The sequence below is a fragment of the Pteronotus mesoamericanus genome, unplaced genomic scaffold (assembly GCF_021234165.1).
Source record: "Pteronotus mesoamericanus isolate MK-2021 breed Mesoamerican mustached bat unplaced genomic scaffold, CSHL_Meso_final scaffold_167, whole genome shotgun sequence".
Lineage (NCBI taxonomy): Eukaryota > Metazoa > Chordata > Mammalia > Chiroptera > Mormoopidae > Pteronotus > Pteronotus mesoamericanus.
In genome coordinates, this window is record NW_026555308.1 from 4,504,366 (window position 1) to 4,576,454 (window position 72,089).

Genomic DNA, 72,089 nt, shown 5'->3' on the forward strand with positions numbered 1-72,089 from the left:
AGAGAATATGTTGTTTTCTTTAATAAATTCTTAAGGTTAAAATGAGCAATGATTATAATGACAACTTATTCACACTTTTTTTTAACTTTAAGAATATTAACTATTCTAATAGAAGAAAAAAAATGCACTGACTCAAAATTGAGAGGATTTATCTTTAATACCAGGCCCCTGAATATCAAAATCATTTGCAGGGCTCCCTTCCATTTTCACCACTTACTGAGCCATTGGACCCTCATAATGACAGTTGTATGCTTTGTGGGAGGTACTTTGCATTATGGATCACTTTACCCCCCCCCCCAAGAGAGTGATTCCCCCAAATCGAAGATGAACAGGCATTTTACAAAGGGTTCAGAAAAGTTTGGTAACTCAGCTCTTTGAGTTACTTGTAATGTGAGAATTTTCTCAGGAGGCTATGGAGGAAAAAAGTTGGGTTTCATAAAACTACTGAGCAATTTAGACAAATGTGGATATAGAACTTCACTCTTCTTTTTTGGATTTGTATAACCTTGAGATAGATATATATATTTTTTCAAAGTAGAAACAGAAGTACATTGAGAGGAAAGGCAAACTTGCACAGATCATTGTCCAAAAAAGAGTGCAAGTCTGTGTTTGTGTGCGCACACTTAGCTTTAATAATGGCCCTCCTTTGGTATACTTCAGTTCTCATAATGTGCTTATAAAAATTCTAGAAATAAAAAATTTTGTGCTATTATATAGAACATTTAAGAGAAAAAAATCTGTTAGTGTAATTTGTCCAGAAATTCTATACTTTGCATGCTAATTATTATTTTACTGTTTATTCTCAATACTTTTTAATATAATTGTATAGAATTTTGAAAGCATATTTCACCTGACAGTTACGACTCTATTGCCATATGGCAGAGTGAATCTTCCAATATGTACAATGGTGTTGCTTCTACAGGATCTATCCTCCAATGGTGTGCTGGAACCAGCTCATACTAGCTGCCAAGAGCCAATTGTGAAATTTTAAGGCAATCTTCCAGTTGGTTGATGTCATATTGGCAGCTGAAATTGGCCATAGTGGGAGTATTTACACCATGGAAACTAGAAAATGCTTCCTCCAGAGAGCTGGTTGTTAAGCATTTACTAGCACACCATTGCTATTCTCTACATAAGGTACCACTCCATTATGTCATTCCATCTCATTTAATTTTTATACCCATGGACAAACGCACAACTGTGTTGAGGTCATAGTCTTAATAGAAAATCCAAAGACCTGAACCCTGCAAGAAAGTAGGAGCAATACAGGATTCTGTACTTATTATTCATTAACCTCTAGGCAATTGATAATTATCTAACATCAACATATAGACTTTGTTTTTGTTCTTTTTTCTAATCTAGCTCAATGGTTCTCAAGGTTTAGTGAATATGGGTTAACACACAAGTATTTATAATGCAAAGCCCAGTGTATGCCACTTTATGGGAGCATTAGGGGAATTTGGGGAATGTGAGTATTTTGGCCATATGATTATTTTGCTGGTCTTTGCATAATACAATATGTTAAAAGCCACAACACCTGGTTTTGAATACAGTCTCTGCCACACACAAGCTACTTACCCTCTCTAAGCTTCAATTTCTTCATCAATAAAGTGAGGATAATAATGGTACCTTACCTCTAAAGTTCTTATTAAATGTGTTAATATACATAGCATGCTGAATATTATTCCTTGTACCTAGTTAGTGCTAGATGCATGTTACCTACTATTGTTATAATGTAGGAGGTGTTTAAATTGATGATTCTGGCAGCTGAGTGAGGCTTAAATTGGATGGGGCCAAACCTGGGGGAGTCTCACTCAGGAGCTCATTGCTTTAGTCCAGCCTGGTCCCATTGAATGGATAATCGATGTCATGTTGGGCATCGTGAAATTGGGCATTTCATAGGCTAAGCCAGTGGCTTTTTCTAAAACTTAACCTATAACCTAAAGGGCTTTGGTCGACTGTAAAAGAAGACCACTTTCCCCAGTTATTTATTTTATCAACTTCTATCCAGTTCATTTGAGAGCTGGAGGGCGTGAGGAAGAGGGAGAGTGGGAGGAGGTGAAGTTAGAGAACAGAAAAACTTTGGACTTTGAAAGCCTCGGAGGTCATGATGATAGTTTAGATTTTATATTAAATGTAATATAAAGCTATGAAAAAAGTTAGGCAGGGGATTCCACCGTGCTAGGTACTAGGAGAGATACAAAGATGTAGGCAGAAGGGTCCCCTTTATCAGTTGTTATTTAATCACTGAGAGCCGAGTTCTCACACCTTCCAGATGAGCCAAAAAATCCCCTCTTATCTCATGCAGTGGATAGACATGTGAAAGGCCATGGGATTGTGCTATGATATGATAGTTATAGGGAAAGAGCATACAAACTGTGGGACTTCCCTAGAAAAGCTGGAAGCCCTTTGCAGTTGCTCATAATGGCCTCATGGGAGACCATTCTTGCTGTGAAGTTTTCCGTGTCTCCCAAATGCCCTGGCTGGTCTCTTACCTCCTTCCACATCCAGGCCCTATCTCATGTCCTAGGGCCAATAATAAAGATAAATTTGAGGAGTAATGGGTAAAGACCAAGTCCTTGTAGAGCAATAAAATTTATCATGTCTTAACTAATCTGGCACCATTATGTCTGCCGCCTGCCTTCCCAACCATCGAATGACTAATTGATAACTAATTTCCTCAATTTGTACTTCATTACTTATTGCAACAGAAAAGCTTGCACCTAATTCTATGAATCAAATAGACTCCATGAAATCAACAGAGATGTTACTTGCCAGAGTTTGGCCAGCTTTGCAGGAAAAGTGGCCTCTTCTCAGTAATGCACCTAACAGGTACTGAGTGTTCATTGTATATCAGGAACTGGGCTAAGCATATTATATTTGTATAATGGGTTGTATAGATGGTGAAATAGATAAAGCCCTGTTAGTTATCTTAGCACAATAGACATTTATTTCTTCATTGCTAACAATTTAATTCAGGTGTTCCTGGTTGGAAAGGGATGGGAGTTTGTTCCATTTAGTCACAGGTTGATTGAAGCTCTGCCATCATCACTGAATAGTTTCCAATTTTCCCCTTGGTGTTAGCATTCAGCTGACAGAGGAGGGGACAGAACGTGGAGGAGGATAAGAGGGAGGTTTTTAATGGTTTAGCCTAAAACACATCATTTCAACTCATATTGGTTATAACTCAGTCACAGGGAGATGGAAATGCAATATACATGTGACTCAGGAGGAAATGGGTTTTGTTGGACAGATTGACACACATGTGATTTCATTTAATCCTTACAATGATGCTGAGGTTGACCATCCTTCCCACTTTACAGATGAGGAAACTGAGGTTTGGAGAGGTTAAATAATTTGTTTAAGGTCAAGAGCCAGTAAGTGGAAGAGCAGAGTCTTCAACTCAAGTCATCTGTATGATTTCCTAGTTCATGCTTTCCATCAAGTCTTAAGCTATGGGAAGTGCTGAAGACGAATCTTTCTCTCTTACTATCCTCTCCACTACTTTTGCTGAACCTGACCCGCCATGAAGTTCTCTGCTTCAGGGATACACTCTTACCCCTCCCTACATCCCCAAGTCTCCTAGTGAGAGCAGAACTAGGACATCTTGTGAACTTTTAGAAGCTCAGCAGTGGATGCCTGATGGTGCCCAAGTTCAGTGACACTGAATTCTGAGGCCACCCACATATGCTTTCTCTGTGGGAGGCACAGAGCAAGTGCTAAACTGAGCCAGGAAAGACTCCACTAATTAAAGCTTTTCTGAACTCTACTGTCCATTGGCTTTTTAACAAGTGATGCTATTAATCCTACATGTTCTCAGTTTTTCATTTGTTTGTGGGGGAAAATAAGTTGAAGGCGAGATTGTGGTATTTATCCTTGGAATAATGTTGCCATAGTTACCTCTCTACTTTATTATAACAGTGGTACAATAATTGAAGCAGGGAGACCTGGAGATGCTCTCCTAACTGTGAGCTTGGTCCCCAGGATGGGCATGAAAAGCATCTCTTAGATGGGGGGAGAAAAAGGGGAGCTTGGCCTCAGCAATTAACCCCCCAAGAGCAGAACAGTTGTTCTATGTACTTGATGAGAGTGTTGCTTGGTGATGTCCAGAGTGAGTCATTTCTCTGAAGTTGCTTTGTTTTCACATTGTTTTACAGTGACACTCTTAGAATTCAAGAATGTAGTGTCTCCATGGAAACTGGAAATGTACAAAATTAAGACCCAGAATAGGAAAGCTTCTATAAGCACAGTTCTGCTGATCACTAATGAAGAAATGATGTGTTGGGAGCATTTGAAATCCTGCTCCCTGGCATATGTCATCAGTTTGGCTCAGATAAATGCTTATAAATTTTTCTTTTTTTAAAAAAAGAAATGAGGTGTTGCAAGTACAAGGTGTTAGATGTCAGAAGAGACAGGAAATGATAAATTTGACATCCTAATCTAACCAATAACTTTCACTTTTTGGACATGGTGGAGAAAGGTTATGAACGCATATCTAGGTAATGTGTGGTCTGTAAGACAGAAGTAGGTTCATTAATACCCCATTGTGGGGAAAGAGCTGCAGACCCTGCATGGAAATTGAACTTTGACTTCACTTTCCTTTTGATCTCATTCAGAAAGAGTTAGTGGGACGTAAAAGAGGCAGGATGATATAATGGAAAGAACAGGGTTAAGTCTCAGCTCCTCCATTTACCGTCTCATACCTTTAAGCAAATTCTTTTAGCTTGCTGCACCTCCATTTCTACTTCTGTAAAATGGGGGTGCTAATAGTGTATACTCTCTGAAGTATTGTGAGGATTGTATGTATAAATACATATGCATCCACACAGTATGTGTGTGTATGTGTGTACATGTACACGTATATGTGTATGTTTCCTCTCTTCAGTTTGCTTCAGATATTTACTTTTAGCAGTATCAGTAGGGATTCTTTAACCTGACTCTCTTTGCATGAGGACAAGGTTGAGTTTAAAAAGTGTGACCCTGCACAATGGCATGCAATCTGTGTACCACTTAAAGAATAGTTGATGGAATCACGAAGACATCTCTGAGTACAAATGCTTTTTGTCCATGGTAGGAATTGGTGAAGTCCTTGGTCTGGTGCATCTCTGTTCTGATGTTCCCTCTTCTTCTCTGCCTTGCCATGTCTCTCATGATCCTGTGTAATAGCCTCCCTCCACCCACATTTTACACATTTTCCAAAATGTCATCCAATTCTGTCAGGACGTTCAAGTATATGAAAGTCTCAGGCGCTCCTACAATTACTGCAAGTTGAGAGTCTTGTCAGCAATTTCTGTAGCTCTTCCCATCTCTCTTTTCTTAAATTCTGTATTAAAAAAATTTAAAAACCACTTTACTGTGGTATGACTAACATAGAAAGGGCTGTACATATTTAATGTATACAACTTGATGAGTTTGGAGGTATACACCCATGAAACTCTCACTACAATCTATGCCATAAATGTATTCCTTGCCTCCAAAAGTTTCCCCCTTTTCTTTCTTAATAATAAAAAAGAAAATAATTATTTTTATGATGATGATGACAACACTTAACAAAAGTTTTACTTTTAGTGAAATTTTAAGTCTGTTGTAATACAGTATTGTTAACTATAGGTTCTATGCCATATGTAGCTCTCTAGGACTTAATCATCTGGTTTAACTGCAACTATGTATCCTTTAATTAATATCTCCCATTTCCCTCCCCACCCCTGGCCCCTGGCAACCACCATTCTACTCTATGTTTCTAGGAGTCTAAATATTTTAGATTCTTCATATAAGGGGAATCATGCATTTTTTTTGGCTTATTTCACTTAACATGATGTCCTCTAGGTTTATCTATATTGTCACATATGATAGGATTTCCTTTTTTCTGAGGCTGAATAATATCCCATTGAATGCACATACTACACTTTCTGTATTCATTCCTTCACCCATGGACATTCAGGTTGTTTCCATATCTTGGCTACTGTGAATAATGCTACATGAACATGGGAGTGCAGGTGTCTCTTTAAGATCCTCATTTCATTTCTTTGTCATGAACACCCAGAAATGGGACACCTGGGTCATATGGCAATTCTATTTTTCACTTCTTGAGGGATGTCCACACTGTTTTCCATAGTGGCTGCACCAATTCACGTTCCCACCAACAGTGCACAAATATTCCCTTTTCTCCACATCCTCACCAACAAACGCTGTCTTTCTTTTTTTAAATAACAACTATTCTAACAGGTGTGAGGTGGTATGTCATTGCTGTTCATAATTGCACAGACCTGAAGGAGGTTCCCTTTCCTTCCAACACCAAGCGTCGCCTGGATCTCTGTTTGGGTAGACCCAACCCCTCTACCAGCCTCCATTCCTGTCTGAATGCTCTGCACTGTTTTCTGTGGGTCTCTGCTTTTCTCTAAAAACAGCTGTTGCCACTCTCTGTGATGGGTGATGTTTTTCAGATCTGTCCAATATCCTTTAGTAAAAAGGAGCCATATCCCTCTCTGGTGTTTTGCATATAGAGCAGTTCTCTCTCACTAGCATGGGGAATGGAGCCTTTGATGCTGCTTGGACATCTTTATCAAACAGCCTTAATGCTGCCACCACCTGCAGATTCCCTGTCTAAACTTCCATGCGAATGCTTCAGTTGCATGGAAAGTATAGGTTTCTATAATCTTATAAGTTGCCATACATACCCCATTGTGTTAAAAATTGATTTGAATCTCAGTATGCTGAGAAATATGATTGAGAAAATGTGGAGCAAGTGGCAGGAATGTTTTATCTAACAAATATTAATTGAACAGCTGTTTCACGTCACCTAATGTACTTAACACTGGTAGATTGACCAACTGGTCCAGGGTTGCTAGGGTTTTCCTATTTTTATCACTGAGGCCCATATCCTGGGGAACCCCACAGTCCCAGTCAAATGAGACAGTTGGTTGCCTTAGGCACCAGGAATAAATTGGGGAACAGGATGAAACCTCTGTCCCCAAGGATCTGGCAGTTTAATAAGCCAGAAAATAAAAACATCCCAGCAATTTGCACTACTAGGTACTTAGCCTAAAGAAGTAAAAACAGGTACTCTAACAAATACATGTCCTCCTCTGTTTGTAGTAACATTATTTACAATAACCAAATGATTTAAACAATACAATCTTCAGCAACAGATGACTGGATATTCAAGTTGTGGTCTATCCATATAACAATATTATTTAGCTACAAAAAAGGTATGAAACACTGATACGTGCTACAACATGGGTGAATGTAGAAATCATGCACTAAGTGAAAGAAGGCAAACATAAAAGCCCACATATCATGATAAATTTATATGAAATATTCAGAGTAGATAAATCAATAGACAGAAACTGGATTGATGGTTGCTGGGGGCTGGCAGGAGAGACTTATGGGGCAGTGACTGCTATAGGGTACAGGATTTCCTTTTGGGATGATGAAAATATTTTGAAATTAGGTATAGGTTGTAGTTGTACATCACTGTATATGTACTAAGTGTCACTGAATTGATCACTTTGAAATGGTTCATTTTGTGTTAGAAGAATTTTACTTCAATGAAAGTAAACAGGCAAGCCATGGAGTGTGGTCATTGATGTGATGGCAGCTAGGAGAGGGTGCGGGGGCAGAAAAGAACTGGTGGGGCAGACAGTGAACAACCTGCAGGATTGGGGTCAGGGTAAAGATGGGGAGCAGTGTCTGAACCAAGAGGGAAAGGCTTATGTAGAAGGGGCAGTCAGGAACCACTTTATGCTGCTATTCATTTTGTGATACACCAATGCACGTATGAGCATATTAAGGCTATTTCTGAAGTGTGTCTAAGCATCTGAAAGCTGTGATTGCCAGCAGAATATGCCCCAACTTTTAAAATACACCCTTAGCCATTCAGCTGCTATGAGAAAGATCTGTCTGTACCATTTGGCCATTATTCTCTCCCAGTATTTCCTAGGGAACACATATTCATAGAGGCTCTTGGGCTAAAATGATTTCTTAAAGAAATCTGAGATGGCAGGTTCTCTGAGGAGGCCATTTATTGTTACAAAGTGACATGGGGCTGGGCAGGACCCCAAAGCAAGGTCAAAAGCATCTTAGTTATGGCCCCTACATAGCTTCCTCTAACTGACCGACCTAGATTCAAAGAAAATCTTTTTCTGGTTTAAACATCCTCCAGGACGCAGTCATGGGAACGAACTTGAACACAGAGTTTGGATTCTACTTTTACCCTTTGCCCTGCATCCTCAAGCAGGTGAACACTCCAAGCTGTACCTCATCACCCATAAAATGTGGAAAATAATAGACCTGTTGTAAGGATAAGTGTTTCTTCATGAAGCCAAGAGTATAGACTGTCTGACAAATAACAAGCACTCAATAATTATTAATTTTCTCCATTCTTTCCTCTTCACCCTAGATTTAATTAAGACTTATTGTCGAAGCTATGAATAAGCAATTTACGGGAAGAGAAATCCAAATGGCTGGGTAGCAACAAAAGGTTAAAAAGTGAAACAACAAAACATTATTTTTCTCCTATAAAATTGCACCCCACCCCACCCTACCCCACCCCCAAAAAAAGAAAAAGAAATGAAAGAAACAATGTGGGCGAAACGTTTGGGAGCCATACTCTCATACCAGGCTGGTAAGAGGACAGTTGGAACAGTGTTTGGCAGGGGGTTGATTTGGCGATAAGGCTAATATGCATGTTTTAAAGCCTTAAACACATGCCTGTGTCTTGACCTGGCAATTTCACTTGGAGAAATTTATCCTCAGGGAATAACTAAGGATGTGCTCTCAAACTTAGCCACAGAAGGCACTCTATAAATAGTTGTTAAATGAAAGCATGAGTGATGCTCATCATTGCATTGTTTATAATAATGAAAATTCCAACAACAGGAAAATATCCAATAAATTATGGTCTGGCTATGAAATGGAATTCACAGCAGCCATTAAAATGGTTTTGGTAAACCTATTTGGATAGCTCTTCATTTGCATATGCCCAGGAAGATATTTCTGATTTCTTGAGTAAAAAAAACTCTGTTAAATGACATCTCATATGGTTATAGTTTGTTTAAAAATACGTGTCCATAAATAAGACAGGAAAGAAAAACTCTCAAAGGATAGACAGCAAAACATGAAAAACAGTTCTTGCTGAGTAGTGTGCCACTGTGAATGATTTTTATTCCCTTCTTTTTGTTTTTCTGTATATTCTAAGCATGGACTATTTATACATTTTTTTAAAAAAAAACCTTAATGTTAAAATAGAGGGACTTGTGAGGCTGAGGATGGGTGGTTGGGAACCCAGATAAGAATGTAGAACACAAATGTGCTAGTCAGGAGAATGTGGGGCGTCTGGCTGGGTTAAAAGTGCAGCATGATTTGGGCAGCCTGCCCTCCCCTCCGTTTGTCATTTTAAGCTTTCTTGACTACAGATCAACACTCTGAGACCTCGGGAGGTTTGATTTGGCTGCACCCTCTGTAGGATGTGTCATGTCTGGGAAACACACAAACCCTCTCTTTTGTCTCTGCTGCTCATTGGCTGTACTTAGGGTGACTCACTCCCAGCTGGCGAGAGCTGGTGTGCACCCAGAAATCAGAAAGCGTGCCTGTCCCTGGGCCCACATCCTGGAGAGAGAGCAAGGTTCTGGCCTTGAGGAAAGCCCCCGGCCCAAGGAGGCGCTGGAGGTGAAGGGGATGTATTCACCTTTTTTGCTCCCCAGATTTTTGCTGAGTAAATTGCTGCAATGGAACATAATTGCTTTTCATTTTATTTTTAAAAATTGCTGTCAAGGCAGTCTGCTTGACTCCTGAAGTCAGCACAAATCTGAGAACACTTACTGCAAAGGAGTATTTTTATAACTTGTGTTTGAAATGTGATTTACCCCCAGTGATCAGCAAGTTGAGGTTCAACAGACCACAGTAACTTGGCTACACTTTAGACCCAGAGATTCAGTTTCTTGGCTTCCTTTCATTCAGGTGTCTGCTCAAATGCTTCCTCCCAAAAGAATACCCCTCTGATCTCGCTGACTCAAATAGCACCCCCTTCTGTTGGCTTTCTTGAATTTATTGGCTTTTTCTTCTTCAGGCACTTATCCAACCCTGACATTTGATAATTTCTTTATTCACTTGGTTACTATCTATCTTCCCTAGCAGAATGCATGTGCCTTGAGGGTATCTTATTCATTGCAGTGTCCTTTGTGCTTAGAACTGGGACAGGTACAGTGTATACGCTTAATAAATATTTGACTGAATGAAGACATGAGCAGGATGTGAAAGTCTTTTGCAAACTGGAAGATGAGGAGATGGCATTAAGATGTGGGGCAAGGTGGTTGCATTTGGGTCTCTACAACACTCCCGCTTACCAGCCATGACATCAGGCCCCATGTCAAAGGAGGCTTGACTGTCTCTGAGCCCTTAGAGCTCCCAGAATACCAGCAGCACCTACAATGGAGTTCAGCATCCATGTCAGGAGGTTCCATTGGCCTTGATTTGCCCTTAGTGGAAGGACAGGGCTCTAAGCTGTTGGCAACTCTGTTACTTGTGAACTGCCAAGCTGACTTCCACTATCCCATTGGGCGGAACTCTCTGGTGCTGCAAACCAACCTACATACCCTAGAAACAAGGATAGTAAGAAGTAACCTATAACTGGGAGACTTTGAAAATGGCAGGCACCCACTGAGGAGCAGGTGGGTCTGTTCCCTGGAAGGCTCACGTTCTCCCTTCCTTATTTTTCCCATTGGTGCCTGGAACTCTGGGAATGGGCAGACCTGACTTTCAGTGAAGCAAGAGCTGTGTGCACAGAGGCTGCGGAGTCAGACACCAGTTTGAGTGGCTTCACTGGCTGATTCTGAAAACACATGGCATTGCTCTTCCCCTGGGGCAAGCCCAATTCTGCCATTTTGGGTTCCATTGCAAAGTACCATGCTGCTCAGTGTTTTTGCAAAGTACTCACAGCAGCCACCTGCTAGAGAGCAATTCCTTTAGTGTATACTTATTAAGTACCTATAGTGTGCCAGGCACTGGGCATGTTGCCATGAACTAGACAAAATTCCTGCCCTCATGGAAGGTCTTCATGTATCTGATGGTAACTGTGGATGAATTTGGGAGAGAAGAAAAGCCAGAAGTCAATTTCATACCTATTAAGTATTATATGCTGACAGGAGTTTTTAATGTTTGGGTTTTTTTTTTTTTTCAAAGACAGGAGTATTGAAATTTAGTTCCTAGCCCCCTTCCCTGGAGAACAACTGGTGGGTTGGTTGAAGCCAGCTCTTGATAAAAATCACGTTCTATTGCTGATTTTTGGGGTGCTCTGATGCTGGGTACCCCATCCCTACCCTAGTTTGGTCTGCACTCTAGTGACCAGAGGTAAGAATGTTCTTGGGGAGTGGACATATGAGTACTTTGAGCCCATCTGCTTTGATTATGTTGAAAAGAGTCTCTCAGCTCCCACCTAAGGGATTTCCTATAATTAGAAGAGATGCTTGTAAACACTTACAGACAAGTTTGGAAAGATACCTGTAACATTTGCTGGTATTTCCTGATTTGCAAAATCAGATTTATCAAGAAACCTGTGAATCTTGCCTTGACACCTGCAGCTAAATGAACTCTGGCAAGTGACTTTACACTTCCTCATCTATCAAATGGGAAGCACGATACCTATTTCATAAGACTGTTGTGAAAACTGAATGAGATATCTTATGCAGAGTGCACACTTCTGACTGGCATCTAATAAATGTTCAATAAATTTAATGATAAAAGCATGATGGTGGTTATAATGAAAGGTAGGCAGGGCAGCTTGTATTCACCTTGCTTGAGGAATGGAGGCACTGGAACTCAGAGAGGCTTTTATTTGGCCAAACTCCAAGTGTACAGATATGACAATACTAAATCCAAGTCACTTCACCCCTAATGTGTGCCCTGTGTACTTCCTTTGGGCTTCCAAGCAGGTCCCAGGCTGTGGGCATCACCATGCAAAGGATAAACTCTTACCCTTGACCCCCCGCTAGGTCTCCCTGTCTCTTACATCTCTGGGAAATCAGAGAAGCTCAGATTCTGCCTCTCCTTCTGCCTTAGGGGCCCCCTACTTTCTGTCTCTTTCTACCAATTTCCAAGCTCATTTTCCCTAATCTCTCCTTAGGGAGCCACTATCTCCAAACTCATCTGGTCTTTAAACATCTACTAATAGTTCAGTCTCTACTACATCTTGCAGATAATGAGTCTTCTACATTTGGTGACCATCATCTTATTGTAGGGTTTTGTTTGTTTATTAGTTTGTTTGGTTCTGGTGGTTATTGTTTTTAAATGTCTCAGTCAGTTTAAGTCAGTTAAGTCAGTTAAGGCGGCTCTCAGCCTTAAGACAGGGCCTGTGTCTTACACACCTTGAATGTTCTCTCTAGAGTCACTGGCCTAGGGCTGGACATACAGTTCTGACCAGGTTAGAGGGCAAGGATGGGTTGGTAGAAAGACTGGATATAATGTGGAAACTGCAAGACAGCAGCTCATCTTGTATTCTTATGGCCTATGCTCTTTTCCTGACTTCAAGGTAGAGAGGTGGGGAGCTGCTTGTAGTGATAGGATTACTGGAATTGGGACTCAGGTAGGTCAAGACGGGATGCTGCCCAGAGGCCATTCTTGGAAACTCCACTGTGAGAGTGGAAGTTGGCAGCTGCATTTTTGAATTGCCTATCATCTGGGGAGGAGTGGGTGAGGACATGAAGATTCTATGGACAGAAACGAAGGGAACTGGGATTCAGGGGTTTGAGGGCCCCTTGCAGATATCACGCTGAGCTGAACTTGTCCCAGTGTCCAAGATCACACACACCTGAAGCTTCCTCTTCCCATCATCAGTCTTCCAAGGACACAACAGGGATTACTGGGGCACTCTCAACATCTTCCCTGTGATATTTATAGGGTAGCTTTTCTCTTGACTCTTAAAAAGGCATAAATAAGCTTTTTCTTTGAAACGGGAAGCCTGTTTACTGTAATTAGCCATTTAAAGACCCTCATTAGTCGTCTTTGCTGGACCTAATACTCAGCAGTATCAAAATGAGAGGCTTTCAGCTTTGTTGCCTCCCCCACCCCTTACATCACGCTTTGAGGCTTCCTATTTGTATTTCTCTTCAGTCCTTAAGCCTCATGACCATACTCTTGACCTAATGAAGTCCAATTAGTTTCTCTCTACAGAGGAAATATATATATATATATATATATATATATATATATATATATATATATATCTCCAGTTAGAAAAGGTTAAGAAACAGGCCACCCAGCAGAGTGAAGGCACAGCTCACCCAGCTATGCAATTATCCAAAAATAACCCATTTCCCTTTGCAAGAGTAGACTGCATTCAAATAAGCATTCTCTTCAAATAAACTTTCATTAAGTCAGATTTCTCTATAGTGTGCATGCTGAATGAGTGTGTGTGTGTGCCCACGTGTAGTATAGAGCATTTATGTACATACTTAGTTTTGGGAACATAAGAGAAGCTGAATTGTAATAAGATAAGTAAATGCATTTTGGCAGAGATACCATAGATTTAACAAAAGAAACACTAAAATGTGTATCAAATGGGAGTTACTAAGATATATAAGCCTCTGAAAAAATGGCTGTTAAATTTCATAGGCTACTCTGGCCTTTTGTTTTTTCCTTCACATCTTATTAGAGACCCTGAATCCAGCATGCCCTCTCTGTTCAGACCCCTTGAGAACACATTTTCCCACCTTCCTCAAGGCATGATGGGAAAGTGATGTGTGGCTGACAGGGAGACTGGCTACAGGTGCAACATGCAAAATACTATTTTTCTAGTGTTTTTAGCCCAAATGAAATATTGGCATGGATCCTGCTTGAAAGCTACCAGGTGGCAGCATTTATTTTGGCTGAAACTCTGCGTTGTCGCCAAAATCTGCTCGTCTGTGCATTACTCTTGTGCAGATTTAAGTCTGCCTGCTGTGGAGGAAGCAGATGATTCTGGGCTCAGCCCACATGGGTGCTGTTGAAATGACAGGGCAGGTCAGCCTCTCCTGCTTCCTGGGGTGCTTTATTAGAAAATGACTTTTGTTGTGTCCAAATGGAGCCCATCTCCATGGGACATAGGTATAAGATGCCCAGAGGGAGAGCTAGATCACACTGACCACCTCTATTCTTTGTTTCAACCTATTATACTCAAGCATTTTACATTTTGAAAGGAATGAAAAGTTACAAAAGCCATGGAGTGGGATAGAGATGGGACAAGGGGGGTATCTTAGGCCCCATGAAAGAGTCTCAAATAGTTATGTCAGCAGAAAGCCTGTTAGATAGAGCCTACAAATTATCATAAGGTCAAAAAAAAATTGAAGTCGATTAAATATTGATGTAACAAGAAGTAGAAGAGAGATGAGGGACTGAATTCTAAATCTGACCTCTGCAGTAAGAAACACCTTGTTGATGTGTTACAGTTTGAATTTTGTCCCTCAAAATTTTTATGTTGAAATCCTAACTAGAATATGACCTTATTTGGAGACAGGGTTTTAACAGAGGTAATCAAGTAAAAATGAAGTAATTAGGGTGGGCCCTAATCCAATATGACCAGTATCCTTATATGAAGGGGAAATTTGGAAACAGACATGAACAGTGGAAAGATTTTGTTGAAACATAGGAGAAGACAGTCATCTAGAAACCAAGGAGAGAGGAGTGGAACAGATTCTTCCTTACAGTCCTCAGAAGGAACCAACCCTGCCAGCACCTTGATCTTGGACTTGTCTAGAATAGTGGACAATGTTTAAACCACCCAGCTTGTAATACTTTGTTATGACAGAATGTAATACAGAATGTAAGCAACATGGTGTTTTGGAAGAAAATCAGGTTGTAAATATTGTAAGTCCTGGATATTTGTTCTCTGGCTAAGGGAGAGGTTATAGAGGCTTGAAGCAGAAAGAAGCTGACCTATAGGAGAGTTCACCATGGGGAAAGTATAGAAACTTGGAGGCTCTGGAAATTCTAAGAGGTAAGAACGAATAAGGTGTTAACCAAAGATTATTGTATGTGTATTTGTGTGTGTGTGTGCATGCATGTTTTGTGTGTGAGTTAATGTTTGGGATGATGACGTAAGCTTAAGTAAGAAGCTCTCATGTTGAACTGACTTGCTACACTGTTTAAACATTGGATATCCAATGAACTGGCAGGTGCACACAGCCTGGAACAGGGTAGCACACAGCTCCTAGAACTCTAGTCCATGCCTGTGACAGACATCATCAATTGATCACAGCACTCATTTTCTCTGAGTGGAGTCTTGCCTCCAGGTTTTTCTCAACTAGTAAACCAGGTCGGCACAGTCAATCATTCTGACATGGTATGTGAAATGAAACCTGTTTCCTGTCCTTGGCCAAGAGCCATTCCACTGAAGGTGAGGTCTGTGGACTAGCAGTGTCAGCATCGCTAAACAGCTTGGGGGAAATGAAGAATCTGGTGTCTCTCCCAGACCTACTGAATTGGAATCTCCTTTTTTTTTTAAGGATCTCTAGGTGATCATTAAATTTTGAAAAGTTCTGACCTGGAGGGATTTGCCTCCTGAGAAAAGAGTCAGGGTGAGTTCTGTGTATGCCTGAGCAGTAAAATCTACTTTGATTGAACTAATAGGTGGAAACTGTTGGATTTCTTAGAAAAAAAGGACTTCTTTTTGGGGTCAGGCAAGTGAAGATGTTCAATGTGAAATTTAATTCTTGTTCTATTCTAGCTCATGTTATATGTGTCATGGTGTCAATTCAATCAGTATGGTGCTTTTTAAAAAGTCTAATTTGTGGAATAAGAATAGCAAACTCATTGGACAGAAAATCATACTTACCTGGTGCCACAAAAAAGACTTCTGTGGTGCCCAATGGAAAACAGCTGGACTGACTGGAAGGTTCTGTAAATGTGGAGTCCAAGGACCACCTCCGACAGAGTCTCTGTGTGTGCTTCTCAAGAATCCAGATTCTGAGGCTCCATTCCCAACCCACTGAGTTAAGACCCAAGAATCTTCATGCTGAGCAAGATCCTAGGGTAATTCTTATGCACCCTGGAGTTTGAGAATCACTTCTCTTTGGGGCAGACATGAAGATGTACCCTGATTACATGACACTGAACCTTACCAGAGTAAATAATGAGTCATTTATACAATAATATGAATTAGTGTATCGATAAATATTTATTATCGATGCTATGGCAATTGAGTAGGAAGGATACTGGTTGCTGGTCTATTGTGGAAGAAATAGATGGCTAGTAAGGAGTTAAGTGGAAGGACAGTTTACACCAAGGAAGACTGACTGAAAAGGATGAGTTTGAATGATAAACTAGTACCCTCCTCTCATGGAGCTCACTTTATGATTGGGGAGGGGTGGCATGGTAGAAAGGAATGAGTTCTATAGGAAAAGCAGAATAAGGGGCTGTTAGTTACAATTTTAAGTAAGAGGATAAGAGGAGGCCATTAAGAGGAGGCAGGTAGTTTTATAGAGATCTGGAGGAAGTATTTTCCAGGCAGAGGGTGTAGTCTGTGGAAAGGTCTGAGGCTGGAACATTACCTGGTGTGTTCAAGGAAGCCATTTGGCTGGAGAGAAGTGTGCAAGAATAGAAGCAAGAGATTTGGTCAGAGAGAGAGAGGCAGGAAACACAGGCTTTTTGGGGAATGTGGCAAGGACTTTGGCTTTACCATGAGTGACATGTGAGCCATGGGAGATTTTTGAATGAAGGAAGGGTATGCTCTGGCTTAGGTTTCAGCAGCATGACTCCATCTTCTTTGGGGGTAAGAGCAGAAGCAGGAGATGAATTAAGAGTTATTCAATAATTAACTGGATAAATTTATGAAGCATATAAAGAAAGAAGTATTCTTTCTTATCCCATTACAGCTCACTCTCTTAGAGTTAAGTATTGCTTATATTTTCACAAGCATCCTTCCTGATTATGTCTCTAATCATGCACACACACACACACTTTTACATAAATGAGATCATACTAACCACATTACTCTACTATTTACTTTTTTATTCAGTATATCAGTCATCTTTGTTGTATCCTATCCTGTTCTAACAGCTGCATAATTTTCTATAATGTAGGTGTACCACCGTTGTTATATTAATTCCTTATTGACGGACATTTAGGATGTTTTCAGTTTATTTTTTCTCATTGTGAGCAATGCTGTGCTGAGCATCTGTGCAATGTCTATTTTTGTGCGCCTGAGCATCTATGTGTTGGAATTATTTCTTAGAAATAGAATTGCTAGGTTGAAGGGCATATGCATTTTAAATGTTAATAGATACTACGAAGTTGCCCTCCAAATGGGTTGTAGTAATTTACAATCCTACCAGGAGTGTGATGTCTGCTTTTAATGTAGTTTTATGGTTTACAAAACCCTTGATGATATGGTGGTGGGGGGTAGTATGTTTATCTCCATAAAATGAAGAGACTGGAGCACAGATGAGAGCTTGGGGATATGGGAAGAGAAAGGTTCCATTGGCAGAGAAATGGAGAGATGCATAGACAGCATCACTTTTATATCTCTGTGTTGAAAATACTTGAGTATATCATTTATTATACTATATGAGTTGATGTTTTAGTTTCATATAGATTTTTAAAAAATACTTTGTTGTTTTTAGAGGAGGTTTAGGTTCACAGAAAATTTGAGAGGAAGGTACACTCCCTGCCACTGCACATGCACAGCCTCCCCCATTATCAACATCCCCACCTGTTACATCTGTTACAGCTAATGAATCTACATACACACATCATTATCACCCTGAGTCTATAGTTAACTTTGGGATTCATTCTTGGTGTTGTACAGTCTATGGGTTTGGACAAATGTATACTGACATGTATCCACCATTATAGTGTCATACAGAGTATTTTCACTGCCCTAAAAATCCTCCATGCTCCACCTCTCCTCCCACTCCCCAAAAAACCTACCCGGCAATCACTGATATTTTTATGTCTCCATAGTTTTGCCTTTTCCAAAATGTCATATAATTGGAATTATACCATGTGTAACTTTTTCAGACCGGCCTCTTTCACTTAGAAATATGCATTTCAGGTTCCTCCCTGTCTTTTCATGGATTAATAGCTCATTTCTCTTTAGAGCTGATTAGTATTTCATTGTCTGGATACATCACAACAGTTTATTTGGCCATTCACCTACCAAAGAGTAGCTTGGTTGCTTCTAACTTTTGTATGAATAAAGCTGCTACAAACATCCATATGCAGGTTTTTGTGTGGACATCCATTTTCAACTACTTATACCAAACAGTGTGTGTGATATGGGATGGTGACTGTCTTCCAGAGTGGCTGCACCAATTTGCATTCCCACCAGCAATGAATGAGAGTTCCTGTTGCTCCATATTCCCACCAGCATTTGGTGTTGTCAGTGTTCTGGAGTTTGGCCATTCTAATAGCTATGTCATATAGATGTTTTTAGAAATTATTTTTACAGAGGAGGCATTATAAACACACACACATAATGTCTACAAATGTTCAGTAAATATTCAATAGTGTTCAACAAATGTCAGCTCCTCTCTGGCTCTTTTAAATCTCTTTCTACTGGAAGGAGTTTCTAACTTCCTCAGTGTAGGTTGTAGATATCAGTAACTAAGCAATTGACTTGTTTAATCATCCATTTAGTAGCCATCATTCCATACTCATTTACAAGAGTGCCTACTCTGGGGCAGAGCTTCAGAATACCAGCATAATTCACTTTCCCCTGTGCCAGAGGATTTATAACTTATTTTAAAAATAACAATTGCCCCCATGCCATTTTCCCCCAACCAAATCTCCCACTGGATTGGAAAATGTACAAAGTGCTTAAAAAGTTGTGGTGCATATGGCCTGATATCTGTGTGGTGATCTGGACAAAAGAGAGTCAACACCTTCAAGTCAGCTCAAAGTAACTCACATCCTCTTGCGGGTTTTTCTGAGTACCCCATAGGGAACACGTCACCCAACTCCATCCTCTCCTTTTACTTGTCATAGCTTGTCTTCAACAACCTCCCCCTCTCCAGCCTGTAATCCTCTCCCTTGTTTTCTCTTCTCCCAGTTCTCCAGGCCCAATATTATACCCATGTCTTTTCTGAAGAGATGAAGGCAGATAGGGCTGAGAGGGGTACTGCATCAGAGGGTCTGATGTAAGCTAGACCAAAATCATTCAGAAGCAGGGAAAAATAAGTAACAAAAATAAGCTGTAAACAGATGTGTTTGTAATGTTTTGTTCCATCAATTGTAAGCTATAAAAACAAAATTGCCTTGTATGGCCAGAGGTGAAGTTCTAACACCGTACCCACTGGGCTTGTCTAACACTCACAAGGCCTGTTTGTTGTCCAACAATCCATCCATATATCCCCTCTGGCAAGCCCCAGGACACGGCCTCAGTGTAGCCTTGGGGCTTGCCATTCTGCAGTCTTAAAATTGGCTGAAATACTGGAGATACATTATGCTGTAATGTACAGAAATTTGAGCACTTTAAAAAGAACAAGATTGGGGAATGAGGCCAGATGGCCCTTCTTCCTTTTTTGAAGTGACTGTTTTTGACATTGAGGTACTCCTGTTCTTGTCTGGGTTACTGTTTTTGGCTCCCCAATATGAGCTCTCCATCACCTGGCCCAGCCTTCAGGGCAAAGAACTCTTCAAGAGCTCAATGAATCTTAATAAAAAATGGAAATGGCTTTCCCCCTTCATTTTAATTAACATTATGTCTACATTTCTGGGATAATGGATAATTAAGTGAGTTCCCTTGGCATTACAATGTTCTTGGAAATAATTTATGGTTTAGTTTTACTCTGTGAAGGCTGTTGGAGTTGGTGCTGAAGTTTCATCATAAATATTTCTGAGGAGTATTTGCACGTCAGTGATTTGTATTCACATGTCTGTGACACCACATTCTGGAGAAGTGTCTTATGTAATATTTCCTCAAAGGAAATGCCTCCATTATTTGCTTGCTTTTTGGGCACAGAGTCATTTTCAGAATGTCGCAGCATTAGACAATGGCCACTGTTTTAACCTGCACTTACCTGTGTGAAATGGTTGGCCTGAGACAGAAACCAGTGGACTTTCTGACACTGGGCTAGATTAAGTTGTCCCATTTAAAAAGGAAACAGTAATAATAATCTGTTGATATAATGGGTTGATATTTATTAAATGCCCGCTTATATGTGCCAGGGATCATGCTAAAACATTTTGTCTGCATTGTCCATATTAAATCTTCATAATAAATGAATAGGCGAGGTGTTCTTGTTGTCATCCTCAGTTTACACCAAGCTAGGAAGTGGCAGAGCCGGGAATTTAAGGCAGGCATTCTGTGTCCATCACCCAGTGGTGCCAAATGAACACCTTATACCATCCTTACAGAAATATTTGCAGGTGTGGAGATGTGTGGACCTTCTCCCTCCAGGGCAATATTGTCCAGGAGACTTTTTGTAATAATGTAAATATTCTATATTAGTGATGTCTAATATAGAGATCACTGGTCATGGATCTCTATTGGGCACTTGGAATATGGCTGGTGTGACTGTGAAACTGAATCTAAAATTTAATTTAAATTTATCTTAACTTTGAATAGCCTCCTGTGGTTATTAGCCACCATATTGAAGAGTACAAATATTGGACAGAGCCAACGGCTTGCAATAATACTTAAGCAATAATACTCTGACTCCAACTATTGCTGCTATTACAAATTACCCAAACTTCATGGATGAAAAGACAAATTTATTACCTTACAATTGTGGAGATCAGAATTCCTCAAATCCAGGTGTTGGCAGGACTTCATTCCTTCTGGGAGGGAATCTCTTTCCTTGTCCTTTGTAGTTCCTTGAGCCCCTGCATTCCTTGGCTTGTGGTCCCTTCCTCCATTTTCAAAGTCAGCAGTAAAACATCTCTGATTTGGACCTTCCTGCCACCTTCTTAGGAGGACCCAGGATAATGTCCTTATCTCAAGATCTTTAACTTAATCCCATTTGCAAGCTCCTTTTTACTATATGTTACCTGTGTAGTATATCCATTGATTCTGAGGGTTAGACCTAGGGCAACTTTGGGGATGCATTATTAAGCCTCCTACATCACCCAAAAATCCTTGTAGGAGTATCATTTGGAGGTTAAGGTGAAGGTTCAAAGCTGAACTGACCTGGGTACAAATCTCCTCTGTCACTTATTCCCTGCAAAACTTGGCTATGAGCAGGTTACATAGCCTTTCTGTGTCTCAATGAACTTATCTTTGAAAGGGGAATAATTCTAATACCAACCTGATAGGGTTGTTATAAAAATTAAATCCAATAATGATGAAAAATGCTTAGCACAGAGGGAGACACATAATAAACACTCAAAATTGTTTAATGCTACATCTTTTATTTAGTTTTTATTATTATTTGGTGCAATGTTACACCCTTACTTTCTTCCTTAGTTCCTTTAAAAATTATTCATGGGATCAAAAAATATAGAGATGATGGGATTCATAATCACAAGTAGTAATCTCTCATTTCAATTACTTTTTTAACAGATTCACTTTTGTTTCATTTCATCTTTATAGCCACCATTTGGAGTAGGTGGTAGCACCCTCATTTTGCATAGAAGGAAACAAAGGCTTAGGAGGGTTAAGATACTTGTTCAGAACTATAGAGCTCCTGGAAAGCCAAGCTAGAACCCAAATTCTTACCTACTTGGTTCCAACATTGATGCTTATTTCACCTTTTCACACCTGCCATCCCTTCTATGGTGAAATAAAGAAGGAAGATGGTCTGTGGTTTTGTACATGGTGGTGAAGGATAAGCTGAAGAAGGTGGGGAGGAATGGCAATCATGCATTGATTGAGAATTACTGGTCCAGAGTCATCTGTGTATTGAAAGACCTGAATTTTCATGTGCTTCCTTGACATCTTTGAACCTCTCAAGTCCCATGAATTTAACCATGCATTCCCCTGCTCTTACTACATATGTCCTCTCATCTAGCAAGAAAGGGTCTAGTTCCTTCATTAGCTAAATCAGCTGTACCCCACCTGGTCCTCAGCCTAATGAGTTTCACCTCCCTGTCAGCCCACAGAATTATTCCAACCAACAAATCCTGTGGGAACAAGGGGCCATCTTGCCCTCTGTCACCACAAAGCTTGCCGCCCCCACTCCTATTGGGTCCTTCTGCTTTCAGTGCAAGCTCCGTGTGGCCCTGTGTGGTGTGTGGTGTCTTAGCTATCCAGGGCTGTGAATGTATGTGACTAATAAGCTATGTTGATCTCGTCTGTCCACTGTTGAATGTTGTGAGTTCCATCACCTCATACTATTTAGAGTGGGGATCCTCCCACAACAATGGGGTAAATAGGAGGTGATCAGAACAACCCTCCTGACTTTAAATTTCAACTCCATGCACTCAGTCATTGTGCAGCCCCAGCCCGCTCAGTGCCTCCATTTCTTCATCTCAAAAATGAGGCGATTGTTGGTGTCCATGCAGCATGATTCATGTGAAAGTTAAACAAAATACATGTTTATGTGTCTGGCATATAAAAATTCAACAACTTTTTAACTCATTCATTCATTCATCATTATTTACTCATTCAACAAATGTATTCAACTCACTAGTTTGTGGGGGATGAAACAAATTATTATCAGAAAAATCCAGACTCTCAATTATGAGTGTAGCTGACCTTGCTATCAATGACTACATGGACATAAACTCAAGATAATTTAATGACAAATTCCAGGTGAATTTGCAGAGAAGTCACATTTCTTTTAAAGAAATGACAGTATTTCAGCTTTCCCTCCTCCTCTCACCTTTTGCACAAGCCCCTCTTGATCTATTCCTTCTGCCAGTATCTCCCTCTCAAATTTAAATTGTGAAAAGTGAAGACATACATAGTTGTTAAACTTCTGAGCTTGAGCTTTCCTGCATTTCCAACCCAGCACAAAAGTGTTTTCATTAGATGATCACCCAAGCTGTAGCTGGTGTTCTACAATTTCACTCAGCACATAAAAATGTATTTCTTTCTGACTGCATTATATTACCCTACTTATTGAGCCATTTATCACATAGTGTGGGGCCCAGGCTCTGTTTTATTGAAACTACAGAATCAAATATTGTTGTATTCACACATTCCTACATCTCTGCAGGTCCTTTTCTGGAGAGAGTTTCTTCTTATGAATGTTGACAAGCTAAGCAGTCTTCCCACTCCATTCCCCTGGGCTCAGTGTGGAATCCGCTGGAAATATATCCATCCTATAAAAGGGCCCTCCACCCCCAAGTGGGATGATAAGATTGCATTGCCCCAGAATTTAGCATTGGCTACACAGCAGTGGATCCATTATGGGTTCTACAGCCTCCTGGCTGCCAGACCTGAGTTCAAATCCTACCTCTTCCACTTTCCCACACTGTCATGTTGGTCAGTTTTTAAAAACTGCCTGATCTTCGCTTTTCTCATTTGTAATATAAATGCAGATTCTAAGAGTACCAAATTCTGAGAGTCCTTAAAATGAGTAAATGAGATAAAATATGTATGTTTGCAAGAGTGTTAGCTATCTTACAAGTGTGTTTGCTATTATTTTTTTTGTTTTCTTTCATAACTTGCTATCATCTTCTTATTCCTTCAGGGCATAAGTAAGGGTAGAGAGGATGAGATGAATTTTAGTCATTTATCCATGTGTTCATTCACCTGACATGTATTATGTGCTATCCACAGCACTGGAGATGCGGAGATTAAGAAGAGTGAGGCATAGCCTCAGTGCTCAAAATGCTGAGTTTACTGTGGAGAGAGACATTTAAGCCTTTGCAAGCAAAATAGGCTAAATTCTGTCCTACTTCCCCACCCCATTCCATTAACTGACATGCTCTTGAAAGGTTGCTTGGCTTCTGGAATTCCACCGTTAAATTGCTTGAGTACATTAATAGGCAGCTCCTGAGAAAGGCCTCTAGACCAGAAGTCAGCAGTCCTGGTATAAGTTCAAGTTGCCCACTTAACCTTGAACTTTCTCACTTCTTCAAATTCTCCTGTTTATAACCAGGAATTGTGCTATCTAGTCTACCACATAGAACAAAGTCTGTTGTGCTGATTCTGGAAAGGACTTTGTCACTCCAAAATGACAGTTAAAATGTGAGAGGCAGAACACCCTCTCTAGGCCCCGCTGGGAGAGGTGGAGAATGTATGATAAAACTAGTTAGAACCCTGGTGGGTATTTCTGTCTCCTTCTGTTAAACTTGGGTTTGACAACTTTTAAAATTCTTCTCCTTGATTCTAAAGCGAGATCCTAAGGGAAACTGTGAGACAAGCTGTCAAACAATAACTGAAAAGTTAGATAAAGTTAAGGGAGCTAAGAGGTGGGTGCTTTTCCGATGCTACTTGCCTAAAGATAGAAAAAAGGGGGGAACCGCAGCTCTCTAAGTGGGAGAAATCGCATCGTGCTATCTTAATGTTCTCAGAAGCCTATGTCTTGTCTGCAGCTGCCTCTTCTAGGTTCTTAGCTTACTTGGAGAGTGAGTTTCTTAGTGGGGCTACTATTGCAGGGCTGGGCAGGGTGGTTCTTCACTATGTAGTGAAATCACAATGCCCAATAAATGCCAGTAGTGGCCCTGACTCAGTCACTGTGACAACCCAAACACACATGCACATTTCCAAGTGTCTTCTAGGGAAAGAATTGGCAAACTTCTCCTGTTACGATCCAGAGAGCAAATATTTTTGATTTTGTCAGCCACACAGCCTCTGATGCAATAACTATACTGTTCTGTTGTCTGAAAGCAGCTATGGACATGTCAACAAATGGATATGGCTGTGTTCCAATAGTTATACTCACAAAAACTGATGGAAGGCTGGAATTGGCCTGTGGTCTTCCTTTGAGGATCTCGTTCTAGGGGATTGTTTCACCCCATTCAAAGCCCCTGTTCACACAAAGAGAAAACAGAGCAGAGAAATGGGCTGGTTGTCTTGGGTGGCATGGGTAATCAGAAAATGATGGCTTCCTCAGACAGACAAAGAGAAGAAGGAAATACCAAAATGGGAGATTTTTTTTAAGTTAAAATTATTGGGGTGACATTAGTTAATAATAACCTTAAGAAAAATTTTGTTTTGACTGTTCCCTTGAATTAGGGTTTTCCAAAGAAACAGGCTAGATAGATGATAGATAGATGATAGATAGATAGATAAACTTAGTATAAAGAATTGGCTCACGTAATTATGGAGGCTGAGATGTCCCACTAACCGCTGTCTGCCACATGGAGATATACAGCCTGTGGTGTAATTCAGTACAAGTCTGAAGGTCTGAGAACCAGGGAAACCTATGGTATAAATCCCAGTCCTAGGGCAGGAGAACATGAAATTAGAAGTCTCAGTTCAAAATGTAAGGCAGAAAAGAAGGGGTGAACTCCTCCTTCCTCCTCCTTTTCTATTCAGGTCCCCAAAAGACTGATTGATGCCCACCCACATTAGGAAAGGCAACCTTCTGGGTCCACTGATTCAAATGCTAATCTCATCTGAAAGCATCCTCATAGACACATACATAGAAATAGAGTTTATCCAGATAGCTGGGTGTGCCCTGAGTCAGTCAAGTTAACACTTAAAATTAATGATCACACCGCCCCATACTTATATTTTTAAAATTGAGATAACATATACATAAAATAAACATACAATACAGACATATAAGTTATGTATAATAAAATACACAGGTCTCAAAAACACAGTTCAATGAGTAATGACAAAAGTGTACCTGTGTGACCATCATCTCAATTTATATATAGAATATTTTTCTCCCCCAGAAAATATCTCATGTCACTGGCCAACCCAGGAGGCCCCAGCTGGAGGCAGGCACTGTTCTGATTTCTATCCCTACAGATTATTTGTCTCTGCTTTTATATTTCATCTATTGGGAGTACACAGCTTATAAATTTTTGTGTCCTGTTTTGAAATTTTCATTAGATAAAAGGAGGCATCAAAAATAATATAGGAAAAATTGATTGTAAAAATCAACCTAATCTCATTACCTGAACAGCATTTCTGTTTTCATCACAGTAAATTTTCCTCCAGATCTGACCCATGTGTACACATATTTTAACATATTTTTTTCAGTCTTTACACACCATTTCCCCTGATGTTTTAATTTAATGATACACCAGACACATTTCCCTCGTTTCCATGGAATTACCTTAATGATGGTTTAGTGATTGTCTAAAATTTCAGCCTGCTGATGAGCTCCAAGTTACCCAGACCTCCCTCCTGCGGGGATGGGTAAGTGGCAGATGTCTGTTTATTGTGTGTCAGGGAGAGAAGTGGTATATCCAGGTACATTCTGAGGATGCTGACCCCAGTTGTGTCCTGGCTCTGTGCCTTGGTTGCTCATCTATGAAGTAGAAATCATAATGAAATTTACTTCATAGGGTTGTTGCTGGGATTAAATGAGTTCCACTGTATCAAGCACTCAGAACAATGTCTGGCACATAAAAAGCACTATGATTATTGAGTATCTAGATTGCTGTCATTTTTCTTTTCTTTTTTGGTAGATGATGTCATCACAGTTACTTAAGGACATACAGCTTTTACCCTTCACTGAATTCTTCCTAAGATATATTCCCAGGAGAATAGTTAGAGAGATGGGCTATCCAATGGCCCTTGCTGTGTGTCATCCACCCTATCCTGTTCCCTTCTCAACTAATGGCACCCCCATGACTCCTCATCTTTTATGAGCCTTCTCCATTACTTCTCACACCCTGTGAATTAACAGGTTCTCTCAATAATGTCTCCAATTTCTTGAATAAACCTGCCTCTCTTTTAATTTCCACTACCATTACTTTCATCCAAGTAACATCCCCTTGCTGCTGGATTACTGAATCTACCTCGAGATTTCACTCCCCACCTTCACTCTGGCCTCCTCCTGCCAGTTCTCCATTGGCTGACAGAGCTATTCTGCCAATAGGTTCATCTCACTCACCTATAATGTTCCTACCACTCTTAGTATGATCCAAAGTCCTTAATATGCTTTCCAGGGCCCTTGCTGGTTTGGAGCCTGCTCTTATTGCTTAACCCTCTGACCTCACATGACCTCCTCTCCATCCTTCTCTCTGTTCCTTCAATGAAACATAGTCTCTTTCACCTTCATGGATCTTTCTTTTCCTTCCTCTTAGGCAAACTGAAGCTCAGCCTAGAGATTTCAGCCTGGCTTCAAGCTCTGGAATAAACCCATTCCTGGCCTTCCAAGTCCAGGTTTGGGGTTCCTTTCAGTTGTCCTTTGATACCTCTGCATTTATCTTAGTCATTCCACACTTTTGGGACTACTTGTTTATTGTGAATCTCTACCACTAGAAGAACCTATCTTTTTACCCTCCTGAATTCCTCACACGTAGTCCAGTCCCTAGCATATAGTAGGCATTCAGTATATGTTAGTTAAGTGAATAAATGAAGGATTTGTTGGTGTAAAGTAAGCTGCACCAACTTACTTAACACAAGTGGTATACAGATATCACTTCACATGAGGGCTTGAAAGCTTCAGGTGTTGTTGCTTTAGAAAGGTTTTCATGAATTCGGTTAGTCCAAAATGATATCTTCATATTATTTTAATTTGCATTTATTTATTTATTTATTAATGAGATAATTTTTTTGGAAGAAGACAACCAAAAGTTAAGGAAGGAGAAGTCTGAGATAAGGCTTAGATTAACCCTCCTTACTTCACTCACTTGCTCATTTGTTCCTTCAACAAACCTACATGGTTCACGGTTCCAGGTTGTGTGCTAGGTTCTCAGGATTCAGGGTGAATGAGACAATCCCCTTCCCACAGGAAGTCACAGTCAAGAGAGGAAGTCAGGCATGTGTAAATATATAATAGTAAGAGATGGTAATGAGGAGCATGATTGAGAGGTTGGCAATGCATTGGTGCTTGTTTCAAGCTTGATAAGATGCTGGGCTACCCTTATATTGAGAGCAAAACTTGGTCCTCAGTGTTCTTTTATACATTCATGAGGATAAAATGGCCCCCATGGATTATTCTTTCATTGTTCTTCATGATCTTCCCAAATACCTTGCTCTTAGGATGAAATTCATTAGCAGGCCCATTGCCCAGCCTCCAAACATGGGCATCACCCTTGATGAAGCTTCTTTCCCTCCTGGCTAGATGACTCATTGCACCCCATTTCACACTTGCCCAGCTTCATAATGAAACAAGAAGAGCTAGCTATGTTCCGCTTTGTGAAGAAGACCTCCTAATGATGGTAAAGGGTCTTCCATTGGGGGAAAAAGAGGGAAATAAATACGCCAAGAACACAGCTCTCTGGGATCCTGTTCCTTGGGGACCTAGTTCTAATGAACATCAGAGGTGATCTCCAACACACAAAAAAAGTTTCTCATGCTGAGTTAGATGGAAGACCAAAGATATTTTCTGACAATGTTCTGAACAGGAGTTTATGCTCTAGGAGATCATTGTAATTCTCTCCATAAATTAGTCGGCAGAAAAGTAAGGTTATTGGAGTTTGCGGTAGGCTCGCCTTATGCTTATCCATGAGGAGTGGCTTTGTATAAACCTGACTACTATCTTCAAGGACTTTATGGTTTAGGTGGGAAGTTAGGATACACAATACAGAAAATATAAAATTAAAGTAATTGTGTGTGACTACTGAAGAAGAGGAAGACACACGAGAGCTTTGTAGAGGAGGTGACAAGGAATGGGATCTTGGGGGTAGGGTTTGGCAAAATGGAAGAGATGTGGAAGGCAGCTCAGAAGGGGGCTACACCACAGGCAAAGGGATGCAGGTAGAGTGAGCCTATGGTGTTGAAGGCTCAGAGGATTTATGATAGAGGGTGCACATTGACAAGAGCTTGTCAACAATGTTGGAAAGGATGAATATGCTGTGATTATAGTGTTCAACTAAGGATCTTAGGTGTTCAGTGGTAGGAAACTAGGTTTCATTAAGTGAATTGGGCAGAGACCAAAGAGAGGCAATGCTGGACTCAACACCAAGACTTCCTGTATCAGAGCTTCTGAGGAAGAGATTTTCTCCTTCCATGCCAGGAGGTCAGGGAAAGAAGCCACAGTGTCTTGGCCTGCAGTGTGGGCCTAATCTAATGCTTGACTTGCAGGGGTATTGGGAATATTGTCTGTGAACCCCTCTCCCAGGGTACTCAAAATATGATAAAAAGAGTTGTCTTTGACCACCCTTGAGGTTCCTTCTGGGGTTGCAACCCGGTCTCCCCTGTTTGCCAGTAACTTGTATTTGCCCTGATTGGAAAGAATAAATGACTAAGTCTGTCAACTCTTTGGTTCATCACTTGCCTTTTAATTTTCTTAACTGCTGTCCTCATCAGAGACACTTAGTGAAACAAAAGTATTTTTAAAAAAATAATTATCCTCCTCCAACAAAAGAAAACAAAAGCCTTATTTACCAAACTGCCAATTTCATCAGTGATTATGAGATACACACCCACCCCCTGCCTCCCAAGTATCCTGGGAGTGATGTTGTTAGTGAGAGTCAAATGATTTTTGTTCCACCACCCACCTCCCAAATTATAAGAAAAATATAAAGAAAAAGCATAAGAGGTCCCAGAAGCAGTTCTGATCTGTGGAGGTCCTCCACCCATCCCACTTCCTTATGTAGGTCTTTCCTGCATTCCAGGAAAATAGAAGCCTCTTTCAAGACATCTCCCCTGCCCAGCACACATGGCAGAGGGCTGGCAGGTAACACTGCTCTGCTTCCAGTTGATTCTCATGTGACAGACAAAGCAAAAAGTTTGAGAGTCCTGGAGTCCTTGTGCATAAATCCTTTCCCCTCTCCCTCCCACTCTCTCATGCAACACGAAGTAGGAAGACATATCTGTGTAAGGAGGATTCATCAAAATCTCTAATTAAATACATGGCAGCTGGTGAATTAAAGCATTTGTCTTAGCTCTGCCATCGTATAATACCTTATAATCCTGAGAGTCCAAAGTATGAATTAATTATAATTTCTAAGAACCCAGGGAGCCAGCAGCATTGAGGAGGGTGGGGTAGAGAAGAAGAGACTATGAATGGTGACAATCAATGCCTCTGAGAAAGGGACAGAGTCATTATTTTTATTTGGAATAAGAAGCCACTTTAGGAAGTTTGCAAGCCTGTGTATCTGTATATTTTATATGTGTGTGTGTGTGTGTGTGTGTATCTGTGTGTGTGTGTGTGTGTGTGTGTGTATGCACATGTGGATATATTCAAGGTCAAGTTTTAAGCTCTGATAATTGGGCTTTTAATAGTATCAGTTTAAACATTAGTAGTAGTAGTAGTAATGTTTTACTAGCTACTGAAAGCTTATTACATGCTTGCTATAAGCTAAGTATTGATATTTTCCCTACCATATCTTAAGATGCCTAACTGTGTTGTCTGCATAGTTAATGTTTCTCTTTCATCATTGAGAAGATGGAAACTTAGAGAGGTTAAATAATCATCCCAAAGTCTCCCACAGCTCACAGGTGTCAGAGCCACTACTCAAATCTAGGCTGACCTGATCCCAGAACCCCTTCTCCTAACCATCAGGCCCTCCTTCTTGAATTTATTATGTGCCAGCACTTTGCTGAGTGCCCAGATTATAGAATTTAATAAGAATGATTCTTACCCTTAAGGAAAAGATCCTGCTGTTGAATGGGGACGTACTAGCTAAGGCCAGCTAAGGTTTGTTGCTGTAATGAGTAAACCCCCACTTCTCAGGGACTTACTACAGAAAAAGTTTGTTTCTCCCTCCTGTGCTGTGTGACCATGCACTGGGAGTGATCACCCTGCCCCTTGCAGTTATTCACGACCCAGGCTCCCACTGCTCCATGGCTCTTCCACCTTTACCGTGGCTGTGAAGGGAAAAGAGAGTGAGAGTCTCATGGAGAATTTATATTGGTGACCTGGGAGGGGTGAGCAGCCCTTCCCTTCACACTGTATCCACCAGTATCGAGTCACATGGCCATGCCTAACTGCAAGGCAGCAGGGAAATGGAGCCTAGCTGTGTCCCCAAGAAGGAGACAAGCATGTGGTTCATGTGGGAAAGGCTCGTAAGACATCCCCACATTTTTCAATGTCAAATGTGCAGAAACTGTACACAGAAAGTGACACTACATAAATAGCTTTATATTTTATCTCCTTCCCCTTTAGATGTGGTAGGCCCTCTATTGAAAAAATGGTGAATATAAAATAAAATGATTCATAACACTCAAAGTTTTTAATACATGCAGTGAAAAGAACAATGTCCCTGGTGTTGTTGGGATTTAGAGTTCACATCCTGGTCCTACTACAAGGAAACCATTTCTTACCTTCCCTATGCCTCATCTCCCTCCTTGATAAAATGGAGGCAACTGCACCTGCTACCCAGAAACTGCTGTGAAGATGAAAGGAGACAGAAAAAGAGTGTGGAGTGCCTGGCACATGGTGCATGCCCAACGTCATCACCCTTCTGTCTGCAGCAGCATCAGGCTGTTCCCATGTCTCTCAGTAGCTTCTCCCAGGACCCTGTGCTACTTTTGGGGGAGAAGATGATGGATCTTTCTTTCAATTTCTCATACACCAAGTTACCTAGATCATCAAATAACCCATGCATAAGTGCTCCCCAAACTATATAACTATTTTCTTTTTAAAAAATCTATCGCTTTATAAATGTGTAGCTCAACCTGATTTTTATAAAAATGATCAGCAGAATGATGTTATGAGAAAATGGTGATATTAATAATTCTATTATTTTAACAGACATTATTTGTTGAGTGATAGCTCACTGGAGGCACTGTTCTTAGATCTTTATATGTAATATCTTTTTAATCCTCACAACAAACCTACGATCTGGGTCCTATTATAATCCTCACTCAGATATTAGCCCAGAGCACTGAGTTTTGATCTCTCTTGTTTACAGCTATATTCTCATCACCTAGGAGAGTGCCTGCACTCAAAATTTTGTGGAGAACTCTCCCATTTTCAGGAACAATGAGGCTTAGTTAAGTTAGTGCCTTGTCCAAAACCACATGTCCATAAGCATAAAAGCTGGATCCAAATCCAGGTCTGTCTGTCCCTATACTACATTCTGCAGGGCAGAAGAAGTTAGCCAAGTTGGGCCTTATGTTTTCAAAAGGAAGTGATCCTACAATACCATGACATATTTGATTGATCTCAATACTCTTTGCTTGATTTCCACTGAAAGGGACCTTTTCCTCTGGAAATGAAGAGGCAGAGAAAATGGTGATTGCCACTGTGGTCCAAATGGTTACTTTGAAAATAGCCAGCAAGATGACTGAGCCCACCCTCTGGATTTTACAGGGTTGCCTCTGGGGGTTAGAGGTTCCCAGCATGTCAGGAACTTTCAGGATGACCTTGGCAGGCCTCTGTCCTCTTAGAACTTGTTTCCTCTTCCATAAAACCAGCAACTTGGAAGGGATCATTTCTGAGTCCTTATAACTGGCTATCATGGACAAGCAATTTAAAATCTTGGGACCCCAGTCTTAGGGTCTGTGATATACACCATGGGCAAGACCATTTTTGAAGAAATGGAATGTGTGGACTCCTGGCACACTGCAGCTTCTCTGAGATGGTCAGTGCTGTTACTGTTGCTGCTTCACCTTCTGTAATCCTTTCCTAAGTTCTTCTGAGTATACTGGAGAGGCAGCAGAACAGCTGTATGTACTTCATATTTTCTAAACTGTAAGATATGTCCAGGTGTCTGTTGCAGAGTTTCATTTCCCCCACAATCCCTCTCTACTTATTGTGCCTCAGTTTTCTCTCACTTTACAGTTCACTCCTGGGAAATGCTTAGAAGGGCCAGGAGCCCAGCTCTGATGAGGCCTGAATGTCCCCTCTGGTTCCTTCCTGCCACGGACCAGAGACAGCCCTTGCTGCTCTCAGTTCTCGCTGGCTGGTCTCTGAAAGTCAGATTAACTGTATTTGTTTCTGTCTCTTCTTCTTTTGTCAACATGCCATTGAGAAGGAAATGCAAACCTGAGCCTTGATTAGACATCTCCCTTGGTGCGGTTCTCCTGATTTTCAATTCAGCACTTTGGTGTAGGTGCTGGGGCACAGGCTCCCTGCCGTTGGAAGGTCTTGGAAGCCAGTGTGGCCCTGGCCAGAGTGCTGAAAGAGAAGTGCAGGCACAGAGGTGTTGCCTTTCTGGGAAGGGGTGAGGCGACCCTCCTCCACCAGATATTTCCAGCTCCTGGGCTACTCAAGAGCCCAGTTCTATAGGCTGAAATGTAACCAGGAATGCTGCAAATTTCCAAGGTTTCTGGAGGCCATAGACCTTCTTAGCAGGAGGAGTTCTGGACTTGGAGGGAGCCAGGATCTGTATGTGTGTCTGTGTATATGTGTCTGTGTATACACATAAATTTCCCAGAGACAGGAATCCAGAAATCTGTCCCTGATGCTTACCTAAAGCTGTGTGACATTGGATGAATCATTTAGGCTTTATGAGTTTTATGTCCTTATATGTGAGTAAGATCATAAAACTTTCAGGTCTTTGAACAAACCTCTCAATTTCTCTAAAATACATTTGTGTGTGTGTGTGTGTGTGTGTGTGTGTGTGTTCATTTGTAGTTAAGGGAATGAGTATTTCAACTATCAACCTCAGCATCCAAGCACAGGTGTGGCTTTTGGCATATGATTTAATCTTTTGGGGCTTCTGTTTCTTTATCTGTGAAAGGAGAATGGTAATAATCCCTACCCTGTGGCATTATTGTGATGTTGCATGAAAATGTACAGAGTACACTTAAAAGGCTTTTCTTTCCCTTTCTTTTTCTTTCTCCTCTTCCTTCTTTTCCTTCTTCCCTTCCCTTCCATCTTTGCCTTCACCTCCTTCTTCCTCCTCCTTTACTTATTTCTCCTTATCTTCTACCATCATTATCATCATTGCCATCTTCTCATTATGAGATTAAATCCAATTATGTACCGAAAAGTACTGTGTCATTTTTAAAGCATTACAAATACTGAAATGACTCTGATATTACAGGTAGACTTGCCTTATGGGCAACTCAATGTCAGTGTGTGTGTGTGTGTGTGTGTTTAGCCTTTTATATTTGCTCAGTGGACGAGTATGGCTGTTGGGCAGGTCAGATACTGTGTGTCAAGGCATGTGGTGAGTGAAATGAGTTTGCCTGTGGATAAGGGATCCAGCTAGAGGAGTAGGGCAGCCTGGTGGAGCAGGGAGCCAAGCAGAACACCTCAATGATGGCTTAGGAAACTTACAAATAAAGCTGAGATTCCTAATGTTTAATTTCAAGTGACTGAACATTAACATTTAATTAACTCCTGACTGCTAAACCAATATTAAATCTCTACAGAAGCTGTTGGCATCTCTTACATATTAGTAGCCAAGAGGCTGCTATCCTATTATGGTGACATACAGTAAGATGGAAGGGTCCTGTCATGTGGGATCTCAGTCTACACACTCACTGTGCTTCCCTTTAGGAACATATCCATTCTCACCTGTCTGGTTGTTGGAGGAGAAGAGGAATCACATGCAAACCAAAACATGTTTCTTCAAACTCTACCTCTCCCTACTTTTATGAGTACTGGCCAAGCTACACAAATGGTCTGATCTTGGTTTCTCACCAGAGCATAAAAGGAGCAATTCCTATTTGTCATGTTGCATTAGTAGATCAGTGGCAATGTGTAAGAAGCATCTAACAAAAGATCTAACCCATTGTTATAGAATGCATGTTTGTTTCCCCTCCCCAAATTCATATGTTAAAACCCTAACCCCCAATGGGATGGTATTAGGAGGTATGGCCTTTAGGAGGGAACTAGGTTTAGATAAGGTCATGAAGGTAGACCCCAAAGATGGAATTAGTGTCCTTATAAGAACAGAAAGAGACTACCGTTTCCTCTCTCTCTTTTCTCTTTGCTTGTGAGGAAACTGCAAGAAGACAGTTATCTGCAAAGCAGGAAGCAGGTCCCCACTAGATGCCAGATCTGCTGGAACCTTGGTCTTGGATTTCCAAGCTTCCAGAACTGTGATAAGTAAATATTTGTTGCTGAAGACACCCAGTCTATGGCACTTCTGTTATAGAACCCCTGACTGATTGAGACATGCATAAATGGCAAGATATGTTTCTGCTCCAATTTCATTCCCCTCCTCTCTTCTTCTCACTAATACATCCAACTATATTGAGCTTCCTGGTTCTTATTAAGAACCAAGATCTATTCTATCTTATTGTTTTCAATATGTTGTTCTCTTGCCTTGGAATTCTTTTTCTTTTCAACCCCCTGACAATTTCTCTTGCAAGTCTCAGCCCAGATATCACTTTTTCAAAAAGCCTTTGCTGGCTTCTAGGTATTTCTGCTTCCCCCATTATATATGCCCATACCTTCCTCATCACATCTGACTTTAAGCCAGGAAGATACCTGATTCCATTCTTCCCTCATACTTATGTCTGCTTCCTTTTGTTGCAATCTATAGCCTCACAATCTCCCTCATATCCTCTAATGAGTTAGTTACTTTGTTTACTCTCCTGGTTGTAGGTCTGACAATACTGCTTGCATCAAAAATGACCTCTATTCAAAGACATTGGCACTATAGCTGGTTTTTCACATTTGCATAGGGCTAAGCAATTCATTCTAGATGGTCCTAGAAGAGTACTGCAGTTCAGCTTGCAGACCGTGAGGGGAAGAGTAATATCTCTTTATGAAGGTATGGTTGGGCTTTGGTGAGTTACTATGGAAGGTCATAATATGCTATTAGACTGATGTCAGAAATGGTGAACCCCAACATCAAGGAACCCACCACCATCTGGAGTTGGATTCTGAAGTGCAAAACTTTAGATCTGGAGGGAAATGGATGTAGCCCACATGGAGTAGATTCTGGATGTGAATGATACAGTCTTGTCAGGAGAAAGAAGAAGCCTTTGCCAAGCCAAGTATAAGGGATCATGGTTGCCTTGGTCAATCCACATTGATTGAGTGTCCATTTCCTTTCAGGTCCTGTGGCCGTAGAGGGGTGTGTGATGCCATCAGTGGCCTCAAAGAGCACCATATTGAGTCAGAGACAGGAAGAGGAGTGGTGCTGTCACAGATTAGGTTTCAAAGGGGAGCTGGAATGAGGCTAGACAAGTGGATCCCAGGACTGTATCAGATGCTGTCTTCACACCCTGACAATCATGATGATGAACGAGATGGTGATGATGATGATGGTGATGGTGACAATGACAGCAATAGCTGCTAATTTTTAACAAACACTATGTGTTTTACACATCAACACTTATTTGATTCTTTTACTCTATAAGGAGGTGGTAATGTTAACCCAATTTTACAGATGAATAAACTGAGGAACAGAGAGGTTAAACAATTTGTTAATGGTTATCCATCTAGCAAGAGGCAACACCAAGATTTAAATCCAGCTCTGTCAGACTCCATCTCTGTTACTTGTCTCCATATTAACTTCTGTATGGCCCTTTCATCATCCATCATTGTCCATTCATCAATTACTCACTCATTCACTGAATATTTATTGAGCATGTACTATGCACCAAGCAATGTGCAAGTTCTCTGCCCTCCTGGAGCTTATATTTCTGTGAAGAGGGACAAAACAGTTAAACATACATATAAAATAACTATAAAAGTTTACAGAGTCTAATAAGTGCCATAAAGAAAATTAGGCAGGGTTCTGCAATAAAGAACTGATGGAGGGGGACCGTGGGGCCACCTTTATGAGGAGAGCCCTGCAGTGGTGACATTTCCACTGAGACCTGAAGGGTATGAGGAGCCAGTCATGCAAGAAGCCTGTGAAAGGACATTCTCATTTTCCCTTCTCTCTTCATTTCCTTTTGGGTCTTTGGGGGCAAAAACCACGTGCCGGGTTTTTATCACTGGTGTAGACTTTCAGGACATCTTTGGAGTGGGCATTCTAAAACAGGTGGTTGGGTCCATATACTTAGTGGGATCTCCTCCTATAAGTGCTCCTCAGAGTTACTTCCTGCTGCTCCTTTTCTGCTCTTCCTATAATGCAGGATATATCACTTCTTGTTGCCTTGGTCATATTTGGCTTCCAAACCCTTATCTAGATGGCTCCCTAGGGTGGCTTGACTCTAGGTCACTGGGGACCAATTATGAAGCTGTCCTCTTCCCTTTTTCACTGCTGAGTGCAGCCATAAGCTGATGCAGAAAATCCTAAATCCAGTTAAGTGTTATTTGCTTGAAATATTTGAAAGAGCCAGCTTGGCCCATCTTCAAATATTTTGTTAGCTAATCAAAGCCAGATTGCGGTCAGAGGCCATATCTAAATTTATTAGGAAAATTAATAGACCGTTTAGATTTTATTGGAATTAAGCTAAAATACGATAAGCAGTCACACCAGCAGATAGTCATTAATTATTACACTGACCTGCATGATGAGCTCATAATGAAATATTGACTTCTAGGTAAGTCATGAGGGCTTCGGACAAGCAAGACAAGCTCTAGAAGGATGTCCTCACTCCATCTGCTTGAGGTTAATTAGGTGGGACACAGTAGGAGAGGTGTTCAGCAAATATGCACCTTTTATTTTCTTCAAACAGCATTTATTGTGCATCTACTGTGTTCTAGGACCTAGGAATCTATAGAGCAGACAGCCTGGGTTTGAATACTGCTTCCAGTACTTCATAGCTATGTGACTTTGGACATGTTACTTACCCTCTCTGAATCTCCATTTCATCATCTGAAAAGCTAGGGTGAATGTGACTGCTAGGGTTGTTGTGAATAAGTCATGGAAGTGATGTGTGTGACGTGCTTATCAAAGTCCCGGCACATAGATTTCACTATGATTATGAATGTTCTTTGTAATGTAAGTAACGTATTTTCCCCTCAGAGAGTTTCAACAACAAATTACAATACAGCAGCTCTCCAAGCAGAGTTGATTTCTCCCCACTGTGAGCCATGTATATGTTAGTAAGGGTCAGAGAAAGCTTTGATGAAAAGGAGATGTTTGAGCTCAGTTTCAAAGGACTGAAAGGATTTGTTTTCCAGGTGGACCAGAGAGGTGTGGGGCTTCCAGGTAGATGACACAGCATAAGCAAAGGCATGGAGGTTTGAACAAACTGGCAATTTATGGATTGGCATTACAGGACAGAGGCATCTCCATTAGATTATTATTGGGGCAACAAGAATTAGAATCTGGGTATTAAACTTCAGATTACTCACCTTTATGCTTTTCTCCATGAAATATATATGTATCAAATGTTACTTATGAAGATGACTGTTCTGATTTCCTTTTTTACTTTTGCTAGATGTTTTATTTTGCCCAATGGAGTCGGAAAGCAAACTTGAAAGTGTTGCCAGAGTCAAAAATCATGATTAGGGGTCTGAACTGTTCTGGTGTTCCAGACTCTGGCTAAATGCCTTCAGGGTCACTGTGAGGTACAGACAAGCATGGGTTCAAGTCCAGTTCTGCCCTTTGCTTCCTATGAGACCTCCATGAGCCACTCTGAGCCTGAGGTTCTTCATCTGCAAAAGGGAGGTTTCTAAGAGCCTCTCCACTGGGCTGCAGATAGGATCATTGAAAAAAATATCAATCAATCTATATATATCTCTTTTAGTGCATCTGCATATCCAACAAATGTTAGTTCCCAGAATATAGTGTGGTATGTTTAATTTTTTAAATTAATTTAAAAAATAAGTGGGGAAGTGTTGCTATATATGGGTGTTCTGTTTCATATGCTAAATATATCTGTCCTCAGAAAATGAATATGCATTTCTCCAAAGATGTATATGCATGTTTCATTTTTTCTATTGTGTATAATATGTCTGTTATATGTGTGTATATATGGTATATAAATATATAAATGTATATACACTGTGAGAAATAAATACAGAGAATAGATACAGGAAACTGTAGAATAACCCAGATTGTTCCAGAAATATTGGAAAATGTGCTGAGGGCAGGAGGCCCAGATTAACCCCATAATTATGTGGTCTAATGAGTCCAATACTGTGTTGCTTAATTTTGGTTCCACAGAGAGAGCTAGGGGAGAGTTGATCACAGAGTCCATCCCATTTTTCCTGATTAACAGTGGCCATTATAATGGGAAGTGAGAGCAAACTGGGGTGAGGCATTTTGTAACCAGGATTTGATGGACACGGGGTGGAGGGAGGGAGGGAGAGGCTGGGTCTTTGAAGATAGGCTGTCCCCAGCCTCCACAATACACTCTTGAGCTTTGGCTGTGTGCAGGTAGAGCAGGGTTCTTTGCTGTGCATTGGCAAGAGTAACAGGGAGTAAATAAAATGGCCATCTTCCCTGAGCAATGGCTTATGGAATCAGGAGAGACAATGGCTAAATGGGTGTGAATGCCTTACTACCTAGTTTCAGAGTGACTTTGGGGGAAAAAAATACCAATTCTACTACTATTACTACTGCATTATCATCATCATCACTACCATCATCATCATCATTATTCCAGAGGGGAGTGACCAGAATCTCTGTCCTCGGTGGAGGCCCCTGAGGAAGCCTACCCAGCCAATGCCAGGCCCAGCACGGAGAATTACTGTCACTGTTGTTTGCTGCCTGCTGCTGTTGCATCCCTGTTCTGTGACAAAAGTATAGACAGGCCTCTCTATGTGAATGGATGGAAGGGCAAAGGAGGGATATTTCAAGGAAAAATGAGTTATTGCTGGGATAACCAATGGGATCTGGCTTTTTAGATTTGCCACACACTCACTGGGAGCCTGTAAGAGGGAAGTATAAGCACGTGAGTGACAGACAGTGGGGATATTCCACACCACGAGCCATCTGATCACAGGATGGCCGGTTTTGATGAAGACACAAGTGAGTTAAAAACGATCCTGGTCTGGAGTGCAGACGGAAGCAGGTCTCCTGGTTCCCAGGCGCGTGTGTGACAGAAATGCAGTGGGGCATTTTAATTAGATCCTTTTACCAGAACTCCTGACCTTCTGTGTAACACATTAATGTATTTTACTAATTATAAATGCAATTAAAAAGTACTGAAATAAAATTAGGCTGATCTATCTAATTTACATTAAGCACTTTCAAATTATGCAGATTTTAAAGTCTCTCTCTCTCTCTCTTTTTTTCAATTTGGGTTTCAGGGTAAAATTGTCTGCATTAAAACAGCTGGAAAACAACCTTGTAGGAAAACAAATTTCTTTTCTGTGATTATTCTCAGTGTGCGAGTTAATTTTCCAGGCAGTAATATACTTCACTGGCATTGAGCAGTGACTCATAAAGCAGAAGACGTATGCGTCTGGATCCAGGCGCAGGAACAGGGTCCATGGGGGGACTGAGTGTGGTTTGGTTATTTTGGGGAATGAGGTTGAAAGGCTAACTAGGCAAAAAACACTGATGAGATGGTCGCTAAACAGTTGAGATTTACAAAGAGTAAAATGTAATGGCAGGCAAAATGTGCAGTTTATAGAGATAGACCATCTGGTTATTTTATCCAGCATCACAGGACTTCCCCCCTACCCGTACTGACAAGCAAAGAGAGTGATCCGGGTGATGAAATTGCTGCCTAGCATTATTAAGAATCAGGCTGTTCAATTTTGCTGGCTCTGGAATTTACGTATGCTGAGCAGCTATATATTAGGTGGGGAAATGGAGCATTAAGGAGAGTGGATGGCTACTCTGGACACCCTCTCCCCAACCGTGGGCCGTGTCTACTTTTCTGCAGAAGAGATAACCACCTTTCAGCCTGGGTCTGCTGGAGGCTGTGTTTGCCACAGAGGAGACCTTGACGGAGCCTCTTTACAGATTAAATCTGATCTGCAGGTTCCCCAGAAGCAGAGGTGTAATAAGCTGTTCTCTGGAGTTGCATCTAAGCTTCTTAAAACATTCCCAGGGTGGTGTAACTCCCCTTTGCTCAGCGCACTCAATTTTATTTGCAGCCCAAACTTTGCCCTTTAAGCTCCCCATCATAAGAAGGCCTACAATAATCCCCCAAATTGGAGCTGTTGAGCTTGAGCAAGGAGAAGATTTGGAAAGCCCTTTAACTTTTTTTTTTTTCCTTTTTCTTTTTGAGGCTAAAGGAATCTCTCCTTGCATTCAGGGAACCAATCTTGTCAACTCTGATGGGGAAGCTACCTGGGTACTGGTTTTCTTCTCACAAAGATGGTTATCTGTAGGGGGTGGGGCTCTTTCTGCTCAGAGATCTCGCTCACTAGGGTAAAGTGATGTTTTGTCCCTCCATCCGCCAAGCCTCCATCATCATAAATTCATGCAGGAAAACTAAGTGTTAATTCATGAAGAGAAAATGTTAAGACCTTTCTCTCCAGGGGGAGCATGTCTGGACCCACATGGATGACCAGATGCTAAATTGAAGTTAGACCCTGTGGGTTTCTTTTCTACAAGGACTCAGCCAATGGCAGGAATTAACTGGATGGGAATAAAGCCACAGATCCTTCCCAACCACCACTACCAAAACACAAAACATCTGTGCTTTCATTTCCATTTTGCAATACCCCTGGCCAGCTTAGTATCAAGAAAAGTTCCCATCGCCCTTTAATTCCAGGCTTGGTGCTTCTTTGACAAACTCAGCTCCAAGGGATTCCTCGTCTTATTTTATGGTCCTCTTTCTACTGACTTCTGGAGGGATGTTGGAAGAATGGCAGAGAAATAACAGGTGTTTGGGAAGCAAAAGCCCTGGACCCCACTCTCAGCTGCCCTCTCACTAGGTGGGGGGCCTTCAGCAAGTTACTTAACTTCCCCCAGTCTCAGTTTCCTCATCTGCCTTTGAGAACAGTACTACTTTATTTGTAAGTTTGCAGCCAGCTTTCCAATAACATCATGAACGTGAAGTACAGGCATGATTACTGACATTCATTCTCTCATTCAACAAATTGTTATGGAGGGTCTTCTCTGTGAAAGGTATTGCCCAGTCCGCTACCCTTGGGCATGTGTGGTAGGGATTCATTAAGCACTTGATGAAACAGCTGAGTTAATTAAATGACATAATTCTACAAATAGTTATTGAACTCGTACTGTGTTTAGGGCACCATATTAGGTACAGAGGGGATATGTTAAATTGAGTAGGATGTGTTATTTGCCCCCTTCTTCCCTCTCCAGGACCTCGTGTTCCACCATGATTATGCTGCTTCAGTTACCTGTTTTGAGACTTCAGAAAAGTGTCTTATTTCCTCTCCTGGTGTTCTGCCTCACCTCTTGCAATTCCCACCAGTAATCAAACTTCCATGCTTTTGCACTTGCTGCTTTCTCTTCCCTGAATGGTTTTGCTTATCCCAGCTCATGCAACCCATGCCCTTCCCTATGCGTTAAGTTCCTGCTCAGCCTTCAAAGCCCAGCTCTGAGATTTTCTCTGGAAGTCCTGTCCCCAGAATTGCAGGTGGTCTGCTGCTGTATTCACTCTTTCATATTACCAAAGTATATATCCATTTTTCTTTCTATACTGAGAGCTCCTTGAGGTCAAGAACCTGTGTCGAATTCATCATGACTACCATATTGTCTGGAATTGAGTAATTCTTCAATAAATGCCAGTTGGATGGATGGATGGAGAAAGTCAGAGATTAAGAGAGACAGAGGCACATTTGTACATGAATGCATGGATGGATGGAATCAATACACAAGTGGATGCATATACTTGTTTAATGGTGGTAGTGATGGAGTCCCCATCTGTAATCCAGAAGGGCTTTAGTTGCTGCAACAACACAGCAGAGCTATCCTGTTCACTGGTAAAATTTGAACCCCAAGGACAACTTTGTAAGGAGTCTCCAGGTATTTCATGAGCAAATAAATCTGAGGAAAAATGAACATGTCCCTGTGCTGTGGATGCTAAGTATGAATTACATTCTACCCAGACAAGGGGGAACCTGCCCCCGTGTGCTGTGTCTCTCCTCTCCACCAGGCCCCACGCTCCCTCCCCCCACCATGTGTACCATGACAGCCAAGTCCTGATTAACGAGGGTGGCCTTTCAGCAAGCTGGGCATGGACACCAGGGTTTTCTTTGCAGCTACGGCTGCTGCTGCCCTTGCTTCCTGCCAAGCTCACCTCCCAGACAAACATACTTAGCAGGTGTTTTCCCCACATTAATAATCAGAATTGACACATTCTAAATGAAGGCCTCCTTGTTGTGCAGGGCAGCTCTGATGGATACGTGGGGGCACTGACGGCCTCTGAGGGATGTTTTTGCCATCACCAGTGTTTCTGTGACAGGTTTTTAATAGTCCCACTAAAATGGCAGTATATTGGAAAATTTTGTAGATGAAGTGCAAAGGGCTGCTGTGACTCAGAGGCTCTGGGGTGGAAAAATACAGTTTGGGAAATACTGAGCTCCTCAAATAATGGTGCTCTTAGAAGAAGCTGATCTGTTGTTGGGTTGGGCTGAAAGCTGGGGAGGGATGAATTTGGCCAAGGATCCCTGAGGAGACCTGGGTTACAGGCAGCACTAAGTGATGATTCATGTGAATGAAGTACAATGGAAGCCCTGGAATAAAGCCTGGATTCTAACACCAGATTAGAGTCAGACAGAATGGGTTCATCTATCCATCCATCTATCCATCCATTTAGTAAGCTCTTATTTACTTACAAGTATAAATCAGACATCATAGGTCCAAAATTCTATGAACAATTTATGGCCTTGGGTTATTTATGCAAATTTGAAGCCTGAGCCTCAGTTTCCTCATCTCCACCATAAAGCTAATATGCCTATGCTTTAGAATTATATTTAAGGTTTAGATATCAAATAAGTTATATTCTATATAGGTCCCTCCCAGAAACAGATGACATATAGACATGAGAGATCTGAGAAGAGTTTAGCATAGGGATTCCTTATCAAAGAGTGGGCAGAGCTAAGGGAAACAGAAGAGAGAAGATGCAGCACTCTGGGGCTAGCCAGAGGGGGGAAGTCTTACCATCCCTGGGCCTCAAGGGGCAGGGAAAGGGGGAGCTGCCAGAACCCAAAGGCTGTAGGAAAGGTCACCTGACACACATCTGACCTTCACTGGAGGATCAAGTCATTGCCAGCCTGCATTCTAGTGGAGAGGGAGTCAGGAGAACAAACACTCTGATCTCCCAAGAGAGGAGAGTAGGCCCATGGGGACAAATGAGGGCTGTCCATCCAGCACATATACCAGCACAACTGGACTCTCAGTGAGCTGATAAATGGTCATAACTAAGATGCTAACACCCCCTTCGGTAAAGGGATGAATGGTATTATGACTTCCATTTGATGCTGAAGTCGAAGAAGATAGGATGGTCCCTAGTCTTTGCTAACAGATTTACTTCCCTCATTACCTCACATTCTCTTATTTCCTCTCATTCTTTATTGGCCACCAGAGGGAGGGAGGTCAACAACGGGCAAGTCTGTTTTGCTTTCCAAGGGTTAAAATCAGACCCTGAGAATTAAACCAGCTATCCAGAGTTCATTAGGAAATTGGGTTCTTGACAGGAATTCTAGTCAGTGGGAGAAGCTAGATCTGAAAGCAACACAAACCTGGTGAGGCCTTGAGATAAGCTTTCCTACTAGTGGAGATGGCTGCCAGATCATTGACACTCTCTGCCCAGCTCAGTCCTTCAGGAGCTGACACATCAGGGGCCCTTCTTACTTCTTGGCCCACTGATCCTCCCCAAGGCTCTTTCTAAGCCCTTCAGAGCTACTTTCTCAAGCAGTTAGCTTCTCCTGGAGGAAGGAAAGGACCCCCCAGGAAGAGATGGAAGAGGCTGATAGAAAATGTCTTTGCAAGATCTTGGGGGGAAGCTAATGTTGCGCCCAACACTTCCAAAAGTGGAGCCTGGCCCAGTTGTCAAAGTTAGGTGCCCAGTCATTGGTGTAAGACATCTGGGTTCAAGTCATGGCTCCTCCATTTATTCTCTGGGTGCTGAGGCCCTGATTACATAACTTCTCTGAGCCTCATTTTCTTCTGGTGAAATATGGAGAGTGAGGGACCAACCTCCATCAGTGTTGTGGATGTTGGGACAGTAGTTGCCACTCCAACAATGTTGTGGATGTTGGGGCAATAGTTGCCCTTCACTGGGCCTGTGGACCTCAGTTGTGTATCCTTTGGTCCTCACTTTTGAGTTCCAACCACCCAAGTGCCTTTCCTAGCATTTTCTTCACCATTTTGCAGTATTCTGGGAAGACCACAGGAACAGAACCCCTTGCAAGCTGACTCCCTCCTGGGTCATCTCTGAGCTACCTGGCTGACAAAGGTGGAGTTCAGTTTCCTAGCTAATTTCAGTTACTATTAAAATGGGTCATTACTGAGCACATTTGCACAACCAGCAAATCAACTGGCTGCAAACCTATTTGCAAATAGGACTCCTTAGAGCCTCTATGTCACTTAATTGCATGGGTAACCACACTAGTGTACAAACAGGGGTGGAACAAAGTGGGCTGTCTGAACAGGGATCCATCTGAACAGGGATGGATTCCAGAAATCCTGGCTTGCAATGGGAGGGAGGTTGGAAGAAGTTTGGAGTCTAGACCAGAGCTTCTCAAACTGGAATGGGCCCAGGAAGCACCTGGGGATCTTTTTACTGTGTAGGTTGATTTAGTGGGTCTGTAGGGCTGGAGACACTGCATTTCTAACAAGCTCCAAGGTGATACTAATGTTGCTGGTCTGGACCACACTTTGAGGAGGTGGAGCACTCTGCATTTCCAGGAGCACAGCTGCCCAAGATAGCACATCATGAACCTTATCTATGAATGCTCTATCTGGGATTTCCCTATCCTTTTCTTTCATCATCCTCTTTCCTCTTTGCTGTGGCTCCTGCATACCTATCAGGCTTGCTGGTTCTACATCTGTGCCCTCACAGGGTGTTATGGGCTGAGTTGTGTCCCCCCAAAATTCATATATTGAAATCCTAGCCCCCAATACTTCAGAATGTGATGATATTTGGAAATAGCATCTTTTAAGAGGTAATTATGTTGAATGCACTCATTGGGGTGAATTCTAATCCAATCCTAGAACTCTCAAGTTATGCGACTCTCCCTTCTACATAATTGGACCTCAAGAGCAGGGTCTCCATGAAATAAACCCAGGCTTCCATCCCCCTTAGGACTGAGGCCTCCTAGTTAACTCTATTTAGTATTGAGCCACTTCTGAGATCTCCCCTCTGAGTCATGGGTGTGTGCGCAAAATGCAATGGCCACAACTCATCAAGTTGCCCTCAACTGAGAACCTTGCCCCCTTAAAAAGAAAAAAAAACCCCAAAATTTAAAGGTATAATTGACACTCAGAAAACAGCATGTTTCAAAAGTAAAATTTGGTGAATGTTTATATTTGCTTATACCTGTAAAACCCAATCACAAGACCATGAAAATATTTATTACTTCCTCAGGCTTTCTTGCTCCTTTATAATCTCTCACCCTACCACTCTGCTCCCACCCTCTTTGGGCAACCATGGTCTGTTTTCTGAATCTACAGATTGGTTTGCATTTTCTAGAATTTTATATAAATAGAATCACATGGCATATACTGCTTTAAAGCATTATTGAGATATAATTGACATACTGTAATATTCATTTATTGTTCATGTAGAATACAAAGACTTTTATAAATCTGTACAGTTGTACAGCCATCACCCCAAACCAGTTTTCAAACTTCTCTTTCTTCGACAAAACATTTTATCTGCAGTCAATCCTCATCCCCCCAATCTCCAACTCCAGACAACTCCTGAAGTTCTAGGAGACTACTGATCTGATTTCTCTCTATGAATTGGCCTTCTCTGGGCATTTTATAGAAATAGAATACAAAAGATGTTGTCTTTTGTGCCTTTTCTCAATTACTGTAATGGTTTTCAGGTTCACCTATGTTGTTGCAAGTAGAAGTATTTTCTTAATTTTTGTTGCTGAGTAATATTTGACTGTCCTACATTTGTTTATACATTTACCAACTGATAGACACTTGGTTTGTTTCCCAATAAAGATGAACATTTGTGGACAAGTTTTTGTGTGGACATATGATTTCATCTCTCTTGGGTAAATACCCGGAAGTGAAATGGCTGGATCACTTGTAGGTGAATGCTTAACTTTTTAAGAAACTGCCAAACTGTTATCCAAAACTGGTTATACTATTTACTTGTACATTTTCACCAGTCATGCATGGGAATTCCAGTTCCTCACATCCTCACTGACACTTGGTATAACTAGTCTTTTTAATTTTAGACATTCTAATAGGTGTGTGATGGTATTTCACTGTGGAGGTTTTTATTGTTTGTTTCCCTGATGGCTAATGATATTGAGTATCTTCTACTGGCTTGCCATCTGTATATTTTTATTTTATTTTATTTTTTTAATTAATTAATTTATTTTTTCAAATACATTTGTCTCTGCCTACCCCCCACCACTTTCCCTTGCCCCCTCCCTCCCTCCCTCCATCAACTCTTCCCTTTTGGTTTTGTCCATGAGTCCTTGCTATATGTTCCTTGACTTTCCCCTTCCCTTCCTTTCCTCCACCCCCCTTCCCTCCTTCCCTTTTGTCTCTGTTGGTTTCTTTTCCTTTCAGTGTTGCTGGTCTTATTTTCCTTGCATCTTTGTATTGTTGGTTAGGTTCCACTTATAGGTGAGATCATATGGTATTTGTCTTTCGCCCCCTGGTTTATTTCGCTTAGCATAATGCTCTCGAGTTCTATCCATGCTGTCGTGAAGTTTAGTAGTTCTTTTTTTCTTTCTGCTGCGTAGTATTCCATTGTGTAAATGTACCATAATTTTTTGATCCAATCATCTACTGATGGGCATTTAGGTTGCTTCCAACACTTGGCTATTGTAAATTGTGCTGCTATGAACATTGGGGTGCATAGGTTCTTTCAAATTGGCGTTTTGGAATTCTTAGGGTATAGTCCCAGCAGGGGAATCACTGGATTAAAAGGCAGTTCCATTTTCAGCTTTTTTAAGAAATTCCACACTGCTTTCCACAATGGCTGCACCAGTCTGCATTCCCACCAACAGTGTACTAGTGTTCCCTTTTCTCCACAGCCTCGCCAGCACCAGTTGTTTGTTGATCTGTTTATGATGGCCATTCTGACCGGTGTGAAGTGGTACCTCATGGGAAAATATATTCGCTAATGATACATCAGACAGAGGTTTGATCTCCAAGATATATAAAAAACTCACTCGACTCCACTCCAAGAAGACAAACGATCCAATCAAAAAATGGGCAAAGGACCTGGGCAGATGCTTTTCAAGGAGGAGACACAGAGGGCCCGGAGACATTTGTATATTGCCTTTGGTGAAGTTTCTGTTCAAATCTTGGCCCATGTTTTACTTGGGTTCTTTATTTTCTTATTATTAAGATAATTTACAGTGGTAAAATATGCATAATATAAGCTACCATTTTAAAGGATACAATTCAGTGGTATTAAGTACATCACAATGTTGTGCAGCCATTGTTACTGTGGTTCCAGAACTTTTTCCATACTCCAAACAGAAACTCTGTATCCATTAAGCAGTCACTCCCTATTTACTCCTTGCCCCTGCCAGAGGCATTAATCTGCTTTCTGTCTCTATGTGGTCTATTCATACAGTGGAATCTTAGGCATTTAAAGGAATGAAATACTGACAGATACTACCATGTAACAAATGAACCTTAAACACACTATGCTAAGTGAAAGAAGCCAGACACAAAAGGCCACATATTAAAGGATTCCACTTATATTAAATGTAAGAATAGGCAAATCTTATTATTGAATTTTCAGTGTTCTTTATATAAAATCAATCCTTTATCAACTATACAATTTGCAAATAGTGGCTCCATGTTGCAGTTACAAAGTTATTTTGAGGATTAAATGATCTAATTTATCAAGTACTTAGTATAGTGTCTAGCATAGACCAAGTGCTTAATATATGTTATTTATTACTGATATTTCATTATTTACATTCAGTCTCACTGGGAATTTTATTCTGACCCTGAACTTAGTACAACGCCTTTTGTGTATAATCAAAGGCACCCATTGCTGGGTTGCATCCCTGGAATTATGTTAGATGGAATTCCAGGATGGACACATGATAGATTCTCAGATAATTTTTTTTTAATTTTTTCTTTCTTTCTTTTTTTTTTTTTTACAAATTTTTCAAATACATTTGTCTCCCTCTACCCACCACCACTTCCCTCTGCCTCTCAGCTAATTTTTTGAATAAAGTGGCATGATGATAATAATAATAATAATAATGATTATGATGATAATAACACATTTCCATCGCTGACCTGTCTCCAAGTTAAATAACCTGCCATTGTATTTGCCTGAGGGCACATTTCTGGGTTTATATCCTCCAGAAAGAATCTCCAAAGCTCCTCCCCAGTTGCTGGAACCTGTCTCTCAGGCCCTCATCTCTCTGGACCACCTCTCAGGACTCTTCTTGCGCAGCTTTGACTGAGTTCTTTCTGGCAAATTGTACACCCATTTCCTTGCATGCTATTCCTAAGAGAGCAGAGAAAAAGGGATTTTATTCCCTAAAAAGCCCTTAATTTACGCAGAGATTACTCCTCCCCACCCTGAATCTTAGCCCACGAGCCTTTTCTTCCTCTCTTCTCAATGCCGTCAACAGCAGCAATGATAACAACAATCCTAGGTCCTGTGCTGAGCATGTCACTTGTTTCAGTTAAAAAATTGTATCAATGCCCATTTCAAAGATGAGGAAATTCAGGCCCAGGGGTCATATAATTTGCTCAAAGTCACTCAGGCAGTGAATGGCAGGATGCATGTGATGCCAAGCCCGCTGTCTCATCCATGAATAATGCTTAGTCCTTTTGACTTTTATTCCTGACCAACCTTCTGATGTCTTAATCACATGTGGTCTCCCTTAAATCCCTTTCTGCTACTCCAGCCACCAGTTGGAGGACCCAGTGGTCAGCACCTGGCCTGAGCCTCCAGCATCCCAGGGTCTGGCCCCTCATCTGCTCTGAACCACCAGACCAGGAGCAGCTTTTCTGATCAGAAACCATGGCCAGCATGGCTAAGAAAAGAGCCTGAAAAATGGGCATTCAGTCACTAATGGACCAAGAAGGGGCCCAGATTCCGTTTGGACCCCACTCAGAAAGTCCATCTTCCTCTCTTGGGAGGAGGCTGAGAAGAACAAAGTGGACCCTGTTCCAGGAAAGAAACCACAGCAGTTTCCACAGAGGCAAAGAGAATCATTTTTCTTAGGTGTGTGAAGGTCCTCAAAGAGTGAGGTAATAGGTTTCTTTATTAAAAATTAATCTTCTTGTAAAACCATTGCAATACAATGCACTTTAATAAATCACCCCACGCTTCCGAACACATTTATTATCCCTTCTCGGGAACCATGGAGCCTGGAGAAATTGGTGCTGCTGAGAGCACTGACGCTGAGCTCGGTAATGAACTCAGGTGGGGGCAGGGAAGGGGGTTTTGGTTGGAAATCCGCCCGTGGCATGGATGTTGCATGGGTATAATTGGTTAATATCTATTAGGGTGAGTCAGATCTCGCAGATCCTAGGTGTGTGGTGGTTGGTAGCTCTGGGTTGCAAAGGGCCCAGCAGGTGGGACTGCAGCTCTTGCCACAGCGTTTTGGGGAACAGCCATATTTCTATACTTTCTAGAAATTTCCATGTTTCTACATACCCCACCATTTACTACCTGGGTTGTGTGAGCCTCCAGTTCTTGATGTGGGTGCTCTAGGAAGATGAGCAGTTTTCTGATTTGCAGATCAGCACACACCATTGGTACCCTGTAGCTGCTTAACGATGCTCTTCATCATGTATCTTTATGCTGTTTCCCTTGTTGCATCCTTAGGCTTTGATGAATGGGGATGTCAGAATCAGGTGGGATCCTCTGGGACACCTTGATCCTGTGCTAACTGTTCCTCTGAGCTCTATTCCTATCTCATCTAAGAAGACCCCAACCCCTGACTTCCATCCAGGAAGACCCCCACCCTTGAGTTATAAAACTCTCCAGATACCTTTGAACCTCACTGGCTGAAGCAATATAGTGTTCTCTGCAGAAGAAACCAGACCAGCTTCTCTCCTTCACAAGGTGGGTCAGCTAGGTCCCCAAGCCATGCCACCTGGGCTCCCCAACTCTATGGTCTCTCACAAATCAGCTCCTTTGTCTCCTGTCTGAAGCTCTTTTCTCTATTATTTTTTTATCCCAAGATCCAGGCTAAGAAAGATGCCATTTCATTCTCTCTGTGTTGTTTTCTTTCCTGGGAATCCAAAAAAAAATTTTTTTCTTCCAGTCTCTCTTCCTTCCATACAAATAAACACCCTGTGCTGGAGATCCACCCACCTATCTGTAAATCCAACCAAAAAAAAAAAAAGAAAGGCTGAAAATTCCATTTAGGGTTCAGCTGAGGACTCTCCTTTCCTGTACTTCCTCCCTACTTTATAAACTGATTTGAGTCCTTTGCTAGGACGTGTGCATGTGCGCGCGCGCGCATGTGTGTGTGTGTGTGTGTGTGTGTGTGTGTGTTGGAGGTAGGTGCTTCTATAAGCAGCCATATTTCTATTACTATAATTAAACAGGAGTAGAGAGCAGCTTGGGTCTTTGGGATCTGTGTCATTCTTTCCTATCTCACATTTCTTTTTAAATTGAGCTTGCTGACAAGGATATATGGATGGATAATGAACTGTTAACTGATATCCCATTCATGGCTAGAACATCAGGCACTTTGGTTTTGACAGTGCCTGGCACAGAGTAGGTAATGGATAAATAACTTTTGAATGAGTAAGAGAGTGAGAAATTAATGAGAGAACAAGTGAGTGAGCCAAAACTCTCGCAGCTCAGGGTCCAAGAGAAGGTCCTGCTGATGGTTGGCAGGAAGGCAAGTCACTAATCCTTTTAATGAGAGAAGCCAGACCATGGAGGAGGGAGCTGGGGAGAAGAAGGGGGAGAGAGAGAAAGAAGGAGGAGGAGGAGGAGAAGAGGAAGAAGAAGAAAAAGAGGAAAAGAAGAAGAAAAAAAAGGAGGAGGAGGGGGAGGAGAAGGAGGAGAAAAAAAGAAAAGAAAGATGGTAGATCAAGATGAGGCTGGAGATGCAAGCAGGAGTCACACCTTAGTGGGTGCTATGGGCCAAATCAGGTTATCTCTGTTTTTATCACGAGAGCAGTGGGATCGTCAAAAGGTTTTAAGCAGGGGAGTAATGGATGAAGATATTAACTAATATTCATCATCATCCAGATCAATAATCACAGAAAATCACAAGAATTGTCCCCACTATTAGCATTATTGCTTGCTGAGCCAGGCTTTGTGCTATGTGGTTTCCATATCTGACTCAGTGATGCTTTCAAGCAACCCATTTTGTCATCATTATGCATGTGGGGAAACTGAGGCTCAGAGAAGCAAAGTGATGTGCTCAAGTAGGAGAGCTTGGGTTTCCTTGTAAGTTGTACCCTATAAGTGCTTGCATTACATGGCTCTGAAATTCCACATGTAAGGGGACACCAGTGGACATTCGTTTCTGTTCTTAGTGGATCTATAAACAACACAGGAGCTCTGCCTTCCTTCACTCAGTCGACAGATTCCTTGAGCTCCAATTACATGTCAGGCACTATGCTAGACACATCTGAAACCTTCTGGATTGGAGAGAGTCAAAGTTTATTTTTAGAACAATATTGCCCTCTGCTATCTTTGGGGAGGGAGCAGAAGAATAAGATAGGACTTTGTTTTCAAAGAGCTGTTCATGTGGTGGGAGGAAGATGGAGAGTCTTGACTGTGGAGGACATCAGGGAACAGAGCCCAACGTGTGATTTAGGAACATAGCTGGGCGCTGTCACCTGCAGTTAAATAAATCTCCCCCGAGTGTTGGATCCCTGTATCCAACAGGCACATCCCTTGTTATGGCTCACGTGCAGCTCACGCTCATCAGGGCTTCAGCAGGGACTCCTCCTCTCATGTTCCTAGTCTTAGTGAATGGCCTTCCATCCACCAAATCTATCACCTTCAACTCACATCTCTCCCTCATTCCAACCATGCAATGGATGAATGTGCATATTCCAGCTTTCCCTGTCCTAATTCCCTCTTGAATCTCCCTTGCCCCCACTCTCTTCCTCCCCTTCCTCTCCTCTGCTTTTCCTCCATCCCCAAGCCCACCCTCCTGCCCTGGAAATTCGGCAATATCTTCCACCAGAGGCTTTTCTGCTTCTGGCCATGTTCTCCCTCTGCCCCAAAGTGACCTTTCAAAAGCACACCTCATCAAGCTACTTCTCCCCTGACACCTTACAGAAGCTTCACTTTGCCTGGAACGCAGGATCTCCCGAGCCAGATCCTGGACCCCTGCCATTCACCCCTGTGAGCCTGATGTTCCACTATGGCGGCACTACCCAACATCGTATCAGAGCCGTGTCTCCATGCCTTCGCACGTGCAGGTCCCTCTGCTTGGAATGCCCTTTCTGTCTGCCATGTCAGCTGGCAAAGCCCATCCTTTAAGATTTAGCTTTAGTCTCTCAAAAAAATATTTTTCTTGAGCACTTCATGTGCTAGATCTGGCCTTGGGCAGGCCCTGAGGCCACAGAAATGACTAATCAATGCTCTCTGCTGTAAGGAGCCGACTCTCTCCCTTAAACATCACCTCCTCGTTTCATTCGTGACTCACCTCCATCAGAGAGAGTTGGCTTTCCTATTTGCCTCTCTTGTTATATTCCAGTCTATTGAAATAACTTGTTCAGAAGCCTGTGACCCTGTTGTACTGGGGATTCTGGCACAGAGGGCTGGTATCCTCGTCTGCAGGTTGCTATCGCATTTGAGGGCTGGGCTTCGGCACCATGCCTGAGCTGTCACCTTTAACCTTTCCACTGACTCCATGAAGCAGGATCATCATTCCCATTTCACAGGGGCTGCTGGGGCTCCTGGGGTTGAAACGCTTGTCTGTGATCAGTACTCACACCACAGCCTGATGCCAAAGTCTGTTCTCTTAACCACCAGGCACTTGGCCTTTCTTAGCTTCGTTTCTTAACTTTACGTGGAACTGGGTACACTGATATTTGCTAAAGGAATCTGTCTGCTGTATAAATAGAGATCAAGAGTCTGTACTGCCTTCTACAGGCAAAGTAGATGAGGCATCAGGGGAGCAGATGGGGCAAGGAGGGACCATCTGCAAGGTCCCTGACTGGTGGTCGGACTGTGCTTGGTGTGGTCACCATTCACCAGCGTGAGAGCAGCAGCCCAATCTAATACATACCGTAGACTTTTCCCCTGGCTCCAACTGTGTGCTTGCCAGTCAGTTGTCAGAGAGCACCTGAAAATGAGCTTTGTGAGGAGGAACATTTTTCCTATAAAAAAGCTATAAATTCTTTCCTCTGAAGAGCATCGCAGCATTGTCCAGAGTAGTTGCTTGTGACTCTAGCAGGCTCCTGGGTGACACTGTCTGTCTCCCGTCTCTCCCAGCCTCATAGGGTTTTAACTGCATCAGACAGTTAAATGTGCCAGTCTACATCCAGCACTCTCTTTGACAGCAATTTCCTAATCAGAGGACCTTGATCCCAATTTCAGAGTACTGCCCCTTCTCTGATGGACGGCTGTCCTAACCTCTGGCCTCAAAGTTCCATATAGTTAAGGTAGTCCACGTCACAGAACCCACCTGTGAACCCATCTCCCCTGGAAAGTAGGAGGACCCTCAACCCCGCAGGGGCTGGTTCTCCCCTCTTTTTCTCTCCTGTAGATCTACTGCTCATAGATGCTCCACCAGGACCTTTGCATTCCCCCCACCCCCACACATACTGCAGCCCACCCCCATCAGGACAAAGGATGAAAGCTCCTTGCAGCTAACTGCTGTCATTTCCTACTCATCTGGCCTAAGAGATAACATGGGAGCCATTTCAGATGCTAGAGCTCAAGGTCACAGCCAGTCTGGACACTGTCCACCTCAGCTTGGGTGGGATCGTGGGTTCTCCATTATTTTCTCAGCCTCATTGCTGCCAGACCACTCTGCCCTCCCAGCCAGTCCCTACCAGTTCAACTCAATAGACGCAGTGGGGGGAGGGAAGGGGAGGGCAGACACAGTACAGGGAGGACACAGTATAATAAATCGGTTGAGAGTATGTTCTCTGAAACCAGATGCCCAAGCTAGAAATTTTGGCTCCACCTCTTATTACTGGTGAGACCTCAGGCAACCAATTTAGCTTCTTTGCCCCCAGTCCTTCCATCTGTAAAATGTGCTCCCAAACAGCTTTCCTGTCACAAAATTGTGAGACTTCAGTGGAAGGCATTGAAGCACTTAGAACCATACGTGGCACAGAGGAAGGGTCCAAAATAGAGTATTGGTGACTCCACCACATCATTTTCATTACTATGACTACCACTGAACTCACAGTGCACCCAGCTCAGAGCTCCACCCCTCCCAGCACATTAACCCTGGCACCCCTGTGGCCTTCCATGCCTGCCTCCCCTGCTCACCATGGGTCCGGGAGGGCAGGCAGTCCTGGCACAGATAGGGCCATCAGATGTCTGGGCTCTGAGCAGATGAATGTCCACTCACTTTATTCTCATCCATTCACATGAGACCTGGCACTGAGTAGGCACTTTGTAACTATGCTGGAAGTGAGTTGAGGGCTTGCTTATGTGAATTAATAAATACATGGTTGAATACCAGGTGGCGAGTATGTGAAGTAGGAGGCAGCTTTTGCCTTCGGGGGACTAGCCAGCTCTCACAGTCACATGCAGTGTGACGCAGCATTGAAATGTGCTGTCAGAGGTGACAGCAGGCCTCGTTTGTAAAGAGCCTTGTGCACGCCAGGTGCCATCCTCCATGAGAGAGGAGTTGAGGTCTGGCTGCCAGACTCTGGCTTTGAATCCAGGTTCTGCCATTAGCTAGTTGTGGAAATTTGGACAAGTTGCCTGGGAGCTTGAAATGCTCACATTCATGTTAAAAAGTAAGAAGCTGAGGTTCAAATGAATGAATTCATTTTCTCAGGGTCATGGGGATAGGAGGAAGGGGTTCCAGAGTCTGAACTATTATTTCCTGTAATTTCCAAGGAGTAGGGATGGGCCTGCTGGATGAATGGGGACTGTTGAGAAGGAAGGAGTCAGGGGCTGCGTCTCTTTCCTGGTCCCCAAGCATGTCATTCTTGCTGGCATGGAGATTTTCTGTCCCTCCCCTTGACAGGGAGAGCAAGTGCCAGCCAGTGTCCCAGACTCTGGGGCAGAAGGCCATCTGGTGTCTCCATTTGTCTCAGAAAAGCCACAGCACATTCTCAGGGCCCCACTATTGCTCTCTCTGTGCAGGGGTGACTTCAGGCTGGTCAGCGGCTTTCTGGGGTGATTGACATATGCAATTTCTCTCCTCCTGTCTGGCCGAGGTGTGAAGGGAAAATTGGATGTTGCTGAATAATTGAAAATGAAAATCCCTTCAAATTGATTCCTATGAAAACAAAATTGAGTTCCACAATTAGGCATCCTGCTTCTGCAGGGCATCTGAGGCCTCTGTGTTCCCAGGCTATGGGCTCACACGTGGCTTTTCACAGGCTTCCTGCACAGTTGGAACCTGGTGGCTTCAGAAGTCTCAGGGCAGCTGCACAGTGGGTGGCATACAAGCCCAGAGAATCACTCAAAGGAACCCTTGGGGCCTCCCATCCCTCATTCTTGGGTTCCTGAGGTGGGCTAGGAGATTTCTCCTTTTTTGTACTTCCCTGGGGCACCCCACCGGCATAACTACATGCCCTGTCCTGGCTTATGTACTGAGGTGACTTGGAAACTGGGCTCTATCTCTCTGCTTTTCTCACTGGGAGAGTCAGCCTCTTGCTTTCACTCCCTTGCACCTCAGCATCATTGCACTTTCCAGGCCACAGCCTAGGGTGTTTTCCTATGAACTTAGATCCCTGGAACATACTTGGTTTGTTACCTAGAGTTTGTGGATGGAGTTCAGCGTGTCCATGAACCTGGATGGAAAAAAATCATGTCATTATCTTTTTTTTTAGTGCATTTTTTTGTGGTAAAAAAACACATGACATGAAATTTACCATTTTAACTAATTGAAAGTGTACATTTCAGGGGCATTAAGTGCTTTCATGGTGCTGTGCAACTTGCATCACTGTGTAGTTCCAGGACTTTTTCCTTACCCCACATGGAAACTCTGTATTCATTAGGCCTGTCATTCCCCACGCCTTCCTCCCATCCCCCGCATTTTTTACCTAGCTTTTACCTGAAATTCACTATGCCCCTCAAGTGAGAATTTCAAAACAAAGCACAATAACAGTAGCAGAACCTGTGACTCTATCACCAATTGAAATCTCAGGTATTTTCACACCACATTACAATGTTACAAATACCTTGAAAGTCCTTTATGTTGAGAGTTGGCAAACCTTCTCTGTAAAAGAACAGATAGTAAATATTTTGGGGGGCCGTGACCCAAATAGTTTCAACTATTCATCTATGGTGTTTAGCATGAATGCAGACAAACACAAATAGGAGTAGCTATATTCCACTAAAACTTTATTTACGAACACAAGTGGTGGGCCAGGCTTGACCTGTGGGCCATAGCGTGCTGACCCCTACTTTATGCTCATGTCAACTTCAAACTACTTTACCACCACTGGACAGTATTATTTAATGTGCTGATTAAAAAACACATTCATATTGCTCTACTACAAGTTTTGGATATCTATATTTTAACATAAATTCCCTTTATCATTCTATGTATGCTATCTGTGCATTTACAAATGATATTCTGAGAAATGGTGTTTAGGTTTCACCTGACTTCTGACACAAACAAGCTAAGAAGACCTAAATCCTTTACTAATCATCTAGGCAATGCTAGAATATCTTGCAGTGTTCTGGAAAGTGGTTTCTAGCTTCTCCTTGCAAATCTCCAATGACAGAATGCCCATTACTTCCCAGAGAAGCCTCTTTCTTTTGAGAGGAAACTCCGACTCAGACAATGTTCTTTTTCCTGTCAAGTCCACATCTGTCTCTTTTTAGCATATTGGTCCCATTTTCTACCTCTTTAAAGCTACATAGAAATATAAATACAACTTGTATTTCACTTCTACACAGTACTTGGAGGCAGTGGTCCACATACCCCTAAACCCCTCTCTCAATTAGGAGTCCGAAAGCTTTTCCTGAAAAGGGCCTGATAAGTAACTATTTTAAGTTTTCAGGTCATCCTCCTCAGCTCTTCTGTAGTGTGAAAGCAGCCATAGACAGTGCGCAAAAAATGGTGTGGCTGTGTTCCAGCCAAACTTTCATTGCCCACCTCTGCTTTGAGCCCAAACTTCCCGAGATCCAAGTCCCCTGCTGCAGTGGCCGCCTTCCTCTGAGCACACACTAGTGTGTCAGGTGGGTCTTTCTCCCCCTCATCCATTCACCTATCCGTTCATCCATTCATCCACCCATCCATTCTCTAGCTGTCATATATACGTACATATGAGTTATTTAGCTCAAATATAAATCCTTTATAATTATTAACCATGGGAAGGTCTACAAATAAAATAGACAAAGTATTAAAGAATAGTGGTGGGCAGGGTAACTACGTAGATGATGGGGTCAGGTCACTTGTCTGAGAAAGTGACATCTTAGCCAAAAAATAAAGGGGGAAAAACATGCAGCCACATAAAGGTTGGGGGTGGAGCATTTCAGCAGAGGGTCCATCTGTAGGGCAGGGGGAGGCAGGGCAAGAAAGAGTGTGGTGTGCCTGTAGGCTGAAATGACAAAAAGGTATCTGGATCTATTAGCTATGTACTGCTGTATAACAAATTACTCCAATATTTAGTGACTTAATACAATAATCTTTTTATTATACAGTTTCTCTGAATCAGAAATACGGTGCAACTTAGCTGGAGCCTCGGTTTTAGGGTCTCTCACGACTGCAATCAATGTGTGCCACCCAGGGCTGCACTCATCTGAAGGCTCAACTGAGGAAGGATCTGTTATCAAGCTCTCTTACCTTTGCTGTCTTCTATTCATCAGAAGGAAGCCACCAGGTCGGGTTCAAAGTCAAGGAGAGGGACCACAGAAAGGCATGAATGCCAGGAAGAAGGTCTTCCAGAGCACCATCTTGGAAGCTGCCTACCATGCTAGAGCGTAGAGCGTAGAGCGCATGGGGAGAGTGGCTACTTCTAGGCTGTAGCCAGAACTCAGAGACTGTCCTAAATACCACAGGAAGTTCTGGAAGGGTTTTAATCCAGGAGTCACATGATGAGCTGTGTGTTTTGAAAAGATCATTTTGACTGCTCTGTGGACAATGGGTTGAAGGGGCAAAGAGACTAGTAAGGCAAGCCGGTGGGGAGCTGTTGTTTTGTCTGGGGAAGAAATAATGGTGACTTGGAGCAGGGTGGCGCCAGAAGGAGGAGAGGTGTCAGTTGTGTTTTGAGGATAGAGCCTGGAGCATGTCCTGAGGAACTGCAGGTGAGGACTCAGGGTCCTCACTGCCTCCATCCCTCTGCCTCCCTTCAGTAGCAGCCCTGTCCACACCATCTCCCTAGGCTGCCATGGCTGTGTAGATCTGCTGTCCGTAAGCCGGCATTGATGCAAGAGAACAAAGACATCGCTAATGCTGTAAATCCTGGATCTAATTTATTTGTTATTTCCACTCATTTGAAATGCACCTGTTACCCCCAAGGCCTTTGAATGCTATCAACAGCAACTACAGAATCAAAGAGAAATTGCAACCATTTGGAAAAACCCTCAGTTGTTCAAAGGGGAAGAAAATAGAAAAAAGTTGTTTTTATTTTTTTTTCTTTAGATAACTTATTGGCATAGATGGTTAGGCTCAGGGAAGACCCCTGCCAGGAGCAAGATCCTAGGATGTTTGCTTTCCCTTTTCTCTTGATTCCAGTTCCTTCCTTTGCTCAATATATTCAGATGACCCTGATGTTTCATTGCAGGGCTTTTAAAAACACGAAACTGCCACTGTCCTTCAAGCTAGGATTGTCCAGCATCTATATGTGCAAAGCCCATTTGTGAAATGCCCCCGATACGGTGGTAGCTCAGGCTCTGCTACTGCCTGCCTAACTGAATGTTGGGTCAGACACCATTTGCTCAATGGTTGGGTAGGGAAAACTGCATTATCCACAGTCTGTGTCAAGCCTCACTATGCATTTTATGATGATGTTGGAGGTGGATATCATTTCAGCCCTGCCAAGGCAGTCCAATGGTCTAATAGGCACTCAGGAGCATAAAAGAATCATTGAATTTCCAATTATTTGCTGTCCCTTATTTTTTCTATAAAAATGCATGACTCAGTGAAAGTGCAGTGTCTATCAGAGACTGGCGGTGGGAGGAAAGAGGGCTCTACGGGGCCAGGATTGCGGGGGCTTGGTCAGGTCTGCACGATGCTCAGGGGCATGGGACCTGGGTCCCAGCAGGAGTGGTGGCTTCCAGCTCGGTTTCTATGGGTGTCAGTGGGTCTGGTCTGGAGGGTGAGGTGAGACTCCTGGGAAGATGACAGGTATTAGCTAGGATGATCTCTGAACCCAAGTCAGGTCACACTGATGCCTTCTCTGCGTGTTGCCCTGTCCATAGAACGACATCCGCATCCCCGCCACAGCTGCCATCAGTTTATCTTGCCACCTGTCTCCCACCATCCCCATGGCTCTAACAACATTGACCTTTTTCTTTCAATGGCCCAAGGTCAGCCCTGCCTTCAGGCCACTTCCCAGCTACTCCCTCTGCCCCCAGTGCACAGGATGACAGACTGCTTCTGGGCAGTTGGGACCCCTCTCACGTGCCACATCCTCAACTAGACCACCCCACCTAAATGAGACTCTCACCTACCACTTGGTCATGTCCCCCAACTCTGTTTCAACGTGGCCCTTAACACCATGTAAAATCATGTTGCTAATACATTTGTTGGCTAATTGAACATGTTCTCCTTACCCACATGGTAGGAACATCTACAATGCTTCATGTCACATTGTAGGTGCTCACTAAATATTTAGGGAAAGAAATGAATTTTTAATAAAAATGAATATATAAACTCCTACAGTCAGGAACTCAGTCTTGTTTACCCCATTTGCCACTGCCCAGAATGGGGTCTAGGACACGGTAAACTCTCACAAGCTGTGTGTCAAATATCTTAATTCCAGAGGGATGGCATGTGCATTTGGTTGAAGAAGATCCCAGCCAGCAACCGGCCATGGTCCAGGACCCCACATTGAAGAAGCAAGACCCAGATAAAGGCAGAGGGCAGAACTGGGCTCTGGAAGAGAAACAGAACTAGGTGGGAGGAAGCCAGTTTACCTGTGTCAAGTATAACCTGAGAGCCCTAAGGGAGGTTGCAGTTCAGTGGATACAGGGAAGCTCAAGTCCTGCCCCGGGCCCTCCCAAAACAGGGACAAAAGCACTGAAACTAGATCTTGTCCCCAGCTAATTCTAAACTGCGTTGGCTAATGGACTGCGAGGGTGAATCCATAGAAGGAAGACAGAGGCAGGCAAGGGTACACTATTCTGTCGCTTTCTAGCTGTGTGACCTTTGGCTGGTTTTTATGGCATCTCTGTGCCTTAGTTTTCTCAGTATAAAATGGGGATGAATAATTGAGCCCCGGTTCTTGGGGCTATTGCAAGGGTTAGACAGTACACTATGTACAAAATGCTTCACTCACAGCCCAGCACACAGTGCTTGATGGTATGCAGAACATGTTAGCAATCATTATTATGTTTCTGATTGTACTGTAATTCTGTCATATTGATATGCCTCTGCATGAACCTATGCACCCCATGAGGGCAGGTGCACATTCATAGGGCATTGTCTTCAAGCCTATCAAAAGTCCAGTGCCTTCTTAGTGCCATCACGAACTCAGCAGAGGGAGAAAGCTGGGTTCTGGGCCTTAGACAGAAAGAGGTGTGCTCCAGAAGCTGGCTTCCTGTGGACTGCAGCTCCCTGGGGCTACTGCATGAAGGGGCGTGCCTCTGAGGGTACCCACAAGACTTGCTGCAAAGGGTGTGCTTAAAAGTTCCTCAGAGGCCATCCTGGTCTTCCTCCTGCTGGAAAAATATGACACCTGAGAAAGAGACTTTCCAGTGTCACTTCTATCCCTTTTGGGTCACAGATGTTTGTGACCCCAAATCTGGTGAAAGCTAATAACCACCCCTTCCCCCCTGCAAAACCCATAAGCATAATTTTACATTCAATTTCAGTGTGCCCAGAGACCTCTGTAAGTCAAGTGGAGGAGTGATAAGGCTCTGACTGAGAACCCCGTTTAAAGTTTCAGTCATGAACAGTCTCACTGTCTTTGCCGAGTCACCCGTGTGAAGACTAAAAGGAAGGTGAAAGTTCTTCATGATTTACTAATTCAGCAAATATCTGTATTAATAAGAAATTTGCAGAATGCTAAAAGTAAAGGAGGCAGCCCACTTGCATTCTTTCATTAAAAAAGATAACTTAGCTGATACAATGTTTCCTATTAAGAGGATTTTTTAAAATGGAAAGATAAAGATGATTTGTGATCAGTAAATCAAGAACTGATATGGGTGTTGGTCCTTCAAATGTTTTATGTTGGCAACACCTCTCTGTCTCTGTCTCTGTCCCTCTCAAAGAGAGAGGTAGGTGAAGGAGAGAGAAAGAGACAAGAGGACTATTTTGTTTCTTTTGTTTTCAGCTTTGCTATCCCTTTCTTCAGTACAGCCCCTGTCCAAATTATTATACTATTATAATTTTGGAAAGATTTCTGTCTTGTATGTAGTTATTTATTCACGCCTAGGCTACTCTTCCTCTCCAACCCTGTGTGGAGAAGGACGGGCATTTCGGTGCACGTGGTTGAAGCTCCTTTTCTGAAAATTCATTGACTTACCTGTCGTGCAAATGCACATGACATGGGAATGTGAAGGCCTGAGTGACCCTAAGGCAGGGGTCCCAACTTCCAGGCCACAAACCAGCACCATTCTGGGTCTGTTGGGAATCAGGCTGCACAGCAGGAGGTGAGCTTGAATGTAGTGGCGCTGGAACCATCCCCTGGAATTCGTCTTCCACGAAACCAGCCCCTAGTGCCAAAAGGTTGGAGTCTACTAACCTAGGGGATAGGAAGTTTGTCCTCCTCAGATCAGGTGCCTGACCTAGGCCTGTCCCATCCAAAGACAGGACAGCTTCACTGAGCACAGAGCGGGTGTGTGAGAGTGAGACAGAGCAAGCTGGGCAGGCAGTGCAGGCCAGGGCCAGAGTCCAAGGCTGTGGGTGGAGGCCAAGCAGGGCACACCAGGACACCCACGCACAGCTTCATGGAAGCTGTAGATGCATCGATCAGCTTTGTAGGAAGCAGTATGATGCGCCTTGTTCTGATTAATTCTGAGGAAGAGGCTTGAGCAAACTTAGCAGAGAAAAGGGGATCTGTGCAGCTCGATCCACGCACTGCCAGACTGGTATTAAAACCTTGGCCTATTTGTTTAAAAGAGTTTAGATTCCTGCCCCCACCCTTGGATCTACTGAATTTGCATCTTCAGAGACAGGGCCCAGGAATCTGCATTTCTAACCATCACCCCAGGGGATTCTGAGGCAGGTGGCCCTTTGAGAAATGATGCATGAGATGATCCCCAAGGACCCTCTTTCTCAAGGTCTTATGAGGAAGAGTCTCATCTGCAACCCCCATGAAAACCTGTTTCCTGTCTCATCCATTTTAGTTCTTGATTAAACTCAATCTGGCAAGTTGTTATATCTGATTACTTATTCATCTTCTGAGTCTTTTTGTGAGGGACAATTGACGACAAGCTCCTTGAGGAGCCAGGCCTATAACCTCCTGTCCTCCCATGGCACAGTCCCAGGATAGACATCTGACCTGTCCTCTCTCCATGCCTGTTTGGATGGGGGGGCACAGTGACATCTGGGGAAGAAAAGGGACATTAGCGGGGAGGGGCTGAGGCTGCTTGGAGGAAGGCTCTGGGCTTCAAGTTGAGAACTCAGATTAGTCCCGACCAGAAGTTAGAGTGTGAGCCAATTTAGCAAATTGTAGCTTGCAGCAGATGTTTAATTAGTCGTGAGGCTGTGGGATGACTGAAGTCTGAGGAGGGGGACGGCAGCTCTGTCTGCCTCTGCTGTTGCCGCCGCCAGTGTGGGGGACACGGGCTCTGCAGCTGGGGAACAAGGCTGGTGCAGGAGAGCCAGACCAGAGGAAGGAAATGCAGGGGAGAGGCTTTGGGATAGGGAAGGCCCAGGTGGACAATGGGGAACTGAGAAGTTCAGTATGGGGGGACAGGGAGCCACCGAGACCCTTTGTCTAGAAAACTAGACTGCTCTGAGGCAGTTTTCCTCTGTACACATCCAGGAGACTTCCCTTAATGTCTCCCAAACTGAGTCGTTTATCCTAACCTTTGGCTACTCCTCCCCTTACATGCTTCCTATTTTGGAGGAGGGAACCATGATCTACCCTATTCCTTTGAACCATCCTTAATACTTTCTCATTCTTCACCCTCCAAGTCCAATTCTACCTTCTAAACACAACTCAAACATGCCTCTCCATCTCTTGAAGTCAGGATTTCTCACCCTTGGTTGACATTTGGGTCTGAGTAATCCTTTGTTGTGTGGGCCATCCCGTGCATTGCAGGATGTTGAGCTGTGTCCTAGCCTCTCTCATAGCATTGACCCCTAAGTGTGACAACCTAAAATGTCCCAGTCATGGCCAAATGTTGCCCAGGGGCAAAAGCACTTGTTTGAGAACGACAGCTCTGAACCAGCCTAGGCCATCTCTTTTTCTCCAAAGATTTTCGCTCCAGCTTCACGACTTGTCTCCTGTCTCTGACTCCAGCCTTGCTTCCCCAATGCAACCTCCAAAAGGATGTCCCTAATGGAAACTCGATCACACAATGCTCTCAACTACAACCCTCTAGTGGCCTTGGGCACCTGCAGAAGGCTCCATTTTACCTAACATGATTGGAAGTCTCTCTTTTTAAGAACCCTATCTTCACTCCTGGTCTTTTGTCTACGACTATCCCTCCTACGCATTCTGCTCCAGCCCCACTGGACTCCTATCATCTTCCTGACAGCCCTCCCTACCCCCTCTTCTCCTCCCATGGAATTTTCATGATCTTTATATTCCACACCTGTTAGAGTGTTCTCAGGTCTTTGGACACACACACTGCTTCCTAGACCTGAAACACCCTCAAGATTGTAGCCCCAAGGGGCCTGGAAAAACATAAGTTAAGATGAGGCTTTGTCTTCCTGGCAGAATACTTTGTCTTCCTGGCCGAATACTTAGTGATCTTATTGTCTATGTGGTTTGATCTTTGGTCCCCAACCAAAGCTGATCAGAGGCAGCTTTCTCAGATATTACATAAACCTCAGCACCTCAATGACTGTCACCCCCACCTCAACATCTCCCTGCTCCCAACCCCACCCGCTACCACCCACACACTCCTGTTGGGGAAGGAAGAAGTGGTAAAATGCCTTTTCTGGAAAGCTGGCTGGCTGATGCCTGCCGGCTTCCTCCTCTGTCCTGGGAGCTTCCTAGTCCTCATTTGAGAAAAAGGTGGAAGAATTGGAGTTTCCTGGGTCTACTTCCATTCCTGGTTTAATTTCAATGCTCCAGGTCATTTCAAGCGCAGCTCTTCCTCCAGGCATTTTTTATGTAATGACAACTCTCCCAACCAGACCTCCGCCAGAGCAGGGTAGACCATGCTTATCTTATTGATCACTGCCTCCCTGGTATTTTCCATGGTGCCTGGTATGACCTGTCTTTCCAATACATTCCCCTGAATTGGCTGGAGTAAGGGATCCTGCAGGAGGCAGGGGAGTGCTCTTGGGGAAGGCCTGCTCAAATTTCTGCTCCAGAAACAGGCAACACAGTTTCAGCATCCAAAATATCTGAACTCTAGTTCTGGGGCTGGCGCTTATTATGTGACATTGGCCAAGTCACCTTTCCCTCCTCAGGATCTGTGTCTCCTTATCTGGGAAATGGGAACTTGGATTGATGAATTTCTGCATTCTGTTTAGCTCTAATATTGATGAATGCTAAGTCATGCAGCAGGTGCAGCAAAATCTGCCTCACAGAATAGTAATCATCATTGTAGTTCACACCAACTAAGCAGCTTGTGCAGACGACCTCAGTGAACTCTCACGCCAGTCTTGTGAAGTAACTCTCCTATTATTCCCATTTTACAGATTACAGATGAGGAAAAGGAAGCCCAGAGGAGTCAGTCTCCTCATGATCAGTTACAGAAGCCTGTTTCTCAACCAGGAAAATGTACACCCCAAGGAACAGTTGACAATATCTGGAAACAGTTTTGGCTTCACAAGTTAGAGTGGGGAGCTGTCCTGGTGTCTGGTGGTAGAGGCCAGGGATATTGATAAACATTCTCTAATGCCCAGGAGAGCTCCCACAGCAAGGAATTATCTGGCCCAATGTCAACAGTGCTGAGGTTGAAAAACCCTGACTTTGAACTAGACTATTTACATTCAAATTAGCCTATTCCAAAATCTATTCTCTGTACTGCTACATTTCAACTGAATTAGGCCCCCCTATAAATTTCTCCACCCTCTACTCAGCACTTACCAGGGAGAAAAAGTCTGAATGGAAATCTAATGTCTCTAACTAGGAGTGAACTCAGAGTTTTGTCCAGGACCCACTTTCTGTGAAAAGCCATTTTCTTGGTTTATGACCATAATTCTATCAGTCCCCTTCCTTCCCCACACCATTAAGTGTCCTATTGGCAGTATCTGGTCCTGACTCACCAGATGAAGATTCCCTATAAGTCCCCCCAGTACAACTGAGAAAATACTTTTCAAGGACTGTATCAACTGGAGTATTCTGGGCTGCAAACAACACACCTGGCCAACGGAGTCTTGTTAATACAGCACTATCTCACTCAACAAAGAGACTGGAGTCAGGTGGTTTCAGGACTACCTCAAAAGCACCAAAAAGCCAAACTTGGCTTTACAATTTTCTTCACCACTCTCAGCACAGACACTTTCATCCTCATGTTCATGGTCTCATTATCACAAGATGGCTGCCACAGCTCCAGGCATCATGACCTCCAATTCTGTTTCAAGGCAGGGAAGTAGATGAATGGAAGCTTTTTCTTTTTCAGGGTTTTTTTTTTTTTAATCTGAAGAATTACTTTCTGAAAATATACCCTCTTTGGCAGTCCTCCTCCTGCATCTCATTGGCTAGAATAAGTTTTATGGTAACCCCTAAGGGCAATCAAGATTGGGGGATTAAAGCAGACAAGGGAGAGATGATTGGGATTGTCTACTGGCTAAACAGCCAACAGTGTCTGCGATAATCACCTACCATGTGCAAGAGACTATGCTGGACCCTGGACATAGTGTCTGGTGATTCATGGTCCATTGCTTTAGTCCATCTAATATCTTCCTCAGTTACACTCCCCCCTCATGTACTTCCCCACTTCCGAAGTCAGCAAAGAATCACTGTATTTTAGAAACTGACCTAGGCACTGTGTCATGAACCAGGTGGCAAATGTAGGACAGTTTTCTGGTATCTCAGTCCCAGCTTCCTTTCGTCTACCCTGCAACTCTGTCCTTACTTGAACCAGAGGCAGCACATCTGCACAGCAGTGAATCAGACTGCTCTCCTAAAGAGTCTGGAAGAACAAAGCAGCTCCCAGAGAGGCTGCCTTCTCTCCCTGGTGTCAGTTGATCCTAGATAATGCTTTGTTCAGCTGGCTGGAAAGCCATCTTGCACTGACTGGGCTGAGGGTGACTTGGCTTGGCATCTCCTCTCTCCTGCATCTTCAGAACACCTGGAACACTGCTCTCCCTGTGTCATCATTGTTTTTACATAAAACAGAGAGCTCTAGAAGAAAAGACTTAGATGGAGGAAGGGCTACTACAGTGAGAATCTGGGCTCTCATATGTGAGGGGATGTCAAAGGGATGAGGACTTAGATTAGTTAGAAATGGGGGCAATGGTCAAAGCGACCTGGAGGTATGTGTGGGCTCCAGCTTGGACCAGGCCATCCACCTGGGAAGGTAGTGAGCTCCCCATCATGGGAAACACACTGGCAGAACCTGGAGGAGCACCTCTTAGGCTTGCTCTGGGGGAGAGAGAGCCTGGGATGTCCAAGGCCTTTCTGTTAATGGGTGTTGTGTCTCTCTGGCTTCTCATGTCCTGGTCTCCAAACTCCTTGGCCAATGCAAAAGAGTGAGTTTCCTGCCCCTGGGAGTGCTCCTAAAGCTTGCCACTGCTTTCCAAAGATGCTGTGGGGAGCACTTCACTAGTAGGGGTGGCATATTGAGAGTGTGTCCTGGGTCAGAAGCACTTAAAGGAGAGGGGAGAAAGCAGAAGGCTCCATGCGCAGAGGATGGTCTACACACCTTCCCTTCTCCCTCTTCCTCCATGTGCCACCCTAGGAGATGATCTGGTGCTATGGGTGCTAAGATCAGATAAGGATCGCCTCTGCTCTTCTACAGCCCAGAATCTCTCACTTGAGAGATGAGAGCCCTAAAGACATGAGAGCCCTGAGAGGACCCTAAGTCTAGTCACTCCAGGTTAATAATGACTCATTGTTCACTCTCAGGTGGCGGGGGCAGGGGGGCAGGGTGAGGGCAGTGCTAGGATGAGAAAGAGTGGTGGCTTGGCATCATCCTTCTCTGTTACCTCTGATGAGTGGTCTGGAATAATTATGCCTCCAAACATGTCCATGTCCTGAGGACCTATGAATATTACCTTACATGGCAGAAAGGATTTAGTAGATGTGATTAAGTTAAAGATTTTGAGATGGGGAATTATTCTGGATTATCCAGGTAGAGCCAATGTAATTGTAAGGATCCTTATAAAGGGAAGGTGAGGAGGGGTCAGGAGAGGGGGTGATTTGATGTTGGGAGCTGAGATTAGAGTGATGCACTTCAAAGGTGGAGGAAAGGACCATAAGCCAGGGAATGTAGATGACAGCTCCTAGAAGCCGGAGAAGGCAAGGAAAAGGATTCTCCCCTACAGCCCCCTGAATGGGCACAGCTCTATTGACACCTTGACATTAGTTCAGCAAGACTGATTTTGGACTTCTGACCTCCAGAACTCTAAAACACTAAATTTGCATTGCTTTAAGCCACTGAGTTTGTGATAATGTGTTACAGCAACAATAGCAAACTAATGCCAGTGGTTAGACCAGACTCAGCAAACTTTGTCTTGGGCCAACTAATAAATATTTTAGGCTTCTAGAGCCTCACAACTCTGGCAGCTACTCAACTCTGCCCTTGTAACATGAAAGCTGCCACAGAGACTATGCAAATGAATGTGTCTGGCTGTACTCCAATTAAACTTTATTTACAAACACAGATAGTGGTTGGAGTTTGCTGGCCCCTGGGTTAGAGGATGAGGCCATCATAATAACTATGGTAGATAAAGACATGGGTTGAGTGATTTCCAAGCATTACTTCCAGAACTTTACATAGATGATTCCACTTAACCAGCCCAAGCACTGTATAAAGGAGGTACCATTACACCAGCAATCCAGTTTAATGGATGAAGAAATGGAGGCATGAGGAGGTGAAGTAACTTGCTCAGATTCAACAGCTAAGAAGCAGCAGAGCCTGTACTTGAACCCACAGAGCTGGATCTCAAGGCTGTCCCCTCAACCACTGTACTGTGTTGCCACTCAGGTAACTTCAGACACTGAATAATCTACCCATCTACGTTCTTCCTCTTTCCATGGCATCCTTTTCCAGAGAGCGAGGAAGAATATGACAGAATGACTTTCTCACCTGGTTCCTCCTGTGAAGTGTGTTGTCAGAAATAGGAAGCAAAAATGCATGGTGCCCAGTTATCATTTGAAATGCAGATAAACAAAAAAAAATTTGTTCAGCATAAATATATCCCATACAATTTTTGGGACATACTTACATGTTTTGTTTTGTTTTTTAAAAACCCTATAGTTATTGCTAATCTGAAAATCAGAAATAAGTGGGTGTCTTATATTTCACCTGGAAGCTCTATTCCCCAGCCCCGTGAGCCTCAGGGGCCTGATGCCAGCCCCCCAGTGGAAGGGGTCTGATGCAGCCGTTGTCATCCACCCAGGATCAAGAACTTCCTCCTAGCCACAGACTAAAAGAAGTAGAAATAGACACTTATGTGTCTGCTTTAGAAGACGCCACTGCATTCTTTCCTTTGTCTGTCTCCTCTTAAAGGCAAACGACTCGAGTCTGATTTGAAAGAAAGCACTGCTATGTCTTTTCTCTGGCAAGACTGGAGATGCCAACATCACCAGAGTCACACCCAGGCACCACCCTCCTCTTCCTCTCCCTGTGCTGGTGAATCTCTTCCCTGAACCACAGACCTCTTGTGTCAGATTCCTGGAGTGAGTTCTCGGAGTGATGAGGAAAGGGAGCCACCGAAATCAAGTTCGGAGCTGTTAGAGGGAATCCTGTATAAAGGCGCCCCAACCCTGTTAACTGCAGCTGTTCCCAGCACCTAGAGAATGGCGATGATTTTTCTGGTGAGATTCGGGTGATCATCACATGAGAAGTAGTTAAGCAATAATTTAACATTATTATTCCGCCCTGGGCTGGTGTGAGCTGCTTCTGGCAGGAGGGTTGGGGGGAATTTTGTTTTCTCTGTGGGAAACCACAAAGCTCTTCGATTTAACTTTCATTTAAATCCCTGCATATTTGGTTGTAGGTGTTCGTTCATTTGTTCATTCATTCATGCGTTTACAAATACATATTAAGCACCTTCTACATGCCGGGCACTGTTTAATTTCACTTCCTAAATGCTTCTTGCAGGTGTACATTCATTTATCCATTTCTTCATTCATTTATTAAGCAAAAATTTTTCAAGCCAAGTGCATGGCCAGCTCCATGTTAGGTGCCGGGAATATATAAAAATAGGCGTTAAGGAGGTCCATGCTTTTCCTTCAAAGAATCTATCGCTCTGTGGTGGAAGTGGACATCTAGGCAAGTAATCAAAACACAATGGCTTTGTTATAATTATAAGAACATAGTTGGATTTCATTTGTTGAGCATTTACTGTGTAGTAGTCACTTTAATCACATTATTATAATAATTATTATTATTTTTAATCCTCCCGAAGATGTTTATTTATTTTAGAGAGAGAGGGAGAGAGATACAGAGAGAGAAACTTTGATCGGTTACCTCCCACATGTGCCCCAGCCAGGTATCAAACCCGCAACTTAGGTATGTGCCTTGACTGGGAATTGAACCCGCAATCTTTTGGTGTACTGGATGACGCTCCATCCAACTGAGCCACTTGGTCACGGCCCACATTATTACTTTTAACATGTTATACCGAAGTCATTGCTTGAAGCAAGGTAGCCATTAGCACTCGTGATCTGCAGATGAGAGAAGAGAGGTTCTGAGAGGTAAGAAACCTTGCCGCTAGCTGTGCAGCTATAAGGAACAGAACTAAGATTCAAATCTGAGGCTGTCCTCTGTCCTGGAAAGCCAGAGCTCCCACTCCATTATGTTGCCTCAGGCACGAGTGTGAGAGAAAAATGCATTGTGGGCATGTAGAAGCAAGCAAGGCATTCTGATGATGGCATCTGTGGTGGGTTCTGGACGCTGAATTTAAGAGTTGCGTCTTCAGAGAAGATCGGGATTGCTTTCTTAGGAAGGCAAACATGATAATCTTGATAGAATGAGGTGTCTGAGCACTCAAGGAGGTGAGCGAGGAACATTGGGGGGCATAATTTCTGGGATGCCAGATGACTTCGGGTGGCTTTGTTCTGGTGCAGCAAAGCCATGCACATCTGTGGCTCTTTGTAAGAGAAAGGCCTGGCATTTTAGAGAACCAGGAAGTCCCGCCATCGCCCACTCTGAACTCTTGAGTGTACCCAAAGGACAGTTACCATTCTTAGTAGTTTTCCATGCACTTTACCCTGAACTCTCAAACTTGAAACCTCCGCCCACACACCAGTTTAGAATTGCTAGTGTGAAAGGATGCATACTGCATTTTCAAATCTGGTTGGGGTGGTTGATTATATATGCTGTTTTAAAGAGCCCTGGAATAAAGTTCCCCATCCCACAAGAGTCTAGGCTGGTCCCCAAAGTAATTGGCACTGTATTATTGACAAAGGCGGTGGGCCGAGCAAGAACGACGGCATCCGTCTTCCTCCTTGACACTGGATTCCTGCACGCAGCCCCTCTGTGCACCCTGGGCATGCGTGCAACTCCGGCGGCCCAGACTCCTTTATTAACCGGCAACTTCAAAATGTGCTGTGTCCACGGGAAAAAGAAAGCGGGGAAAATTAGCATGGCGTCGGATTTGGAATATTTGTCCTGAATTAAAAAAGGCGGACTTTGGTTCTCTTGTCCTTTCTCTGCTGTCTTGGAAATTGGATTAGTCATTCTTAAACATTTTGAAGTGGAATGAAAAGAGGGAGAAGATTCCAAGGGCACATTGCAGCTTTGATCTTAACAAAGCCGTCATTGTCAGAAGCCGACACAAAGACAGTTTGCGTTACACATTGAGATCCTGGTAATTAGGGCCTTGTAATGACCCGTTCCGAAAAGAAACAGCTCTGTT